Below are 72,089 nucleotides of genomic sequence, written 5' to 3' on the forward strand. Positions count from 1 at the left end.
ATAATTCATGTTTACATTTCTTTAATTTTCGACGCATTGTCGTTATTCGTGACGCATCAATGACCAATTGATTATATGGCAATGCAATGAAAAAAGCGTGTGGAAAACAGTGTTAATGACAGATTTGAGAAGCACATTTCTTCAATGTTGGCCGCATGGCATTCCTGTGCAGGTGACAATGGTAATTTTTCAAAACGACAAGGATATTTAAACACATGATTATTTGTTTGCTGTGCTCTATGGCCTCTGCTACAGACCTCATCGAAATGACACTCAGATATCTTAGGGTGTACATATCAAGTTTTCCCAAATGGTCTAGCGGATAGGCATCTACCTTGTAACGCAGGGCGGCCCGGGTTCGATTCCCGTCATGGCAAATGTTTTTTGTAGAAAAATAAAATGAGTCCCAACGTGTGCAACAGAACAGTTCGAAATCTCGTTACATTTGCATCGTCATGAACATGACTTATATCAGGCTAGCTCATTTTTTCTTTGTTCATTTTAAGTGTAGAAACAATATTTCGTTTGTGACCATTTTTTTCTGCCGTTTTGACAACAGGCTCATGACTAAAGAACACACGGCTGTCTGCTGATTGACGCTTGACTGTATATTTTCGCTTTGTGTCAAAAGAACTTCCTAACGCAAACTTTTTCAAAGTAGGTGAATTCATCAGATCTGTTTGAAACATTGCATTTTATCCATGCACGACGACTGCTTAGATACTCGCAGCACAGTTGCCCCATATAAATTGCCCATGAGCGCGGAGCTTGTCTTTGTCACTGTAGCAACTTTGCTCCATCAGCGGGAGAAGGCGGTTCGACGCCCCTGTAAGCACATGTTTCTCTAATTCCTTTGTTTCAGGCAAGCCACTGTGACGTCAGACGCCTTTACGCATATAGCTTTGCGATGCTTAGACAGTAATAACATAATTCATGTTTACATTTCTTTAATTTTCGACGCATTGTCGTTATTCGTGACGCATCAATGACCAATTGATTATATGGCAATGCAATGAAAAAAGCGTGTGGAAAACAGTGTTAATGACAGATTTGAGAAGCACATTTCTTCAATGTTGGCCGCATGGCATTCCTGTGCAGGTGACAATGGTAATTTTTCAAAACGACAAGGATATTTAAACACATGATTATTTGTTTGCTGTGCTCTATGGCCTCTGCTACAGACCTCATCGAAATGACACTTAGATATCTTAGGGTGTACGTATCAAGTTTTCCCAAATGGTCTAGCGGATAGGCATCTACCTTGTAACGCAGGGCGGCCCGGGTTCGATTCCCGTCATGGCAAATGTTTTTTGTAGAAAAATAAAATGAGTCCCAACGTGTGCAACAGAACAGTTCGAAATCTCGTTACATTTGCATCGTCATGAACATGACTTATATCAGGCTAGCTCATTTTTTCTTTGTTCATTTTAAGTGTAGAAACAATATTTCGTTTGTGACCATTTTTTTCTGCCGTTTTGACAACAGGCTCATGACTAAAGAACACACGGCTGTCTGCTGATTGACGCTTGACTGTAGATTTTCGCTTTGTGTCAAAAGAACTTCCTAACGCACACTTTTTCAAAGTAGGTGAATTCATCAGATCTGTTTGAAACATTGCATTTTATCCATGCACGACGACTACTTAGATACTCGCAGCACAGTTGCCTCATATAAATTGCCCATGAGCGCGGAGCTTGTCTTTGTCACTGTAGCAACTTTGCTCCATCAGCGGGAGAAGGCGGTTCGACGCCCCTGTAAGCACATGTTTCTCTAATTCCTTTGTTTCAGGCAAGCCACTGTGACGTCAGACGCCTTTACGCATACAGCTTTGCGATGCTTAGACAGTAATAACATAATTCATGTTTACATTTCTTTAATTTTCGACGCATTGTCGTTATTCGTGACGCATCAATGACCAATTGATTTTATGGCAATGCAATGAAAAAAGCGTGTGGAAAACAGTGTTAATGACAGATTTGAGAAGCACATTTCATCAATGTTGGCCGCATGGCATTCCTGTGCAGGTGACAATGGTAATTTTTCAAAACGACAAGGATATTTAAACACATGATTATTTGTTTGCTGTGCTCTATGGCCTCTGCTACAGACCTCATCGAAATGACACTTAGATATCTTAGGGTGTACCTATCAAGTTTTCCCAAATGGTCTAGCGGATAGGCATCTACCTTGTAACGCAGGGCGGCCCGGGTTCGATTCCCGTCATGGCAAATGTTTTTTGTAGAAAAATAAAATGAGTCCCAACGTGTGCAACAGAACAGTTCGAAATCTCGTTACATTTGCATCGTCATGAACATGACTTATATCAGGCTAGCTCATTTTTTCTTTGTTCATTTTAAGTGTAGAAACAATATTTCGTTTGTGACCATTTTTTTCTGCCGTTTTGACAACAGGCTCATGACTAAAGAACACACGGCTGTCTGCTGATTGACGCTTGACTGTAGATTTTCGCTTTGTGTCAAAAGAACTTCCTAACGCACACTTTTTCAAAGTAGGTGAATTCATCAGATCTGTTTGAAACATTGCATTTTATCCATGCACGACGACTACTTAGATACTCGCAGCACAGTTGCCTCATATAAATTGCCCATGAGCGCGGAGCTTGTCTTTGTCACTGTAGCAACTTTGCTCCATCAGCGGGAGAAGGCGGTTCGACGCCCCTGTAAGCACATGTTTCTCTAATTCCTTTGTTTCAGGCAAGCCACTGTGACGTCAGACGCCTTTACGCATACAGCTTTGCGATGCTTAGACAGTAATAACATAATTCATGTTTACATTTCTTTAATTTTCGACGCATTGTCGTTATTCGTGACGCATCAATGACCAATTGATTTTATGGCAATGCAATGAAAAAAGCGTGTGGAAAACAGTGTTAATGACAGATTTGAGAAGCACATTTCTTCAATGTTGGCCGCATGGCATTCCTGTGCAGGTGACAATGGTAATTTTTCAAAACGACAAGGATATTTAAACACATGATTATTTGTTTGCTGTGCTCTATGGCCTCTGCTACAGACCTCATCGAAATGACACTTAGATATCTTAGGGTGTACATATCAAGTTTTCCCAAATGGTCTAGCGGATAGGCATCTACCTTGTAACGCAGGGTGGCCCGGGTTCGATTCCCGTCATGGCAAATGTTTTTTGTAGAAAAATAAAATGAGTCCCAACGTGTGCAACAGAACAGTTCGAAATCTCGTTACATTTGCATCGTCATGAACATGACTTATATCAGGCTAGCTCATTTTTTCTTTGTTCATTTTAAGTGTAGAAACAATATTTCGTTTGTGACCATTTTTTTCTGCCGTTTTGACAACAGGCTCATGACTAAAGAACACACGGCTGTCTGCTGATTGACGCTTGACTGTAGATTTTCGCTTTGTGTCAAAAGAACTTCCTAACGCACACTTTTTCAAAGTAGGTGAATTCATCAGATCTGTTTGAAACATTGCATTTTATCCATGCACGACGACTACTTAGATACTCGCAGCACAGTTGCCTCATATAAATTGCCCATGAGCGCGGAGTTTGTCTTTGTCACTGTAGCAACTTTGCTCCATCAGCGGGAGAAGGCGGTTCGACGCCCCTGTAAGCACATGTTTCTCTAATTCCTTTGTTTCAGGCAAGCCACTGTGACGTCAGACGCCTTTACGCATACAGCTTTGCGATGCTTAGACAGTAATAACATAATTCATGTTTACATTTCTTTAATTTTCGACGCATTGTCGTTATTCGTGACGCATCAATGACCAATTGATTTTATGGCAATGCAATGAAAAAAGCGTGTGGAAAACAGTGTTAATGACAGATTTGAGAAGCACATTTCATCAATGTTGGCCGCATGGCATTCCTGTGCAGGTGACAATGGTAATTTTTCAAAACGACAAGGATATTTAAACACATGATTATTTGTTTGCTGTGCTCTATGGCCTCTGCTACAGACCTCATCGAAATGACACTTAGATATCTTAGGGTGTACATATCAAGTTTTCCCAAATGGTCTAGCGGATAGGCATCTACCTTGTAACGCAGGGCGGCCCGGGTTCGATTCCCGTCATGGCAAATGTTTTTTGTAGAAAAATAAAATGAGTCCCAACGTGTGCAACAGAACAGTTCGAAATCTCGTTACATTTGCATCGTCATGAACATGACTTATATCAGGCTAGCTCATTTTTTCTTTGTTCATTTTAAGTGTAGAAACAATATTTCGTTTGTGACCATTTTTTTCTGCCGTTTTGACAACAGGCTCATGACTAAAGAACACACGGCTGTCTGCTGATTGACGCTTGACTGTAGATTTTCGCTTTGTGTCAAAAGAACTTCCTAACGCACACTTTTTCAAAGTAGGTGAATTCATCAGATCTGTTTGAAACATTGCATTTTATCCATGCACGACGACTACTTAGATACTCGCAGCACAGTTGCCTCATATAAATTGCCCATGAGCGCGGAGCTTGTCTTTGTCACTGTAGCAACTTTGCTCCATCAGCGGGAGAAGGCGGTTCGACGCCCCTGTAAGCACATGTTTCTCTAATTCCTTTGTTTCAGGCAAGCCACTGTGACGTCAGACGCCTTTACGCATACAGCTTTGCGATGCTTAGACAGTAATAACATAATTCATGTTTACATTTCTTTAATTTTCGACGCATTGTCGTTATTCGTGACGCATCAATGACCAATTGATTTTATGGCAATGCAATGAAAAAAGCGTGTGGAAAACAGTGTTAATGACAGATTTGAGAAGCACATTTCTTCAATGTTGGCCGCATGGCATTCCTGTGCAGGTGACAATGGTAATTTTTCAAAACGACAAGGATATTTAAACACATGATTATTTGTTTGCTGTGCTCTATGGCCTCTGCTACAGACCTCATCGAAATGACACTTAGATATCTTAGGGTGTACATATCAAGTTTTCCCAAATGGTCTAGCGGATAGGCATCTACCTTGTAACGCAGGGTGGCCCGGGTTCGATTCCCGTCATGGCAAAAGTTTTTTGTAGAAAAATAAAATGAGTCCCAACGTGTGCAACAGAACAGTTCGAAATCTCGTTACATTTGCATCGTCATGAACATGACTTATATCAGGCTAGCTCATTTTTTCTTTGTTCATTTTAAGTGTAGAAACAATATTTCGTTTGTGACCATTTTTTTCTGCCGTTTTGACAACAGGCTCATGACTAAAGAACACACGGCTGTCTGCTGATTGACGCTTGACTGTAGATTTTCGCTTTGTGTCAAAAGAACTTCCTAACGCACACTTTTTCAAAGTAGGTGAATTCATCAGATCTGTTTGAAACATTGCATTTTATCCATGCACGACGACTACTTAGATACTCGCAGCACAGTTGCCTCATATAAATTGCCCATGAGCGCGGAGCTTGTCTTTGTCACTGTAGCAACTTTGCTCCATCAGCGGGAGAAGGCGGTTCGACGCCCCTGTAAGCACATGTTTCTCTAATTCCTTTGTTTCAGGCAAGCCACTGTGACGTCAGACGCCTTTACGCATACAGCTTTGCGATGCTTAGACAGTAATAACATAATTCATGTTTACATTTCTTTAATTTTCGACGCATTGTCGTTATTCGTGACGCATCAATGACCAATTGATTATATGGCAATGCAATGAAAAAAGCGTGTGGAAAACAGTGTTAATGACAGATTTGAGAAGCACATTTCTTCAATGTTGGCCGCATGGCATTCCTGTGCAGGTGACAATGGTAATTTTTCAAAACGACAAGGATATTTAAACACATGATTATTTGTTTGCTGTGCTCTATGGCCTCTGCTACAGACCTCATCGAAATGACACTCAGATATCTTAGGGTGTACATATCAAGTTTTCCCAAATGGTCTAGCGGATAGGCATCTACCTTGTAACGCAGGGCGGCCCGGGTTCGATTCCCGTCATGGCAAATGTTTTTTGTAGAAAAATAAAATGAGTCCCAACGTGTGCAACAGAACAGTTCGAAATCTCGTTACATTTGCATCGTCATGAACATGACTTATATCAGGCTAGCTCATTTTTTCTTTGTTCATTTTAAGTGTAGAAACAATATTTCGTTTGTGACCATTTTTTTCTGCCGTTTTGACAACAGGCTCATGACTAAAGAACACACGGCTGTCTGCTGATTGACGCTTGACTGTATATTTTCGCTTTGTGTCAAAAGAACTTCCTAACGCAAACTTTTTCAAAGTAGGTGAATTCATCAGATCTGTTTGAAACATTGCATTTTATCCATGCACGACGACTGCTTAGATACTCGCAGCACAGTTGCCCCATATAAATTGCCCATGAGCGCGGAGCTTGTCTTTGTCACTGTAGCAACTTTGCTCCATCAGCGGGAGAAGGCGGTTCGACGCCCCTGTAAGCACATGTTTCTCTAATTCCTTTGTTTCAGGCAAGCCACTGTGACGTCAGACGCCTTTACGCATATAGCTTTGCGATGCTTAGACAGTAATAACATAATTCATGTTTACATTTCTTTAATTTTCGACGCATTGTCGTTATTCGTGACGCATCAATGACCAATTGATTATATGGCAATGCAATGAAAAAAGCGTGTGGAAAACAGTGTTAATGACAGATTTGAGAAGCACATTTCTTCAATGTTGGCCGCATGGCATTCCTGTGCAGGTGACAATGGTAATTTTTCAAAACGACAAGGATATTTAAACACATGATTATTTGTTTGCTGTGCTCTATGGCCTCTGCTACAGACCTCATCGAAATGACACTTAGATATCTTAGGGTGTACGTATCAAGTTTTCCCAAATGGTCTAGCGGATAGGCATCTACCTTGTAACGCAGGGCGGCCCGGGTTCGATTCCCGTCATGGCAAATGTTTTTTGTAGAAAAATAAAATGAGTCCCAACGTGTGCAACAGAACAGTTCGAAATCTCGTTACATTTGCATCGTCATGAACATGACTTATATCAGGCTAGCTCATTTTTTCTTTGTTCATTTTAAGTGTAGAAACAATATTTCGTTTGTGACCATTTTTTTCTGCCGTTTTGACAACAGGCTCATGACTAAAGAACACACGGCTGTCTGCTGATTGACGCTTGACTGTAGATTTTCGCTTTGTGTCAAAAGAACTTCCTAACGCACACTTTTTCAAAGTAGGTGAATTCATCAGATCTGTTTGAAACATTGCATTTTATCCATGCACGACGACTACTTAGATACTCGCAGCACAGTTGCCTCATATAAATTGCCCATGAGCGCGGAGCTTGTCTTTGTCACTGTAGCAACTTTGCTCCATCAGCGGGAGAAGGCGGTTCGACGCCCCTGTAAGCACATGTTTCTCTAATTCCTTTGTTTCAGGCAAGCCACTGTGACGTCAGACGCCTTTACGCATACAGCTTTGCGATGCTTAGACAGTAATAACATAATTCATGTTTACATTTCTTTAATTTTCGACGCATTGTCGTTATTCGTGACGCATCAATGACCAATTGATTTTATGGCAATGCAATGAAAAAAGCGTGTGGAAAACAGTGTTAATGACAGATTTGAGAAGCACATTTCATCAATGTTGGCCGCATGGCATTCCTGTGCAGGTGACAATGGTAATTTTTCAAAACGACAAGGATATTTAAACACATGATTATTTGTTTGCTGTGCTCTATGGCCTCTGCTACAGACCTCATCGAAATGACACTTAGATATCTTAGGGTGTACCTATCAAGTTTTCCCAAATGGTCTAGCGGATAGGCATCTACCTTGTAACGCAGGGCGGCCCGGGTTCGATTCCCGTCATGGCAAATGTTTTTTGTAGAAAAATAAAATGAGTCCCAACGTGTGCAACAGAACAGTTCGAAATCTCGTTACATTTGCATCGTCATGAACATGACTTATATCAGGCTAGCTCATTTTTTCTTTGTTCATTTTAAGTGTAGAAACAATATTTCGTTTGTGACCATTTTTTTCTGCCGTTTTGACAACAGGCTCATGACTAAAGAACACACGGCTGTCTGCTGATTGACGCTTGACTGTAGATTTTCGCTTTGTGTCAAAAGAACTTCCTAACGCACACTTTTTCAAAGTAGGTGAATTCATCAGATCTGTTTGAAACATTGCATTTTATCCATGCACGACGACTACTTAGATACTCGCAGCACAGTTGCCTCATATAAATTGCCCATGAGCGCGGAGCTTGTCTTTGTCACTGTAGCAACTTTGCTCCATCAGCGGGAGAAGGCGGTTCGACGCCCCTGTAAGCACATGTTTCTCTAATTCCTTTGTTTCAGGCAAGCCACTGTGACGTCAGACGCCTTTACGCATACAGCTTTGCGATGCTTAGACAGTAATAACATAATTCATGTTTACATTTCTTTAATTTTCGACGCATTGTCGTTATTCGTGACGCATCAATGACCAATTGATTTTATGGCAATGCAATGAAAAAAGCGTGTGGAAAACAGTGTTAATGACAGATTTGAGAAGCACATTTCATCAATGTTGGCCGCATGGCATTCCTGTGCAGGTGACAATGGTAATTTTTCAAAACGACAAGGATATTTAAACACATGATTATTTGTTTGCTGTGCTCTATGGCCTCTGCTACAGACCTCATCGAAATGACACTTAGATATCTTAGGGTGTACCTATCAAGTTTTCCCAAATGGTCTAGCGGATAGGCATCTACCTTGTAACGCAGGGCGGCCCGGGTTCGATTCCCGTCATGGCAAATGTTTTTTGTAGAAAAATAAAATGAGTCCCAACGTGTGCAACAGAACAGTTCGAAATCTCGTTACATTTGCATCGTCATGAACATGACTTATATCAGGCTAGCTCATTTTTTCTTTGTTCATTTTAAGTGTAGAAACAATATTTCGTTTGTGACCATTTTTTTCTGCCGTTTTGACAACAGGCTCATGACTAAAGAACACACGGCTGTCTGCTGATTGACGCTTGACTGTAGATTTTCGCTTTGTGTCAAAAGAACTTCCTAACGCACACTTTTTCAAAGTAGGTGAATTCATCAGATCTGTTTGAAACATTGCATTTTATCCATGCACGACGACTACTTAGATACTCGCAGCACAGTTGCCTCATATAAATTGCCCATGAGCGCGGAGCTTGTCTTTGTCACTGTAGCAACTTTGCTCCATCAGCGGGAGAAGGCGGTTCGACGCCCCTGTAAGCACATGTTTCTCTAATTCCTTTGTTTCAGGCAAGCCACTGTGACGTCAGACGCCTTTACGCATACAGCTTTGCGATGCTTAGACAGTAATAACATAATTCATGTTTACATTTCTTTAATTTTCGACGCATTGTCGTTATTCGTGACGCATCAATGACCAATTGATTTTATGGCAATGCAATGAAAAAAGCGTGTGGAAAACAGTGTTAATGACAGATTTGAGAAGCACATTTCTTCAATGTTGGCCGCATGGCATTCCTGTGCAGGTGACAATGGTAATTTTTCAAAACGACAAGGATATTTAAACACATGATTATTTGTTTGCTGTGCTCTATGGCCTCTGCTACAGACCTCATCGAAATGACACTTAGATATCTTAGGGTGTACATATCAAGTTTTCCCAAATGGTCTAGCGGATAGGCATCTACCTTGTAACGCAGGGTGGCCCGGGTTCGATTCCCGTCATGGCAAATGTTTTTTGTAGAAAAATAAAATGAGTCCCAACGTGTGCAACAGAACAGTTCGAAATCTCGTTACATTTGCATCGTCATGAACATGACTTATATCAGGCTAGCTCATTTTTTCTTTGTTCATTTTAAGTGTAGAAACAATATTTCGTTTGTGACCATTTTTTTCTGCCGTTTTGACAACAGGCTCATGACTAAAGAACACACGGCTGTCTGCTGATTGACGCTTGACTGTAGATTTTCGCTTTGTGTCAAAAGAACTTCCTAACGCACACTTTTTCAAAGTAGGTGAATTCATCAGATCTGTTTGAAACATTGCATTTTATCCATGCACGACGACTACTTAGATACTCGCAGCACAGTTGCCTCATATAAATTGCCCATGAGCGCGGAGCTTGTCTTTGTCACTGTAGCAACTTTGCTCCATCAGCGGGAGAAGGCGGTTCGACGCCCCTGTAAGCACATGTTTCTCTAATTCCTTTGTTTCAGGCAAGCCACTGTGACGTCAGACGCCTTTACGCATACAGCTTTGCGATGCTTAGACAGTAATAACATAATTCATGTTTACATTTCTTTAATTTTCGACGCATTGTCGTTATTCGTGACGCATCAATGACCAATTGATTATATGGCAATGCAATGAAAAAAGCGTGTGGAAAACAGTGTTAATGACAGATTTGAGAAGCACATTTCTTCAATGTTGGCCGCATGGCATTCCTGTGCAGGTGACAATGGTAATTTTTCAAAACGACAAGGATATTTAAACACATGATTATTTGTTTGCTGTGCTCTATGGCCTCTGCTACAGACCTCATCGAAATGACACTCAGATATCTTAGGGTGTACATATCAAGTTTTCCCAAATGGTCTAGCGGATAGGCATCTACCTTGTAACGCAGGGCGGCCCGGGTTCGATTCCCGTCATGGCAAATGTTTTTTGTAGAAAAATAAAATGAGTCCCAACGTGTGCAACAGAACAGTTCGAAATCTCGTTACATTTGCATCGTCATGAACATGACTTATATCAGGCTAGCTCATTTTTTCTTTGTTCATTTTAAGTGTAGAAACAATATTTCGTTTGTGACCATTTTTTTCTGCCGTTTTGACAACAGGCTCATGACTAAAGAACACACGGCTGTCTGCTGATTGACGCTTGACTGTATATTTTCGCTTTGTGTCAAAAGAACTTCCTAACGCAAACTTTTTCAAAGTAGGTGAATTCATCAGATCTGTTTGAAACATTGCATTTTATCCATGCACGACGACTGCTTAGATACTCGCAGCACAGTTGCCCCATATAAATTGCCCATGAGCGCGGAGCTTGTCTTTGTCACTGTAGCAACTTTGCTCCATCAGCGGGAGAAGGCGGTTCGACGCCCCTGTAAGCACATGTTTCTCTAATTCCTTTGTTTCAGGCAAGCCACTGTGACGTCAGACGCCTTTACGCATATAGCTTTGCGATGCTTAGACAGTAATAACATAATTCATGTTTACATTTCTTTAATTTTCGACGCATTGTCGTTATTCGTGACGCATCAATGACCAATTGATTATATGGCAATGCAATGAAAAAAGCGTGTGGAAAACAGTGTTAATGACAGATTTGAGAAGCACATTTCTTCAATGTTGGCCGCATGGCATTCCTGTGCAGGTGACAATGGTAATTTTTCAAAACGACAAGGATATTTAAACACATGATTATTTGTTTGCTGTGCTCTATGGCCTCTGCTACAGACCTCATCGAAATGACACTTAGATATCTTAGGGTGTACGTATCAAGTTTTCCCAAATGGTCTAGCGGATAGGCATCTACCTTGTAACGCAGGGCGGCCCGGGTTCGATTCCCGTCATGGCAAATGTTTTTTGTAGAAAAATAAAATGAGTCCCAACGTGTGCAACAGAACAGTTCGAAATCTCGTTACATTTGCATCGTCATGAACATGACTTATATCAGGCTAGCTCATTTTTTCTTTGTTCATTTTAAGTGTAGAAACAATATTTCGTTTGTGACCATTTTTTTCTGCCGTTTTGACAACAGGCTCATGACTAAAGAACACACGGCTGTCTGCTGATTGACGCTTGACTGTAGATTTTCGCTTTGTGTCAAAAGAACTTCCTAACGCACACTTTTTCAAAGTAGGTGAATTCATCAGATCTGTTTGAAACATTGCATTTTATCCATGCACGACGACTACTTAGATACTCGCAGCACAGTTGCCTCATATAAATTGCCCATGAGCGCGGAGCTTGTCTTTGTCACTGTAGCAACTTTGCTCCATCAGCGGGAGAAGGCGGTTCGACGCCCCTGTAAGCACATGTTTCTCTAATTCCTTTGTTTCAGGCAAGCCACTGTGACGTCAGACGCCTTTACGCATACAGCTTTGCGATGCTTAGACAGTAATAACATAATTCATGTTTACATTTCTTTAATTTTCGACGCATTGTCGTTATTCGTGACGCATCAATGACCAATTGATTTTATGGCAATGCAATGAAAAAAGCGTGTGGAAAACAGTGTTAATGACAGATTTGAGAAGCACATTTCATCAATGTTGGCCGCATGGCATTCCTGTGCAGGTGACAATGGTAATTTTTCAAAACGACAAGGATATTTAAACACATGATTATTTGTTTGCTGTGCTCTATGGCCTCTGCTACAGACCTCATCGAAATGACACTTAGATATCTTAGGGTGTACCTATCAAGTTTTCCCAAATGGTCTAGCGGATAGGCATCTACCTTGTAACGCAGGGCGGCCCGGGTTCGATTCCCGTCATGGCAAATGTTTTTTGTAGAAAAATAAAATGAGTCCCAACGTGTGCAACAGAACAGTTCGAAATCTCGTTACATTTGCATCGTCATGAACATGACTTATATCAGGCTAGCTCATTTTTTCTTTGTTCATTTTAAGTGTAGAAACAATATTTCGTTTGTGACCATTTTTTTCTGCCGTTTTGACAACAGGCTCATGACTAAAGAACACACGGCTGTCTGCTGATTGACGCTTGACTGTAGATTTTCGCTTTGTGTCAAAAGAACTTCCTAACGCACACTTTTTCAAAGTAGGTGAATTCATCAGATCTGTTTGAAACATTGCATTTTATCCATGCACGACGACTACTTAGATACTCGCAGCACAGTTGCCTCATATAAATTGCCCATGAGCGCGGAGCTTGTCTTTGTCACTGTAGCAACTTTGCTCCATCAGCGGGAGAAGGCGGTTCGACGCCCCTGTAAGCACATGTTTCTCTAATTCCTTTGTTTCAGGCAAGCCACTGTGACGTCAGACGCCTTTACGCATACAGCTTTGCGATGCTTAGACAGTAATAACATAATTCATGTTTACATTTCTTTAATTTTCGACGCATTGTCGTTATTCGTGACGCATCAATGACCAATTGATTTTATGGCAATGCAATGAAAAAAGCGTGTGGAAAACAGTGTTAATGACAGATTTGAGAAGCACATTTCTTCAATGTTGGCCGCATGGCATTCCTGTGCAGGTGACAATGGTAATTTTTCAAAACGACAAGGATATTTAAACACATGATTATTTGTTTGCTGTGCTCTATGGCCTCTGCTACAGACCTCATCGAAATGACACTTAGATATCTTAGGGTGTACATATCAAGTTTTCCCAAATGGTCTAGCGGATAGGCATCTACCTTGTAACGCAGGGTGGCCCGGGTTCGATTCCCGTCATGGCAAATGTTTTTTGTAGAAAAATAAAATGAGTCCCAACGTGTGCAACAGAACAGTTCGAAATCTCGTTACATTTGCATCGTCATGAACATGACTTATATCAGGCTAGCTCATTTTTTCTTTGTTCATTTTAAGTGTAGAAACAATATTTCGTTTGTGACCATTTTTTTCTGCCGTTTTGACAACAGGCTCATGACTAAAGAACACACGGCTGTCTGCTGATTGACGCTTGACTGTAGATTTTCGCTTTGTGTCAAAAGAACTTCCTAACGCACACTTTTTCAAAGTAGGTGAATTCATCAGATCTGTTTGAAACATTGCATTTTATCCATGCACGACGACTACTTAGATACTCGCAGCACAGTTGCCTCATATAAATTGCCCATGAGCGCGGAGCTTGTCTTTGTCACTGTAGCAACTTTGCTCCATCAGCGGGAGAAGGCGGTTCGACGCCCCTGTAAGCACATGTTTCTCTAATTCCTTTGTTTCAGGCAAGCCACTGTGACGTCAGACGCCTTTACGCATACAGCTTTGCGATGCTTAGACAGTAATAACATAATTCATGTTTACATTTCTTTAATTTTCGACGCATTGTCGTTATTCGTGACGCATCAATGACCAATTGATTTTATGGCAATGCAATGAAAAAAGCGTGTGGAAAACAGTGTTAATGACAGATTTGAGAAGCACATTTCTTCAATGTTGGCCGCATGGCATTCCTGTGCAGGTGACAATGGTAATTTTTCAAAACGACAAGGATATTTAAACACATGATTATTTGTTTGCTGTGCTCTATGGCCTCTGCTACAGACCTCATCGAAATGACACTTAGATATCTTAGGGTGTACATATCAAGTTTTCCCAAATGGTCTAGCGGATAGGCATCTACCTTGTAACGCAGGGTGGCCCGGGTTCGATTCCCGTCATGGCAAATGTTTTTTGTAGAAAAATAAAATGAGTCCCAACGTGTGCAACAGAACAGTTCGAAATCTCGTTACATTTGCATCGTCATGAACATGACTTATATCAGGCTAGCTCATTTTTTCTTTGTTCATTTTAAGTGTAGAAACAATATTTCGTTTGTGACCATTTTTTTCTGCCGTTTTGACAACAGGCTCATGACTAAAGAACACACGGCTGTCTGCTGATTGACGCTTGACTGTAGATTTTCGCTTTGTGTCAAAAGAACTTCCTAACGCACACTTTTTCAAAGTAGGTGAATTCATCAGATCTGTTTGAAACATTGCATTTTATCCATGCACGACGACTACTTAGATACTCGCAGCACAGTTGCCTCATATAAATTGCCCATGAGCGCGGAGCTTGTCTTTGTCACTGTAGCAACTTTGCTCCATCAGCGGGAGAAGGCGGTTCGACGCCCCTGTAAGCACATGTTTCTCTAATTCCTTTGTTTCAGGCAAGCCACTGTGACGTCAGACGCCTTTACGCATACAGCTTTGCGATGCTTAGACAGTAATAACATAATTCATGTTTACATTTCTTTAATTTTCGACGCATTGTCGTTATTCGTGACGCATCAATGACCAATTGATTTTATGGCAATGCAATGAAAAAAGCGTGTGGAAAACAGTGTTAATGACAGATTTGAGAAGCACATTTCTTCAATGTTGGCCGCATGGCATTCCTGTGCAGGTGACAATGGTAATTTTTCAAAACGACAAGGATATTTAAACACATGATTATTTGTTTGCTGTGCTCTATGGCCTCTGCTACAGACCTCATCGAAATGACACTTAGATATCTTAGGGTGTACATATCAAGTTTTCCCAAATGGTCTAGCGGATAGGCATCTACCTTGTAACGCAGGGTGGCCCGGGTTCGATTCCCGTCATGGCAAAGGTTTTTTGTAGAAAAATAAAATGAGTCCCAACGTGTGCAACAGAACAGTTCGAAATCTCGTTACATTTGCATCGTCATGAACATGACTTATATCAGGCTAGCTCATTTTTTCTTTGTTCATTTTAAGTGTAGAAACAATATTTCGTTTGTGACCATTTTTTTCTGCCGTTTTGACAACAGGCTCATGACTAAAGAACACACGGCTGTCTGCTGATTGACGCTTGACTGTAGATTTTCGCTTTGTGTCAAAAGAACTTCCTAACGCACACTTTTTCAAAGTAGGTGAATTCATCAGATCTGTTTGAAACATTGCATTTTATCCATGCACGACGACTACTTAGATACTCGCAGCACAGTTGCCTCATATAAATTGCCCATGAGCGCGGAGTTTGTCTTAGTCACTGTAGCAACTTTGCTCCATCAGCGGGAGAAGGCGGTTCGACGCCCCTGTAAGCACATGTTTCTCTAATTCCTTTGTTTCAGGCAAGCCACTGTGACGTCAGACGCCTTTACGCATACAGCTTTGCGATGCTTAGACAGTAATAACATAATTCATGTTTACATTTCTTTAATTTTCGACGCATTGTCGTTATTCGTGACGCATCAATGACCAATTGATTTTATGGCAATGCAATGAAAAAAGCGTGTGGAAAACAGTGTTAATGACAGATTTGAGAAGAACATTTCATCAATGTTGGCCGCATGGCATTCCTGTGCAGGTGACAATGGTAATTTTTCAAAACGACAAGGATATTTAAACACATGATTATTTGTTTGCTGTGCTCTATGGCCTCTGCTACAGACCTCATCGAAATGACACTTAGATATCTTAGGGTGTACGTATCAAGTTTTCCCAAATGGTCTAGCGGATAGGCATCTACCTTGTAACGCAGGGTGGCCCGGGTTCGATTCCCGTCATGGCAAATGTTTTTTGTAGAAAAATAAAATGAGTCCCAACGTGTGCAACAGAACAGTTCGAAATCTCGTTACATTTGCATCGTCATGAACATGACTTATATCAGGCTAGCTCATTTTTTCTTTGTTCATTTTAAGTGTAGAAACAATATTTCGTTTGTGACCATTTTTTTCTGCCGTTTTGACAACAGGCTCATGACTAAAGAACACACGGCTGTCTGCTGATTGACGCTTGACTGTAGATTTTCGCTTTGTGTCAAAAGAACTTCCTAACGCACACTTTTTCAAAGTAGGTGAATTCATCAGATCTGTTTGAAACATTGCATTTTATCCATGCACGACGACTACTTAGATACTCGCAGCACAGTTGCCTCATATAAATTGCCCATGAGCGCGGAGTTTGTCTTTGTCACTGTAGCAACTTTGCTCCATCAGCGGGAGAAGGCGGTTCGACGCCCCTGTAAGCACATGTTTCTCTAATTCCTTTGTTTCAGGCAAGCCACTGTGACGTCAGACGCCTTTACGCATACAGCTTTGCGATGCTTAGACAGTAATAACATAATTCATGTTTACATTTCTTTAATTTTCGACGCATTGTCGTTATTCGTGACGCATCAATGACCAATTGATTTTATGGCAATGCAATGAAAAAAGCGTGTGGAAAACAGTGTTAATGACAGATTTGAGAAGCACATTTCATCAATGTTGGCCGCATGGCATTCCTGTGCAGGTGACAATGGTAATTTTTCAAAACGACAAGGATATTTAAACACATGATTATTTGTTTGCTGTGCTCTATGGCCTCTGCTACAGACCTCATCGAAATGACACTTAGATATCTTAGGGTGTACGTATCAAGTTTTCCCAAATGGTCTAGCGGATAGGCATCTACCTTGTAACGCAGGGTGGCCCGGGTTCGATTCCCGTCATGGCAAATGTTTTTTGTAGAAAAATAAAATGAGTCCCAACGTGTGCAACAGAACAGTTCGAAATCTCGTTACATTTGCATCGTCATGAACATGACTTATATCAGGCTAGCTCATTTTTTCTTTGTTCATTTTAAGTGTAGAAACAATATTTCGTTTGTGAACATTTTTTTCTGCCGTTTTGACAACAGGCTCATGACTAAAGAACACACGGCTGTCTGCTGATTGACGCTTGACTGTAGATTTTCGCTTTGTGTCAAAAGAACTTCCTAACGCACACTTTTTCAAAGTAGGTGAATTCATCAGATCTGTTTGAAACATTGCATTTTATCCATGCACGACGACTGCTTAGATACTCGCAGCACAGTTGCCCCATATAAATTGCCCATTAGCGCGCAGCTTGTCTTTGTCACTGTAGCAACTTTGCTCCATCAGCGGGAGAAGGCGGTTCGACGCCCCTGTAAGCACATGTTTCTATAATTCCTTTGTTTCAGGCAAGCCACTGTGACGTCAGACGCCTTTACGCATACAGCTTTGCGATGCTTAGACAGTAATAACATAAATCATGTTTACATTTCTTTAATTTTCGACGCATTGTCGTTATTCGTGACGCATCAATGACCAATTGATTATATGGCAATGCAATGAAAAAAGCGTGTGGAAAACAGTGTTAATGACAGATTTGAGAAGCACATTTCTTCAATGTTGGCCGCATGGCATTCCTGTGCAGGTGACAATGGTAATTTTTCAAAACGACAAGGATATTTAAACACATGATTATTTGTTTGCTGTGCTCTATGGCCTCTGCTACAGACCTCATCGAAATGACACTTAGATATCTTAGGGTGTACATATCAAGTTTTCCCAAATGGTCTAGCGGATAGGCATCTACCTTGTAACGCAGGGCGGCCCGGGTTCGATTCCCGTCATGGCAAATATTTTTTGTAGAAAAATAAAATGAGTCCCAACGTGTGCAACAGAACAGTTCGAAATCTCGTTACATTTGCATCGTCATGAACATGACTTATATAAGGCTTGCTCATTTTTTCTTTGTTCATTTTAAGTGTAGAAACAATATTTCGTTTGTGAACATTTTTTTCTGCCGTTTTGACAACAGGCTCATGACTAAAGAACACACGGCTGTCTGCTGATTGACGCTTGACTGTAGATTTTCGCTTTGTGTCAAAAGAACTTCCTAACGCAAACTTTTTCAAAGTAGGTGAATTCATCAGATCTGTTTGAAACATTGCATTTTATCCATGCACGACGACTACTTAGATACTCGCAGCACAGTTGCCTCATATAAATTGCCCATGAGCGCGGAGCTTGTCTTTGTCACTGTAGCAACTTTGCTCCATCAGCGGGAGAAGGCGGTTCGACGCCCCTGTAAGCACATGTTTCTCTAATTCCTTTGTTTCAGGCAAGCCACTGTGACGTCAGACGCCTTTACGCATACAGCTTTGCGATGCTTAGACAGTAATAACATAATTCATGTTTACATTTCTTTAATTTTCGACGCATTGTCGTTATTCGTGATGCATCAATGACCAATTGATTATATGGCAATGCAATGAAAAAAGCGTGTGGAAAACAGTGTTAATGACAGATTTGAGAAGCACATTTCTTCAATGTTGGCCGCATGGCATTCCTGTGCAGGTGACAATGGTAATTTTTCAAAACGACAAGGATATTTAAACACATGATTATTTGTTTGCTGTGCTCTATGGCCTCTGCTACAGACCTCATCGAAATGACACTTAGATATCTTAGGGTGTACATATGAAGTCTTCCCAAATGGTCTAGCGGATAGGAATCTGCCTTGTCACGCAGGGCGACCCGGATTCGATTCCCGTCATGGCAAATGATTTTTGTAGAAAAATAAAATGAGTCCCAACTTGTGCAACAGAACAGTTCGAAATCTCGTTACATTTGCATCGTCATGAACATGACTTATATCAGGCTAGCTAATTTTTTCTTTGTTCATTTTAAGTGTAGAAACAATATTTCGTTTGTGAACATTTTTTTCTGCCGTTTTGACAACAGGCTCATTACTAAAGAACACACGGCTGTCTGCTGATTGACGCTTGACTGTAGATTTTCGCTTTGTGTCAAAAGAACTCCCTAACGCACACTTTTTCAAAGTAGGTGAATTCATCAGATCTGTTTGAAACATTGCATTTTATCCATGCACGACGACTACTTAGATACTCGCAGCACAGTTGCCTCATATAGATTGCCCATGAGCGCGGAGCTTGTCTTTGTCACTGTAGCAACTTTGCTCCATCAGCGGGAGAAGGCGGTTCGACGCCCCTGTAAGCACATGTTTCTCTAATTCCTTTGTTTCAGGCAAGCCACTGTGACGTCAGACGCCTTTACGCATACAGCTTTGCGATGCTTAGACAGTAATAACATAATTCATTTTTACATTTCTTTAATTTTCGACGCATTGTCGTTATTCGTGACGCATCAATGACCAATTGATTTTATGGCAATGCAATGAAAAAAGCGTGTGGAAAACAGTGTTAATGACAGATTTGAGAAGCACATTTCATCAATGTTGGCCGCATGGCATTCCTGTGCAGGTGACAATGGTAATTTTTCAAAACGACAAGGACATTTAAACACATGATTATTTGTTTGCTGTGCTCTATGGCCTCTGCTACAGACCTCATCGAAATGACACTTAGATATCTTAGGGTGTACATATCAAGTCTTCCCAAATGGTCTAGCGGATAGGAATCTGCCTTGTCACGCAGGGCGGCCCGGGTTCGATTCACGTCACGTCATGGCAAATGATTTTTGTAGAAAAATAAAATGAGTCCCAACTTGTGCAACAGAACAGTTCGAAATCTCGTTACATTTGCATCGTCATGAACATGACTTATATCAGGCTAGCTAATTTTTTCTTTGTTCATTTTAAGTGTAGAAACAATATTTCGTTTGTGAACATTTTTTTCTGCCGTTTTGACAACAGGCTCATTACTAAAGAACACACGGCTGTCTGCTGATTGACGCTTGACTGTAGATTTTCGCTTTGTATCAAAAGAACTTCCTAACGCACACTTTTTCAAAGTAGGTGAATTCATCAGATCTGTTTGAAACATTGCATTTTATCCATGCACGACGACTACTTAGATACTCGCAGCACAGTTGCCTCATATAAATTGCCCATGAGCGCGGAGCTTGTCTTTGTCACTGTAGCAACTTTGCTCCATCAGCGGGAGAAGGCGGTTCGACGCCCCTGTAAGCACATGTTTCTCTAATTCCTTTGTTTCAGGCAAGCCACTGTGACGTCAGACGCCTTTACGCATACAGCTTTGCGATGCTTAGACAGTAATAACATAATTCATGTTTACATTTCTTTAATTTTCAACGCATTGTCGTTATTCGTGACGCATCAATGACTAATTGATTATATGGCAATGCAATGAAAAAAGCGTGTGGAAAACAGTGTTAATGACAGATTTGAGAAGCACATTTCTTCAATGTTGGCCGCATTGCATTCCTGTGCAGGTGACAATGGTAATTTTTCAAAACGACAAGGATATTTAAACACATGATTATTTGTTTGCTGTGCTCTATGGCCTCTGCTACAGACCTCATCGAAATGACACTTAGATATCTTAGGGTGTACATATCAAGTTTTCCCAAATGGTCTAGCGGATAGGCATCTACCTTGTAACGCAGGGCGGCCCGGGTTCGATTCCCGTCATGGCAAATGTTTTTTGTAGAAAAATAAAATGAGTCCCAACGTGTGCAACAGAACAGTTCGAAATCTCGTTACATTTGCATCGTCATGAACATGACTTATATCAGGCTAGCTCATTTTTTCTTTGTTCATTTTAAGTGTAGAAACAATATTTCGTTTGTGACCATTTTTTTCTGCCGTTTTGACAACAGGCTCATGACTAAAGAACACACGGCTGTCTGCTGATTGACGCTTGACTGTAGATTTTCGCTTTGTGTCAAAAGAACTTCCTAACGCACACTTTTTCAAAGTAGGTGAATTCATCAGATCTGTTTGAAACATTGCATTTTATCCATGCACGACGACTACTTAGATACTCGCAGCACAGTTGCCTCATATAAATTGCCCATGAGCGCGGAGCTTGTCTTTGTCACTGTAGCAACTTTGCTCCATCAGCGGGAGAAGGCGGTTCGACGCCCCTGTAAGCACATGTTTCTCTAATTCCTTTGTTTCAGGCAAGCCACTGTGACGTCAGACGCCTTTACGCATACAGCTTTGCGATGCTTAGACAGTAATAACATAATTCATGTTTACATTTCTTTAATTTTCGACGCATTGTCGTTATTCGTGACGCATCAATGACCAATTGATTTTATGGCAATGCAATGAAAAAAGCGTGTGGAAAACAGTGTTAATCACAGATTTGAGAAGCACATTTCATCAATGTTGGCCGCATGGCATTCCTGTGCAGGTGACAATGGTAATTTTTCAAAACGACAAGGATATTTAAACACATGATTATTTGTTTGCTGTGCTCTATGGCCTCTGCTACAGACCTCATCGAAATGACACTTAGATATCTTAGGGTGTACATATCAAGTTTTCCCAAATGGTCTAGCGGATAGGCATCTACCTTGTAACGCAGGGCGGCCCGGGTTCGATTCCCGTCATGGCAAATGTTTTTTGTAGAAAAATAAAATGAGTCCCAACGTGTGCAACAGAACAGTTCGAAATCTCGTTACATTTGCATCGTCATGAACATGACTTATATCAGGCTAGCTAATTTTTTCTTTGTTCATTTTAAGTGTAGAAACAATATTTCGTTTGTGACCATTTTTTTCTGCCGTTTTGACAACAGGCTCATGACTAAAGAACACACGGCTGTCTGCTGATTGACGCTTGACTGTAGATTTTCGCTTTGTGTCAAAAGAACTTCCTAACGCAAACTTTTTCAAAGTAGGTGAATTCATCAGATCTGTTTGAAACATTGCATTTTATCCATGCACGACGACTACTTAGATACTCGCAGCACAGTTGCCTCATATAAATTGCCCATGAGCGCGGAGCTTGTCTTTGTCACTGTAGCAACTTTGCTCCATCAGCGGGAGAAGGCGGTTCGACGCCCCTGTAAGCACATGTTTCTCTAATTCCTTTGTGTCAGGCAAGCCACTGTGACGTCAGACGCCTTTACGCATACAGCTTTGCGATGCTTAGACAGTAATAACATAATTCATGTTTACATTTCTTTAATTTTCGACGCATTGTCGTTATTCGTGATGCATCAATGACCAATTGATTATATGGCAATGCAATGAAAAAAGCGTGTGGAAAACAGTGTTAATGACAGATTTGAGAAGCACATTTCTTCAATGTTGGCCGCATGGCATTCCTGTGCAGGTGACAATGGTAATTTTTCAAAACGACAAGGATATTTAAACACATGATTATTTGTTTGCTGTGCTCTATGGCCTCTGCTACAGACCTCATCGAAATGACACTTAGATATCTTAGGGTGTACATATCAAGTCTTCCCAAATGGTCTAGCGGATAGGAATCTGCCTTGTCACGCAGGGCGGCCCGGGTTCGATTCAGGTCATGGCAAATGATTTTTGTAGAAAAATAAAATGAGTCCCAACTTGTGCAACAGAACAGTTCGAAATCTCGTTACATTTGCATCGTCATGAACATGACTTATATCAGGCTAGCTAATTTTTTCTTTGTTCATTTTAAGTGTAGAAACAATATTTCGTTTGTGAACATTTTTTTCTGCCGTTTTGACAACAGGCTCATTACTAAAGAACACACGGCTGTCTGCTGATTGACGCTTGACTGTAGATTTTCGCTTTGTGTCAAAAGAACTCCCTAACGCACACTTTTTCAAAGTAGGTGAATTCATCAGATCTGTTTGAAACATTGCATTTTATCCATTCACGACGACTACTTAGATACTCGCAGCACAGTTGCCTCATATAAATTGCCCATGAGCGCGGAGCTTGTCTTTGTCACTGTAGCAACTTTGCTCCATCAGCGGGAGAAAGCGGTTCGACGCCCCTGTAAGCACATGTTTCTCTAATTCCTTTGTTTCAGGCAAGCCACTGTGACGTCAGACGCCTTTACGCATACAGCTTTGCGATGCTTAGACAGTAATAACATAATTCATGTTTACATTTCTTTAATTTTCGACGCATTGTCGTTATTCGTGACGCATCAATGACCAATTGATTATATGGCAATGCAATGAAAAAAGCGTGTGGAAAACAGTGTTAATGACAGATTTGAGAAGCACATTTCTTCAATGTTGGCCGCATGGCATTCCTGTGCAGGTGACAATGGTAATTTTTCAAAACGACAAGGATATTTAAACACATGATTATTTGTTTGCTGTGCTCTATGGCCTCTGCTACAGACCTCATCGAAATGACACTTAGATATCTTAGGGTGTACATATCAAGTCTTCCCAAATGGTCTAGCGGATAGGCATCTACCTTGTAACGCAGGGCGGCCCGGGTTCGATTCCCGTCATGGCAAATGTTTTTTTGTAGAAAAATAAAATGAGTCCCAACGTGTGCAACAGAACAGTTCGAAATCTCGTTACATTTGCATCGTCATGAACATGACTTATATCAGGCTAGCTCATTTTTTCTTTGTTCATTTTAAGTGTCGAAACAATATTTCGTTTGTGAACATTTTTTTCTGCCGTTTTGACAACAGGCTCATGACTAAAGAACACACGGCTGTCTGCTGATTGACGCTTGACTGTAGATTTTCGCTTTGTGTCAAAAGAACATCCTAACGCACACTTTTTCAAAGTAGGTGAATTCATCAGATCTGTTTGAAACATTGCATTTTATCCATGCACGACGACTGCTTAGATACTCGCAGCACAGTTGCCCCATATAAATTGCCCATGAGCGTGGAGCTTGTCTTTGTCACTGTAGCAACTTTGCTCCATCAGCGGGAGAAGGCGGTTCGACGCCCCTGTAAGCACATGTTTCTCTAATTCCTTTGTTTCAGGCAAGCCACTGTGACGTCAGACGCCTTTACGCATACAGCTTTGCGATGCTTAGACAGTAATAACATAATTCATGTTTACATTTCTTTAATTTTCGACGCATTGTCGTTATTCGTGACGCATCAATGACCAATTGATTATATGGCAATGCAATGAAAAAAGCGTGTGGAAAACAGTGTTAATGACAGATTTGAGAAGCACATTTCTTCAATGTTGGCCGCATGGCATTCCTGTGCAGGTGACAATGGTAATTTTTCAAAACGACAAGGATATTTAAACACATGATTATTTGTTTGCTGTGCTCTATGGCCTCTGCTACAGACCTCATCGAAATGACACTTAGATATCTTAGGGTGTACATATCAAGTCTTCCCAAATGGTCTAGCGGATAGGCATCTACCTTGTAACGCAGGGCGGCCCGGGTTCGATTCCCGTCATGGCAAATGTTTTTTGTAGAAAAATAAAATGAGTCCCAACGTGTGCAACAGAACAGTTCGAAATCTCGTTACATTTGCATCGTCATGAACATGACTTATATCAGGCTAGCTCATTTTTTCTTTGTTCATTTTAAGTGTAGAAACAATATTTCGTTTGTGACCATTTTTTTCTGCCGTTTTGACAACAGGCTCATGACTAAAGAACACACGGCTGTCTGCTGATTGACGCTTGACTGTAGATTTTCGCTTTGTGTCAAAAGAACTTCCTAACGCAAACTTTTTCAAAGTAGGTGAATTCATCAGATCTGTTTGAAACATTGCATTTTATCCATGCACGACGACTACTTAGATACTCGCAGCACAGTTGCCTCATATAAATTGCCCATGAGCGCGGAGCTTGTCTTTGTCACTGTAGCAACTTTGCTCCATCAGCGGGAGAAGGCGGTTCGACGCCCCTGTAAGCACATGTTTCTCTAATTCCTTTGTGTCAGGCAAGCCACTGTGACGTCAGACGCCTTTACGCATACAGCTTTGCGATGCTTAGACAGTAATAACATAATTCATGTTTACATTTCTTTAATTTTCGACGCATTGTCGTTATTCGTGATGCATCAATGACCAATTGATTATATGGCAATGCAATGAAAAAAGCGTGTGGAAAACAGTGTTAATGACAGATTTGAGAAGCACATTTCTTCAATGTTGGCCGCATGGCATTCCTGTGCAGGTGACAATGGTAATTTTTCAAAACGACAAGGATATTTAAACACATGATTATTTGTTTGCTGTGCTCTATGGCCTCTGCTACAGACCTCATCGAAATGACACTTAGATATCTTAGGGTGTACATATCAAGTCTTCCCAAATGGTCTAGCGGATAGGAATCTGCCTTGTCACGCAGGGCGGCCCGGGTTCGATTCAGGTCATGGCAAATGATTTTTGTAGAAAAATAAAATGAGTCCCAACTTGTGCAACAGAACAGTTCGAAATCTCGTTACATTTGCATCGTCATGAACATGACTTATATCAGGCTAGCTAATTTTTTCTTTGTTCATTTTAAGTGTAGAAACAATATTTCGTTTGTGAACATTTTTTTCTGCCGTTTTGACAACAGGCTCATTACTAAAGAACACACGGCTGTCTGCTGATTGACGCTTGACTGTAGATTTTCGCTTTGTGTCAAAAGAACTCCCTAACGCACACTTTTTCAAAGTAGGTGAATTCATCAGATCTGTTTGAAACATTGCATTTTATCCATTCACGACGACTACTTAGATACTCGCAGCACAGTTGCCTCATATAAATTGCCCATGAGCGCGGAGCTTGTCTTTGTCACTGTAGCAACTTTGCTCCATCAGCGGGAGAAAGCGGTTCGACGCCCCTGTAAGCACATGTTTCTCTAATTCCTTTGTTTCAGGCAAGCCACTGTGACGTCAGACGCCTTTACGCATACAGCTTTGCGATGCTTAGACAGTAATAACATAATTCATGTTTACATTTCTTTAATTTTCGACGCATTGTCGTTATTCGTGACGCATCAATGACCAATTGATTATATGGCAATGCAATGAAAAAAGCGTGTGGAAAACAGTGTTAATGACAGATTTGAGAAGCACATTTCTTCAATGTTGGCCGCATGGCATTCCTGTGCAGGTGACAATGGTAATTTTTCAAAACGACAAGGATATTTAAACACATGATTATTTGTTTGCTGTGCTCTATGGCCTCTGCTACAGACCTCATCGAAATGACACTTAGATATCTTAGGGTGTACATATCAAGTCTTCCCAAATGGTCTAGCGGATAGGCATCTACCTTGTAACGCAGGGCGGCCCGGGTTCGATTCCCGTCATGGCAAATGTTTTTTTGTAGAAAAATAAAATGAGTCCCAACGTGTGCAACAGAACAGTTCGAAATCTCGTTACATTTGCATCGTCATGAACATGACTTATATCAGGCTAGCTCATTTTTTCTTTGTTCATTTTAAGTGTCGAAACAATATTTCGTTTGTGAACATTTTTTTCTGCCGTTTTGACAACAGGCTCATGACTAAAGAACACACGGCTGTCTGCTGATTGACGCTTGACTGTAGATTTTCGCTTTGTGTCAAAAGAACATCCTAACGCACACTTTTTCAAAGTAGGTGAATTCATCAGATCTGTTTGAAACATTGCATTTTATCCATGCACGACGACTGCTTAGATACTCGCAGCACAGTTGCCCCATATAAATTGCCCATGAGCGTGGAGCTTGTCTTTGTCACTGTAGCAACTTTGCTCCATCAGCGGGAGAAGGCGGTTCGACGCCCCTGTAAGCACATGTTTCTCTAATTCCTTTGTTTCAGGCAAGCCACTGTGACGTCAGACGCCTTTACGCATACAGCTTTGCGATGCTTAGACAGTAATAACATAATTCATGTTTACATTTCTTTAATTTTCGACGCATTGTCGTTATTCGTGACGCATCAATGACCAATTGATTATATGGCAATGCAATGAAAAAAGCGTGTGGAAAACAGTGTTAATGACAGATTTGAGAAGCACATTTCTTCAATGTTGGCCGCATGGCATTCCTGTGCAGGTGACAATGGTAATTTTTCAAAACGACAAGGATATTTAAACACATGATTATTTGTTTGCTGTGCTCTATGGCCTCTGCTACAGACCTCATCGAAATGACACTTAGATATCTTAGGGTGTACATATCAAGTCTTCCCAAATGGTCTAGCGGATAGGCATCTACCTTGTAACGCAGGGCGGCCCGGGTTCGATTCCCGTCATGGCAAATGTTTTTTGTAGAAAAATAAAATGAGTCCCAACGTGTGCAACAGAACAGTTCGAAATCTCGTTACATTTGCATCGTCATGAACATGACTTATATCAGGCTAGCTCATTTTTTCTTTGTTCATTTTAAGTGTAGAAACAATATTTTGTTTGTGAACATTTTTTTCTGCCGTTTTGACAACAGGCTCATGACTAAAGAACACACGGCTGTCTGCTGATTGACGCTTGACTGTAGATTTTCGCTTTGTGTCAAAAGAACTTCCTAACGCACACTTTTTCAAAGTAGGTGAATTCATCAGATCTGTTTGAAACATTGCATTTTATCCATGCACGACGACTGCTTAGATACTCGCAGCACAGTTGCCCCATATAAATTGCCCATGAGCGCGGAGCTTGTCTTTGTCACTGTAGCAACTTTGCTCCATCAGCGGGAGAAGGCGGTTCGACGCCCCTGTAAGCACATGTTTCTCTAATTCCTTTGTTTCAGGCAAGCCACGGTGACGTCAGACGCCTTTAAGCATACAGCTTTGCGATGCTTAGACAGTAATAACATAATTCATGTTTACATTTCTTTAATTTTCGACGCATTGTCGTTATTCGTGACGCATCAATGACCAATTGATTATATGGCAATGCAATGAAAAAAGCGTGTGGAAAACAGTGTTAATGACAGATTTGAGAAGCACATTTCTTCAATGTTGGCCGCATGGCATTCCTGTGCAGGTGACAATGGTAATTTTTCAAAACGACAAGGATATTTAAACACATGATTATTTGTTTGCTGTGCTCTATGGCCTCTGCTACAGACCTCATCGAAATGACACTTAGATATCTTAGGGTGTACATATCAAGTTTTCCCAAATGGTCTAGCGGATAGGCATCTACCTTGTAACGCAAGGCGGCCCGGGTTCGATTCCCGTCATGGCAAATGCTTTTTGTAGAAAAATAAAATGAGTCCCAACGTGTGCAACAGAACAGTTCGAAATCTCGTTACATTTGCATCGTCATGAACATGACTTATATCAGGCTAGCTAATTTTTTCTTTGTTCATTTTAAGTGTAGAAACAATATTTCGTTTGTGAACATTTTTTTCTGCCGTTTTGACAACAGGCTCATTACTAAAGAACACACGGCTGTCTGCTGATTGACGCTTGACTGTAGATTTTCGCTTTGTGTCAAAAGAACTCCCTAACGCACACTTTTTCAAAGTAGGTGAATTCATCAGATCTGTTTGAAACATTGCATTTTATCCATTCACGACGACTACTTAGATACTCGCAGCACAGTTGCCTCATATAAATTGCCCATGAGCGCGGAGCTTGTCTTTGTCACTGTAGCAACTTTGCTCCATCAGCGGGAGAAAGCGGTTCGACGCCCCTGTAAGCACATGTTTCTCTAATTCCTTTGTTTCAGGCAAGCCACTGTGACGTCAGACGCCTTTACGCATACAGCTTTGCGATGCTTAGACAGTAATAACATAATTCATGTTTACATTTCTTTAATTTTCGACGCATTGTCGTTATTCGTGACGCATCAATGACCAATTGATTATATGGCAATGCAATGAAAAAAGCGTGTGGAAAACAGTGTTAATGACAGATTTGAGAAGCACATTTCTTCAATGTTGGCCGCATGGCATTCCTGTGCAGGTGACAATGGTAATTTTTCAAAACGACAAGGATATTTAAACACATGATTATTTGTTTGCTGTGCTCTATGGCCTCTGCTACAGACCTCATCGAAATGACACTTAGATATCTTAGGGTGTACATATCAAGTCTTCCCAAATGGTCTAGCGGATAGGCATCTACCTTGTAACGCAGGGCGGCCCGGGTTCGATTCCCGTCATGGCAAATGTTTTTTTGTAGAAAAATAAAATGAGTCCCAACGTGTGCAACAGAACAGTTCGAAATCTCGTTACATTTGCATCGTCATGAACATGACTTATATCAGGCTAGCTCATTTTTTCTTTGTTCATTTTAAGTGTCGAAACAATATTTCGTTTGTGAACATTTTTTTCTGCCGTTTTGACAACAGGCTCATGACTAAAGAACACACGGCTGTCTGCTGATTGACGCTTGACTGTAGATTTTCGCTTTGTGTCAAAAGAACATCCTAACGCACACTTTTTCAAAGTAGGTGAATTCATCAGATCTGTTTGAAACATTGCATTTTATCCATGCACGACGACTGCTTAGATACTCGCAGCACAGTTGCCCCATATAAATTGCCCATGAGCGTGGAGCTTGTCTTTGTCACTGTAGCAACTTTGCTCCATCAGCGGGAGAAGGCGGTTCGACGCCCCTGTAAGCACATGTTTCTCTAATTCCTTTGTTTCAGGCAAGCCACTGTGACGTCAGACGCCTTTACGCATACAGCTTTGCGATGCTTAGACAGTAATAACATAATTCATGTTTACATTTCTTTAATTTTCGACGCATTGTCGTTATTCGTGACGCATCAATGACCAATTGATTATATGGCAATGCAATGAAAAAAGCGTGTGGAAAACAGTGTTAATGACAGATTTGAGAAGCACATTTCTTCAATGTTGGCCGCATGGCATTCCTGTGCAGGTGACAATGGTAATTTTTCAAAACGACAAGGATATTTAAACACATGATTATTTGTTTGCTGTGCTCTATGGCCTCTGCTACAGACCTCATCGAAATGACACTTAGATATCTTAGGGTGTACATATCAAGTCTTCCCAAATGGTCTAGCGGATAGGCATCTACCTTGTAACGCAGGGCGGCCCGGGTTCGATTCCCGTCATGGCAAATGTTTTTTGTAGAAAAATAAAATGAGTCCCAACGTGTGCAACAGAACAGTTCGAAATCTCGTTACATTTGCATCGTCATGAACATGACTTATATCAGGCTAGCTCATTTTTTCTTTGTTCATTTTAAGTGTAGAAACAATATTTCGTTTGTGAACATTTTTTTCTGCCGTTTTGACAACAGGCTCATGACTAAAGAACACACGGCTGTCTGCTGATTGACGCTTGACTGTAGATTTTCGCTTTGTGTCAAAAGAACTTCCTAACGCACACTTTTTCAAAGTAGGTGAATTCATCAGATCTGTTTGAAACATTGCATTTTATCCATGCACGACGACTGCTTAGATACTCGCAGCACAGTTGCCCCATATAAATTGCCCATGAGCGCGGAGCTTGTCTTTGTCACTGTAGCAACTTTGCTCCATCAGCGGGAGAAGGCGGTTCGACGCCCCTGTAAGCACATGTTTCTCTAATTCCTTTGTTTCAGGCAAGCCACGGTGACGTCAGACGCCTTTAAGCATACAGCTTTGCGATGCTTAGACAGTAATAACATAATTCATGTTTACATTTCTTTAATTTTCGACGCATTGTCGTTATTCGTGACGCATCAATGACCAATTGATTATATGGCAATGCAATGAAAAAAGCGTGTGGAAAACAGTGTTAATGACAGATTTGAGAAGCACATTTCTTCAATGTTGGCCGCATGGCATTCCTGTGCAGGTGACAATGGTAATTTTTCAAAACGACAAGGATATTTAAACACATGATTATTTGTTTGCTGTGCTCTATGGCCTCTGCTACAGACCTCATCGAAATGACACTTAGATATCTTAGGGTGTACATATCAAGTTTTCCCAAATGGTCTAGCGGATAGGCATCTACCTTGTAACGCAGGGCGGCCCGGGTTCGATTCCCGTCATGGCAAATGCTTTTTGTAGAAAAATAAAATGAGTCCCAACGTGTGCAACAGAACAGTTCGAAATCTCGTTACATTTGCATCGTCATGAACATGACTTATATCAGGCTAGCTCATTTTTTCTTTGTTCATTTTAAGTGTAGAAACAATATTTCGTTTGTGACCATTTTTTTCTGCCGTTTTGACAACAGGCTCATGACTAAAGAACACACGGCTGTCTGCTGATTGACGCTTGACTGTAGATTTTCGCTTTGTGTCAAAAGAACTTCCTAACGCACACTTTTTCAAAGTAGGTGAATTCATCAGATCTGTTTGAAACATTGCATTTTATCCATGCACGACGACTGCTTAGATACTCGCAGCACAGTTGCCCCATATACATTGCCCATGAGCGCGGAGCTTGTCTTTGTCACTGTAGCAACTTTGCTCCATCAGCGGGAGAAGGCGCTTCGACGCCCCTGTAAGCACATGTTTCTCTGATTCCTTTGTTTCAGGCAAGCCACTGTCACGTCAGACGCCTTTACGCATACAGCTTTGCGATGCTTAGACAGTAATAACATAATTCATGTTTACATTTCTTTAATTTTCGACGCATTGTCGTTATTCGTGACGCATCAATGACCAATTGATTATATGTCAATGCAATGAAAAAAGCGTGTGGAAAACAGTGTTAATGACAGATTTGAGAAGCACATTTCTTCAATGTTGGCCGCATGGCATTCCTGTGCAGGTGACAATGGTAATTTTTCAAAACGACAAGGATATTTAAACACATGATTATTTGTTTGCTGTGCTCTATGGCCTCTGCTACAGACCTCATCGAAATGACACTTAGATATCTTAGGGTGTACATATCAAGTTTTCCCAAATGGTCTAGCGGATAGGCATCTACCTTGTAACGCAGGGCGGCCCGGGTTCGATTCCCGTCATGGCAAATGTTTTTTGTAGAAAAATAAAATGAGTCCCAACGTGTGCAACAGAACAGTTCGAAATCTCGTTACATTTGCATCGTCATGAACATGACTTATATCAGGCTAGCTCATTTTTTCTTTGTTCATTTTAAGTGTAGAAACAATATTTCGTTTGTGAACATTTTTTTCTGCCGTTTTGACAACAGGCTCATGACTAAAGAACACACGGCTGTCTGCTGATTGACGCTTGACTGTAGATTTTCGCTTTGTGTCAAAAGAACTTCCTAACGCACACTTTTTCAAAGTAGGTGAATTCATCAGATCTGTTTGAAACATTGCATTTTATCCATGCACGACGACTGCTTAGATACTCGCAGCACAGTTGCCCCATATAAATTGCCCATGAGCGCGGAGCTTGTCTTTGTCACTGTAGCAACTTTGCTCCATCAGCGGGAGAAGGCGGTTCGACGCCCCTGTAAGCACATGTTTCTCTAATTCCTTTGTTTCAGGCAAGCCACGGTGACGTCAGACGCCTTTACGCATACAGCTTTGCGATGCTTAGACAGTAATAACATGATTCATGTTTACATTTCTTTAATTTTCGACGTATTGTCGTTATTCGTGACGCATCAATGACCAATTGATTATATGGCAATGCAATGAAAAAAGCGTGTGGAAAACAGTGTTAATGACAGATTTGAGAAGCACATTTCTTCAATGTTGGCCGCATGGCATTCCTGTGCAGGTGACAATGGTAATTTTTCAAAACGACAAGGATATTTAAACACATGATTATTTGTTTGCTGTGCTCTATGGCCTCTGCTACAGACCTCATCGAAATGACACTTAGATATCTTAGGGTGCACATATCAAGTTTTCCCAAATGGTCTAGCGGATAGGCATCTACCTTGTAACGCAGGGCGGCCCGGGTTCGATTCCCGTCATGGCAAATGCTTTTTGTAGAAAAATAAAATGAGTCCCAACGTGTGCAACAGAACAGTTCGAAATCTCGTTACATTTGCATCGTCATGAACATGACTTATATCAGGCTAGCTAATTTTTTCTTTGTTCATTTTAAGTGTAGAAACAATATTTCGTTTGTGAACATTTTTTTCTGCCGTTTTGACAACAGGCTCATTACTAAAGAACACACGGCTGTCTGCTGATTGACGCTTGACTGTAGATTTTCGCTTTGTGTCAAAAGAACTCCCTAACGCACACTTTTTCAAAGTAGGTGAATTCATCAGATCTGTTTGAAACATTGCATTTTATCCATTCACGACGACTACTTAGATACTCGCAGCACAGTTGCCTCATATAAATTGCCCATGAGCGCGGAGCTTGTCTTTGTCACTGTAGCAACTTTGCTCCATCAGCGGGAGAAAGCGGTTCGACGCCCCTGTAAGCACATGTTTCTCTAATTCCTTTGTTTCAGGCAAGCCACTGTGACGTCAGACGCCTTTACGCATACAGCTTTGCGATGCTTAGACAGTAATAACATAATTCATGTTTACATTTCTTTAATTTTCGACGCATTGTCGTTATTCGTGACGCATCAATGACCAATTGATTATATGGCAATGCAATGAAAAAAGCGTGTGGAAAACAGTGTTAATGACAGATTTGAGAAGCACATTTCTTCAATGTTGGCCGCATGGCATTCCTGTGCAGGTGACAATGGTAATTTTTCAAAACGACAAGGATATTTAAACACATGATTATTTGTTTGCTGTGCTCTATGGCCTCTGCTACAGACCTCATCGAAATGACAATTAGATATCTTAGGGTGTACATATCAAGTCTTCCCAAATGGTCTAGCGGATAGGCATCTACCTTGTAACGCAGGGCGGCCCGGGTTCGATTCCCGTCATGGCAAATGTTTTTTGTAGAAAAATAAAATGAGTCCCAACGTGTGCAACAGAACAGTTCGAAATCTCGTTACATTTGCATCGTCATGAACATGACTTATATCAGGCTAGCTCATTTTTTCTTTGTTCATTTTAAGTGTAGAAACAATATTTCGTTTGTGAACATTTTTTTCTGCCGTTTTGACAACAGGCTCATGACTAAAGAACACACGGCTGTCTGCTGATTGACGCTTGACTGTAGATTTTCGCTTTGTGTCAAAAGAACTTCCTAACGCACACTTTTTCAAAGTAGGTGAATTCATCAGATCTGTTTGAAACATTGCATTTTATCCATGCACGACGACTGCTTAGATACTCGCAGCACAGTTGCCCCATATACATTGCCCATGAGCGCGGAGCTTGTCTTTGTCACTGTAGCAACTTTGCTCCATCAGCGGGAGAAAGCGGTTCGACGCCCCTGTAAGCACATGTTTCTCTAATTCCTTTGTTTCAGGCAAGCCACTGTGACGTCAGACGCCTTTACGCATACAGCTTTGCGATGCTTAGACAGTAATAACATAATTCATGTTTACATTTCTTTAATTTTCGACGCATTGTCGTTATTCGTGACGCATCAATGACCAATTGATTATATGGCAATGCAATGAAAAAAGCGTGTGGAAAACAGTGTTAATGACAGATTTGAGAAGCACATTTCTTCAATGTTGGCCGCATGGCATTCCTGTGCAGGTGACAATGGTAATTTTTCAAAACGACAAGGATATTTAAACACATGATTATTTGTTTGCTGTGCTCTATGGCCTCTGCTACAGACCTCATCGAAATGACACTTAGATATCTTAGGGTGTACATATCAAGTCTTCCCAAATGGTATAGCGGATAGGCATCTACCTTGTAACGCAGGGCGGCCCGGGTTCGATTCCCGTCATGGCAAATGTTTTTTGTAGAAAAATAAAATGAGTCCCAACGTGTGCAACAGAACAGTTCGAAATCTCGTTACATTTGCATCGTCATGAACATGACTTATATCAGGCTAGCTCATTTTTTCTTTGTTCATTTTAAGTGTAGAAACAATATTTCGTTTGTGAACATTTTTTTCTGCCGTTTTGACAACAGGCTCATGACTAAAGAACACACGGCTGTCTGCTGATTGACGCTTGACTGTAGATTTTCGCTTTGTGTCAAAAGAACTTCCTAACGCACACTTTTTCAAAGTAGGTGAATTCATCAGATCTGTTTGAAACATTGCATTTTATCCATGCACGACGACTGCTTAGATACTCGCAGCACAGTTGCCCCATATAAATTGCCCATGAGCGCGGAGCTTGTCTTTGTCACTGTAGCAACTTTGCTCCATCAGCGGGAGAAGGCGGTTCGACGCCCCTGTAAGCACATGTTTCTCTAATTCCTTTGTTTCAGGCAAGCCACGGTGACGTCAGACGCCTTTAAGCATACAGCTTTGCGATGCTTAGACAGTAATAACATAATTCATGTTTACATTTCTTTAATTTTCGACGCATTGTCGTTATTCGTGACGCATCAATGACCAATTGATTATATGGCAATGCAATGAAAAAAGCGTGTGGAAAACAGTGTTAATGACAGATTTGAGAAGCACATTTCTTCAATGTTGGCCGCATGGCATTCCTGTGCAGGTGACAATGGTAATTTTTCAAAACGACAAGGATATTTAAACACATGATTATTTGTTTGCTGTGCTCTATGGCCTCTGCTACAGACCTCATCGAAATGACACTTAGATATCTTAGGGTGTACATATCAAGTCTTCCCAAATGGTCTAGCGGATAGGCATCTACCTTGTAACGCAGGGCGGCCCGGGTTCGATTCCCGTCATGGCAAATGTTTTTTGTAGAAAAATAAAATGAGTCCCAACGTGTGCAACAGAACAGTTCGAAATCTCGTTACATTTGCATCGTCATGAACATGACTTATATCAGGCTTGCTAATTTTTTCTTTGTTCATTTTAAGTGTAGAAACAATATTTCGTTTGTGAACATTTTTTTCTGCCGTTTTGACAACAGGCACATGACTAAAGAACACACGGCTGTCTGCTGATTGACGCTTGACTGTAGATTTTCGCTTTGTGTCAAAAGAACTCCCTAACGCACACTTTTTCAAAGTAGGTGAATTCATCAGATCTGTTTGAAACATTGCATTTCATCCATGCACGACGACTACTTAGATACTCGCAGCACAGTTGCCTCATATAAATTGCCCATGAGCGCGGAGCTTGTCTTTGTCACTGTAGCAACTTTGCTCCATCAGCGGGAGAAGGCGCTTCGACGCCCCTGTAAGCACATGTTTCTCTGATTCCTTTGTTTCAGGCAAGCCACTGTGACGTCAGACGCCTTTACGCATACAGCTTTGCGATGCTTAGACAGTAATAACATAATTCATGTTTACATTTCTTTAATTTTCGACGCATTGTCGTTATTTGTGACGCATCAATGACCAATTGATTATATGGCAATGCAATGAAAAAAGCGTGTGGAAAACAGTGTTAATGACATATTTGAGAAGCACATTTCTTCAATGTTGGCCGCATGGCATTCCTGTGCAGGTGACAATGGTAATTTTTCAAAACGACAAGGATATTTAAACACATGATTATTTGTTTGCTGTGCTCTATGGCCTCTGCTACACACCTCATCGAAATGACAATTAGATATCTTAGGGTGTACATATCAAGTCTTCCCAAATGGTCTAGCGGATAGGCATCTACCTTGTAACGCAGGGCGGCCCGGGTTCGATTCCCGTCATGGCAAATGTTTTTTGTAGAAAAATAAAATGAGTCCCAACGTGTGCAACAGAACAGTTCGAAATCTCGTTACATTTGCATCGTCATGAACATGACTTATATCAGGCTAGCTCATTTTTTCTTTGTTCATTTTAAGTGTAGAAACAATATTTCGTTTGTGAACATTTTTTTCTGCCGTTTTGACAACAGGCTCATGACTAAAGAACACACGGCTGTCTGCTGATTGACGCTTGACTGTAGATTTTCGCTTTGTGTCAAAAGAACTTCCTAACGCACACTTTTTCAAAGTAGGTGAATTCATCAGATCTGTTTGAAACATTGCATTTTATCCATGCACGACGACTGCTTAGATACTCGCAGCACAGTTGCCCCATATAAATTGCCCATGAGCGCGGAGCTTGTCTTTGTCACTGTAGCAACTTTGCTCCATCAGCGGGAGAAGGCGGTTCGACGCCCCTGTAAGCACATGTTTCTCTAATTCCTTTGTTTCAGGCAAGCCACTGTGACGTCAGACGCCTTTACGCATACAGCTTTGCGATGCTTAGACAGTAATAACATAATTCATGTTTACATTTCTTTAATTTTCGACGCATTGTCGTTATTCGTGACGCATCAATGACCAATTGATTATATGGCAATGCAATGAAAAAAGCGTGTGGAAAACAGTGTTAATGACAGATTTGAGAAGCACATTTCTTCAATGTTGGCCGCATGGCATTCCTGTGCAGGTGACAATGGTAATTTTTCAAAACGACAAGGATATTTAAACACATGATTATTTGTTTGCTGTGCTCTATGGCCTCTGCTACAGACCTCATCGAAATGACACTTAGATATCTTAGGGTGTACATATCAAGTCTTCCCAAATGGTCTAGCGGATAGGCATCTACCTTGTAACGCAGGGCGGCCCGGGTTCGATTCCCGTCATGGCAAATGTTTTTTGTAGAAAAATAAAATGAGTCCCAACGTGTGCAACAGAACAGTTCGAAATCTCGTTACATTTGCATCGTCATGAACATGACTTATATCAGGCTAGCTCATTTTTTCTTTGTTCATTTTAAGTGTAGAAACAATATTTCGTTTGTGAACATTTTTTTCTGCCGTTTTGACAACAGGCTCATGACTAAAGAACACACGGCTGTCTGCTGATTGACGCTTGACTGTAGATTTTCGCTTTGTGTCAAAAGAACTTCCTAACGCACACTTTTTCAAAGTAGGTGAATTCATCAGATCTGTTTGAAACATTGCATTTTATCCATGCACGACGACTGCTTAGATACTCGCAGCACAGTTGCCCCATATAAATTGCCCATGAGCGCGGAGCTTGTCTTTGTCACTGTAGCAACTTTGCTCCATCAGCGGGAGAAGGCGGTTCGACGCCCCTGTAAGCACATGTTTCTCTAATTCCTTTGTTTCAGGCAAGCCACGGTGACGTCAGACGCCTTTAAGCATACAGCTTTGCGATGCTTAGACAGTAATAACATAATTCATGTTTACATTTCTTTAATTTTCGACGCATTGTCGTTATTCGTGACGCATCAATGACCAATTGATTATATGGCAATGCAATGAAAAAAGCGTGTGGAAAACAGTGTTAATGACAGATTTGAGAAGCACATTTCTTCAATGTTGGCCGCATGGCATTCCTGTGCAGGTGACAATGGTAATTTTTCAAAACGACAAGGATATTTAAACACATGATTATTTGTTTGCTGTGCTCTATGGCCTCTGCTACAGACCTCATCGAAATGACACTTAGATATCTTAGGGTGTACATATCAAGTTTTCCCAAATGGTCTAGCGGATAGGCATCTACCTTGTAACGCAGGGCGGCCCGGGTTCGATTCCCGTCATGGCAAATGCTTTTTGTAGAAAAATAAAATGAGTCCCAACGTGTGCAACAGAACAGTTCGAAATCTCGTTACATTTGCATCGTCATGAACATGACTTATATCAGGCTAGCTCATTTTTTCTTTGTTCATTTTAAGTGTAGAAACAATATTTCGTTTGTGACCATTTTTTTCTGCCGTTTTGACAACAGGCTCATGACTAAAGAACACACGGCTGTCTGCTGATTGACGCTTGACTGTAGATTTTCGCTTTGTGTCAAAAGAACTTCCTAACGCACACTTTTTCAAAGTAGGTGAATTCATCAGATCTGTTTGAAACATTGCATTTTATCCATGCACGACGACTGCTTAGATACTCGCAGCACAGTTGCCCCATATACATTGCCCATGAGCGCGGAGCTTGTCTTTGTCACTGTAGCAACTTTGCTCCATCAGCGGGAGAAGGCGCTTCGACGCCCCTGTAAGCACATGTTTCTCTGATTCCTTTGTTTCAGGCAAGCCACTGTCACGTCAGACGCCTTTACGCATACAGCTTTGCGATGCTTAGACAGTAATAACATAATTCATGTTTACATTTCTTTAATTTTCGACGCATTGTCGTTATTCGTGACGCATCAATGACCAATTGATTATATGTCAATGCAATGAAAAAAGCGTGTGGAAAACAGTGTTAATGACAGATTTGAGAAGCACATTTCTTCAATGTTGGCCGCATGGCATTCCTGTGCAGGTGACAATGGTAATTTTTCAAAACGACAAGGATATTTAAACACATGATTATTTGTTTGCTGTGCTCTATGGCCTCTGCTACAGACCTCATCGAAATGACACTTAGATATCTTAGGGTGTACATATCAAGTTTTCCCAAATGGTCTAGCGGATAGGCATCTACCTTGTAACGCAGGGCGGCCCGGGTTCGATTCCCGTCATGGCAAATGTTTTTTGTAGAAAAATAAAATGAGTCCCAACGTGTGCAACAGAACAGTTCGAAATCTCGTTACATTTGCATCGTCATGAACATGACTTATATCAGGCTAGCTCATTTTTTCTTTGTTCATTTTAAGTGTAGAAACAATATTTCGTTTGTGAACATTTTTTTCTGCCGTTTTGACAACAGGCTCATGACTAAAGAACACACGGCTGTCTGCTGATTGACTCTTGACTGTAGATTTTCGCTTTGTGTCAAAAGAACTTCCTAACGCACACTTTTTCAAAGTAGGTGAATTCATCAGATCTGTTTGAAACATTGCATTTTATCCATGCACGACGACTGCTTAGATACTCGCAGCACAGTTGCCCCATATAAATTGCCCATGAGCGCGGAGCTTGTCTTTGTCACTGTAGCAACTTTGCTCCATCAGCGGGAGAAGGCGGTTCGACGCCCCTGTAAGCACATGTTTCTCTAATTCCTTTGTTTCAGGCAAGCCACGGTGACGTCAGACGCCTTTACGCATACAGCTTTGCGATGCTTAGACAGTAATAACATGATTCATGTTTACATTTCTTTAATTTTCGACGTATTGTCGTTATTCGTGACGCATCAATGACCAATTGATTATATGGCAATGCAATGAAAAAAGCGTGTGGAAAACAGTGTTAATGACAGATTTGAGAAGCACATTTCTTCAATGTTGGCCGCATGGCATTCCTGTGCAGGTGACAATGGTAATTTTTCAAAACGACAAGGATATTTAAACACATGATTATTTGTTTGCTGTGCTCTATGGCCTCTGCTACAGACCTCATCGAAATGACACTTAGATATCTTAGGGTGCACATATCAAGTTTTCCCAAATGGTCTAGCGGATAGGCATCTACCTTGTAACGCAGGGCGGCCCGGGTTCGATTCCCGTCATGGCAAATGCTTTTTGTAGAAAAATAAAATGAGTCCCAACGTGTGCAACAGAACAGTTCGAAATCTCGTTACATTTGCATCGTCATGAACATGACTTATATCAGGCTAGCTAATTTTTTCTTTGTTCATTTTAAGTGTAGAAACAATATTTCGTTTGTGAACATTTTTTTCTGCCGTTTTGACAACAGGCTCATTACTAAAGAACACACGGCTGTCTGCTGATTGACGCTTGACTGTAGATTTTCGCTTTGTGTCAAAAGAACTCCCTAACGCACACTTTTTCAAAGTAGGTGAATTCATCAGATCTGTTTGAAACATTGCATTTTATCCATTCACGACGACTACTTAGATACTCGCAGCACAGTTGCCTCATATAAATTGCCCATGAGCGCGGAGCTTGTCTTTGTCACTGTAGCAACTTTGCTCCATCAGCGGGAGAAAGCGGTTCGACGCCCCTGTAAGCACATGTTTCTCTAATTCCTTTGTTTCAGGCAAGCCACTGTGACGTCAGACGCCTTTACGCATACAGCTTTGCGATGCTTAGACAGTAATAACATAATTCATGTTTACATTTCTTTAATTTTCGACGCATTGTCGTTATTCGTGACGCATCAATGACCAATTGATTATATGGCAATGCAATGAAAAAAGCGTGTGGAAAACAGTGTTAATGACAGATTTGAGAAGCACATTTCTTCAATGTTGGCCGCATGGCATTCCTGTGCAGGTGACAATGGTAATTTTTCAAAACGACAAGGATATTTAAACACATGATTATTTGTTTGCTGTGCTCTATGGCCTCTGCTACAGACCTCATCGAAATGACACTTAGATATCTTAGGGTGTACATATCAAGTCTTCCCAAATGGTCTAGCGGATAGGCATCTACCTTGTAACGCAGGGCGGCCCGGGTTCGATTCCCGTCATGGCAAATGTTTTTTTGTAGAAAAATAAAATGAGTCCCAACGTGTGCAACAGAACAGTTCGAAATCTCGTTACATTTGCATCGTCATGAACATGACTTATATCAGGCTAGCTCATTTTTTCTTTGTTCATTTTAAGTGTCGAAACAATATTTCGTTTGTGAACATTTTTTTCTGCCGTTTTGACAACAGGCTCATGACTAAAGAACACACGGCTGTCTGCTGATTGACGCTTGACTGTAGATTTTCGCTTTGTGTCAAAAGAACATCCTAACGCACACTTTTTCAAAGTAGGTGAATTCATCAGATCTGTTTGAAACATTGCATTTTATCCATGCACGACGACTGCTTAGATACTCGCAGCACAGTTGCCCCATATAAATTGCCCATGAGCGTGGAGCTTGTCTTTGTCACTGTAGCAACTTTGCTCCATCAGCGGGAGAAGGCGGTTCGACGCCCCTGTAAGCACATGTTTCTCTAATTCCTTTGTTTCAGGCAAGCCACTGTGACGTCAGACGCCTTTACGCATACAGCTTTGCGATGCTTAGACAGTAATAACATAATTCATGTTTACATTTCTTTAATTTTCGACGCATTGTCGTTATTCGTGACGCATCAATGACCAATTGATTATATGGCAATGCAATGAAAAAAGCGTGTGGAAAACAGTGTTAATGACAGATTTGAGAAGCACATTTCTTCAATGTTGGCCGCATGGCATTCCTGTGCAGGTGACAATGGTAATTTTTCAAAACGACAAGGATATTTAAACACATGATTATTTGTTTGCTGTGCTCTATGGCCTCTGCTACAGACCTCATCGAAATGACACTTAGATATCTTAGGGTGTACATATCAAGTCTTCCCAAATGGTCTAGCGGATAGGCATCTACCTTGTAACGCAGGGCGGCCCGGGTTCGATTCCCGTCATGGCAAATGTTTTTTGTAGAAAAATAAAATGAGTCCCAACGTGTGCAACAGAACAGTTCGAAATCTCGTTACATTTGCATCGTCATGAACATGACTTATATCAGGCTAGCTCATTTTTTCTTTGTTCATTTTAAGTGTAGAAACAATATTTCGTTTGTGAACATTTTTTTCTGCCGTTTTGACAACAGGCTCATGACTAAAGAACACACGGCTGTCTGCTGATTGACGCTTGACTGTAGATTTTCGCTTTGTGTCAAAAGAACTTCCTAACGCACACTTTTTCAAAGTAGGTGAATTCATCAGATCTGTTTGAAACATTGCATTTTATCCATGCACGACGACTGCTTAGATACTCGCAGCACAGTTGCCCCATATAAATTGCCCATGAGCGCGGAGCTTGTCTTTGTCACTGTAGCAACTTTGCTCCATCAGCGGGAGAAGGCGGTTCGACGCCCCTGTAAGCACATGTTTCTCTAATTCCTTTGTTTCAGGCAAGCCACGGTGACGTCAGACGCCTTTAAGCATACAGCTTTGCGATGCTTAGACAGTAATAACATAATTCATGTTTACATTTCTTTAATTTTCGACGCATTGTCGTTATTCGTGACGCATCAATGACCAATTGATTATATGGCAATGCAATGAAAAAAGCGTGTGGAAAACAGTGTTAATGACAGATTTGAGAAGCACATTTCTTCAATGTTGGCCGCATGGCATTCCTGTGCAGGTGACAATGGTAATTTTTCAAAACGACAAGGATATTTAAACACATGATTATTTGTTTGCTGTGCTCTATGGCCTCTGCTACAGACCTCATCGAAATGACACTTAGATATCTTAGGGTGTACATATCAAGTTTTCCCAAATGGTCTAGCGGATAGGCATCTACCTTGTAACGCAGGGCGGCCCGGGTTCGATTCCCGTCATGGCAAATGCTTTTTGTAGAAAAATAAAATGAGTCCCAACGTGTGCAACAGAACAGTTCGAAATCTCGTTACATTTGCATCGTCATGAACATGACTTATATCAGGCTAGCTCATTTTTTCTTTGTTCATTTTAAGTGTAGAAACAATATTTCGTTTGTGAACATTTTTTTCTGCCGTTTTGACAACAGGCTCATGACTAAAGAACACACGGCTGTCTGCTGATTGACGCTTGACTGTAGATTTTCGCTTTGTGTCAAAAGAACTTCCTAACGCACACTTTTTCAAAGTAGGTGAATTCATCAGATCTGTTTGAAACATTGCATTTTATCCATGCACGACGACTGCTTAGATACTCGCAGCACAGTTGCCCCATATACATTGCCCATGAGCGCGGAGCTTGTCTTTGTCACTGTAGCAACTTTGCTCCATCAGCGGGAGAAGGCGCTTCGACGCCCCTGTAAGCACATGTTTCTCTAATTCCTTTGTTTCAGGCAAGCCACGGTGACGTCAGACGCCTTTACGCATACAGCTTTGCGATGCTTAGACAGTAATAACATGATTCATGTTTACATTTCTTTAATTTTCGACGTATTGTCGTTATTCGTGACGCATCAATGACCAATTGATTATATGGCAATGCAATGAAAAAAGCGTGTGGAAAACAGTGTTAATGACAGATTTGAGAAGCACATTTCTTCAATGTTGGCCGCATGGCATTCCTGTGCAGGTGACAATGGTAATTTTTCAAAACGACAAGGATATTTAAACACATGATTATTTGTTTGCTGTGCTCTATGGCCTCTGCTACAGACCTCATCGAAATGACACTTAGATATCTTAGGGTGCACATATCAAGTTTTCCCAAATGGTCTAGCGGATAGGCATCTACCTTGTAACGCAGGGCGGCCCGGATTCGATTCCCGTCATGGCAAATATTTTTTGTAGAAAAATAAAATGAGTCCCAACGTGTGCAACAGAACAGTTCGAAATCTCGTTACATTTGCATCGTCATGAACATGACTTATATCAGGCTTGCTAATTTTTTCTTTGTTCATTTTAAGTGTAGAAACAATATTTCGTTTGTGAACATTTTTTTCTGCCGTTTTGACAACAGGCACATGACTAAAGAACACACGGCTGTCTGCTGATTGACGCTTGACTGTAGATTTTCGCTTTGTGTCAAAAGAACTCCCTAACGCACACTTTTTCAAAGTAGGTGAATTCATCAGATCTGTTTGAAACATTGCATTTCATCCATGCACGACGACTACTTAGATACTCGCAGCACAGTTGCCTCATATAAATTGCCCATGAGCGCGGAGCTTGTCTTTGTCACTGTAGCAACTTTGCTCCATCAGCGGGAGAAGGCGCTTCGACGCCCCTGTAAGCACATGTTTCTCTGATTCCTTTGTTTCAGGCAAGCCACTGTGACGTCAGACGCCTTTACGCATACAGCTTTGCGATGCTTAGACAGTAATAACATAATTCATGTTTACATTTCTTTAATTTTCGACGCATTGTCGTTATTTGTGACGCATCAATGACCAATTGATTATATGGCAATGCAATGAAAAAAGCGTGTGGAAAACAGTGTTAATGACAGATTTGAGAAGCACATTTCTTCAATGTTGGCCGCATGGCATTCCTGTGCAGGTGACAATGGTAATTTTTCAAAACGACAAGGATATTTAAACACATGATTATTTGTTTGCTGTGCTCTATGGCCTCTGCTACAGACCTCATCGAAATGACAATTAGATATCTTAGGGTGTACATATCAAGTCTTCCCAAATGGTCTAGCGGATAGGCATCTACCTTGTAACGCAGGGCGGCCCGGGTTCGATTCCCGTCATGGCAAATGTTTTTTGTAGAAAAATAAAATGAGTCCCAACGTGTGCAACAGAACAGTTCGAAATCTCGTTACATTTGCATCGTCATGAACATGACTTATATCAGGCTAGCTCATTTTTTCTTTGTTCATTTTAAGTGTAGAAACAATATTTCGTTTGTGAACATTTTTTTCTGCCGTTTTGACAACAGGCTCATGACTAAAGAACACACGGCTGTCTGCTGATTGACGCTTGACTGTAGATTTTCGCTTTGTGTCAAAAGAACTTCCTAACGCACACTTTTTCAAAGTAGGTGAATTCATCAGATCTGTTTGAAACATTGCATTTTATCCATGCACGACGACTGCTTAGATACTCGCAGCACAGTTGCCCCATATACATTGCCCATGAGCGCGGAGCTTGTCTTTGTCACTGTAGCAACTTTGCTCCATCAGCGGGAGAAAGCGGTTCGACGCCCCTGTAAGCACATGTTTCTCTAATTCCTTTGTTTCAGGCAAGCCACTGTGACGTCAGACGCCTTTACGCATACAGCTTTGCGATGCTTAGACAGTAATAACATAATTCATGTTTACATTTCTTTAATTTTCGACGCATTGTCGTTATTCGTGACGCATCAATGACCAATTGATTATATGGCAATGCAATGAAAAAAGCGTGTGGAAAACAGTGTTAATGACAGATTTGAGAAGCACATTTCTTCAATGTTGGCCGCATGGCATTCCTGTGCAGGTGACAATGGTAATTTTTCAAAACGACAAGGATATTTAAACACATGATTATTTGTTTGCTGTGCTCTATGGCCTCTGCTACAGACCTCATCGAAATGACACTTAGATATCTTAGGGTGTACATATCAAGTCTTCCCAAATGGTATAGCGGATAGGCATCTACCTTGTAACGCAGGGCGGCCCGGGTTCGATTCCCGTCATGGCAAATGTTTTTTGTAGAAAAATAAAATGAGTCCCAACGTGTGCAACAGAACAGTTCGAAATCTCGTTACATTTGCATCGTCATGAACATGACTTATATCAGGCTAGCTCATTTTTTCTTTGTTCATTTTAAGTGTAGAAACAATATTTCGTTTGTGAACATTTTTTTCTGCCGTTTTGACAACAGGCTCATGACTAAAGAACACACGGCTGTCTGCTGATTGACGCTTGACTGTAGATTTTCGCTTTGTGTCAAAAGAACTTCCTAACGCACACTTTTTCAAAGTAGGTGAATTCATCAGATCTGTTTGAAACATTGCATTTTATCCATGCACGACGACTGCTTAGATACTCGCAGCACAGTTGCCCCATATAAATTGCCCATGAGCGCGGAGCTTGTCTTTGTCACTGTAGCAACTTTGCTCCATCAGCGGGAGAAGGCGGTTCGACGCCCCTGTAAGCACATGTTTCTCTAATTCCTTTGTTTCAGGCAAGCCACGGTGACGTCAGACGCCTTTAAGCATACAGCTTTGCGATGCTTAGACAGTAATAACATAATTCATGTTTACATTTCTTTAATTTTCGACGCATTGTCGTTATTCGTGACGCATCAATGACCAATTGATTATATGGCAATGCAATGAAAAAAGCGTGTGGAAAACAGTGTTAATGACAGATTTGAGAAGCACATTTCTTCAATGTTGGCCGCATGGCATTCCTGTGCAGGTGACAATGGTAATTTTTCAAAACGACAAGGATATTTAAACACATGATTATTTGTTTGCTGTGCTCTATGGCCTCTGCTACAGACCTCATCGAAATGACACTTAGATATCTTAGGGTGTACATATCAAGTCTTCCCAAATGGTCTAGCGGATAGGCATCTACCTTGTAACGCAGGGCGGCCCGGGTTCGATTCCTGTCATGGCAAATGTTTTTTGTAGAAAAATAAAATGAGTCCCAACGTGTGCAACAGAACAGTTCGAAATCTCGTTACATTTGCATCGTCATGAACATGACTTATATCAGGCTTGCTAATTTTTTCTTTGTTCATTTTAAGTGTAGAAACAATATTTCGTTTGTGAACATTTTTTTCTGCCGTTTTGACAACAGGCACATGACTAAAGAACACACGGCTGTCTGCTGATTGACGCTTGACTGTAGATTTTCGCTTTGTGTCAAAAGAACTCCCTAACGCACACTTTTTCAAAGTAGGTGAATTCATCAGATCTGTTTGAAACATTGCATTTCATCCATGCACGACGACTACTTAGATACTCGCAGCACAGTTGCCTCATATAAATTGCCCATGAGCGCGGAGCTTGTCTTTGTCACTGTAGCAACTTTGCTCCATCAGCGGGAGAAGGCGCTTCGACGCCCCTGTAAGCACATGTTTCTCTGATTCCTTTGTTTCAGGCAAGCCACTGTGACGTCAGACGCCTTTACGCATACAGCTTTGCGATGCTTAGACAGTAATAACATAATTCATGTTTACATTTCTTTAATTTTCGACGCATTGTCGTTATTTGTGACGCATCAATGACCAATTGATTATATGGCAATGCAATGAAAAAAGCGTGTGGAAAACAGTGTTAATGACAGATTTGAGAAGCACATTTCTTCAATGTTGGCCGCATGGCATTCCTGTGCAGGTGACAATGGTAATTTTTCAAAACGACAAGGATATTTAAACACATGATTATTTGTTTGCTGTGCTCTATGGCCTCTGCTACACACCTCATCGAAATGACAATTAGATATCTTAGGGTGTACATATCAAGTCTTCCCAAATGGTCTAGCGGATAGGCATCTACCTTGTAACGCAGGGCGGCCCGGGTTCGATTCCCGTCATGGCAAATGTTTTTTGTAGAAAAATAAAATGAGTCCCAACGTGTGCAACAGAACAGTTCGAAATCTCGTTACATTTGCATCGTCATGAACATGACTTATATCAGGCTAGCTCATTTTTTCTTTGTTCATTTTAAGTGTAGAAACAATATTTCGTTTGTGAACATTTTTTTCTGCCGTTTTGACAACAGGCTCATGACTAAAGAACACACGGCTGTCTGCTGATTGACGCTTGACTGTAGATTTTCGCTTTGTGTCAAAAGAACTTCCTAACGCACACTTTTTCAAAGTAGGTGAATTCATCAGATCTGTTTGAAACATTGCATTTTATCCATGCACGACGACTGCTTAGATACTCGCAGCACAGTTGCCCCATATAAATTGCCCATGAGCGCGGAGCTTGTCTTTGTCACTGTAGCAACTTTGCTCCATCAGCGGGAGAAGGCGGTTCGACGCCCCTGTAAGCACATGTTTCTCTAATTCCTTTGTTTCAGACAAGCCACGGTGACGTCAGACGCCTTTACGCATACAGCTTTGCGATGCTTAGACAGTAATAACATAATTCATGTTTACATTTCTTTAATTTTCGACGCATTGTCGTTATTCGTGACGCCTCAATGACCAATTGATTATATGGCAATGCAATGAAAAAAGCGTGTGGAAAACAGTGTTAATGACAGATTTGAGAAGCACATTTCTTCAATGTTGGCCGCATGGCATTCCTGTGCAGGTGACAATGGTAATTTTTCAAAACGACAAGGATATTTAAACACATGATTATTTGTTTGCTGTGCTCTATGGCCTCTGCTACAGACCTCATCGAAATGACACTTAGATATCTTAGGGTGTACATATCAAGTTTTCCCAAATGGTCTAGCGGATAGGCATCTACCTTGTAACGCAGGGCGGCCCGGATTCGATTCCCGTCATGGCAAATATTTTTTGTAGAAAAATAAAATGAGTCCCAACGTGTGCAACAGAACAGTTCGAAATCTCGTTACATTTGCATCGTCATGAACATGACTTATATCAGGCTTGCTAATTTTTTCTTTGTTCATTTTAAGTGTAGAAACAATATTTCGTTTGTGAACATTTTTTTCTGCCGTTTTGACAACAGGCTCATGACTAAAGAACACACGGCTGTCTGCTGATTGACGCTTGACTGTAGATTTTCGCTTTGTGTAAAAAGAACTCCCTAACGCACACTTTTTCAAAGTAGGTGAATTCATCAGATCTGTTTGAAACATTGCATTTTATCCATGCACGACGACTACTTAGATACTCGCAGCACAGTTGCCTCATATAAATTGCCCATGAGCGCGGAGCTTGTCTTTGTCACTGTAGCAACTTTGCTCCATCAGCGGGAGAAGGCGCTTCGACGCCCCTGTAAGCACATGTTTCTCTGATTCCTTTGTTTCAGGCAAGCCACTGTGACGTCAGACGCCTTTACGCATACAGCTTTGCGATGCTTAGACAGTAATAACATAATTCATGTTTACATTTCTATAATTTTCGACGCATTGTCGTTATTCGTGACGCATCAATGACCAATTGATTATATGGCAATGCAATGAAAAAAGCGTGTGGAAAACAGTGTTAATGACAGATTTGAGAAGCACATTTCTTCAATGTTGGCCGCATGGCATTCCTGTGCAGGTGACAATGGTAATTTTTCAAAACGACAAGGATATTTAAACACATGATTATTTGTTTGCTGTGCTCTATGGCCTCTGCTACAGACCTCATCGAAATGACACTTAGATATCTTAGGGTGTACATATCAAGTTTTCCCAAATGGTCTAGCGGATAGGCATCTACCTTGTAACGCAGGGCGGCCCGGATTCGATTCCCGTCATGGCAAATATTTTTTGTAGAAAAATAAAATGAGTCCCAACGTGTGCAACAGAACAGTTCGAAATCTCGTTACATTTGCATCGTCATGAACATGACTTATATCAGGCTTGCTAATTTTTTCTTTGTTCATTTTAAGTGTAGAAACAATATTTCGTTTGTGAACATTTTTTTCTGCCGTTTTGACAACAGGCTCATGACTAAAGAACACACGGCTGTCTGCTGATTGACGCTTGACTGTAGATTTTCGCTTTGTGTCAAAAGAACTTCCTAACGCACACTTTTTCAAAGTAGGTGAATTCATCAGATCTGTTTGAAACATTGCATTTTATCCATGCACGACGACTACTTAGATACTCGCAGCACAGTTGCCTCATATAAATTGCCCATGAGCGCGGAGCTTGTCTTTGTCACTGTAGCAACTTTGCTCCATCAGCGGGAGAAGGCGCTTCGACGCCCCTGTAAGCACATGTTTCTCTGATTCCTTTGTTTCAGGCAAGCCACTGTGACGTCAGACGCCTTTACGCATACAGCTTTGCGATGCTTAGACAGTAATAACATAATTCATGTTTACATTTCTTTAATTTTCGACGCATTGTCGTTATTTGTGACGCATCAATGACCAATTGATTATATGGCAATGCAATGAAAAAAGCGTGTGGAAAACAGTGTTAATGACAGATTTGAGAAGCACATTTCTTCAATGTTGGCCGCATGGCATTCCTGTGCAGGTGACAATGGTAATTTTTCAAAACGACAAGGATATTTAAACACATGATTATTTGTTTGCTGTGCTCTATGGCCTCTGCTACAGACCTCATCGAAATGACACTCAGATATCTTAGGGTGTACATATCAAGTTTTCCCAAATGGTCTAGCGGATAGGCATCTACCTTGTAACGCAGGGCGGCCCGGGTTCGATTCCCGTCATGGCAAATGTTTTTTGTAGAAAAATAAAATGAGTCCCAACGTGTGCAACAGAACAGTTCGAAATCTCGTTACATTTGCATCGTCATGAACATGACTTATATCAGGCTAGCTCATTTTTTCTTTGTTCATTTTAAGTGTAGAAACAATATTTCGTTTGTGACCATTTTTTTCTGCCGTTTTGACAACAGGCTCATGACTAAAGAACACACGGCTGTCTGCTGATTGACGCTTGACTGTAGATTTTCGCTTTGTGTCAAAAGAACTTCCTAACGCAAACTTTTTCAAAGTAGGTGAATTCATCAGATCTGTTTGAAACATTGCATTTTATCCATGCACGACGACTGCTTAGATACTCGCAGCACAGTTGCCCCATATAAATTGCCCATGAGCGCGGAGCTTGTCTTTGTCACTGTAGCAACTTTGCTCCATCAGCGGGAGAAGGCGGTTCGACGCCCCTGTAAGCACATGTTTCTCTAATTCCTTTGTTTCAGGCAAGCCACTGTGACGTCAGACGCCTTTACGCATACAGCTTTGCGATGCTTAGACAGTAATAACATAATTCATGTTTACATTTCTTTAATTTTCGACGCATTGTCGTTATTCGTGACGCATCAATGACCAATTGATTATATGGCAATGCAATGAAAAAAGCGTGTGGAAAACAGTGTTAATGACAGATTTGAGAAGCACATTTCTTCAATGTTGGCCGCATGGCATTCCTGTGCAGGTGACAATGGTAATTTTTCAAAACGACAAGGATATTTAAACACATGATTATTTGTTTGCTGTGCTCTATGGCCTCTGCTACAGACCTCATCGAAATGACACTTAGATATCTTAGGGTGTACGTATCAAGTTTTCCCAAATGGTCTAGCGGATAGGCATCTACCTTGTAACGCAGGGCGGCCCGGGTTCGATTCCCGTCATGGCAAATGTTTTTTGTAGAAAAATAAAATGAGTCCCAACGTGTGCAACAGAACAGTTCGAAATCTCGTTACATTTGCATCGTCATGAACATGACTTATATCAGGCTAGCTCATTTTTTCTTTGTTCATTTTAAGTGTAGAAACAATATTTCGTTTGTGACCATTTTTTTCTGCCGTTTTGACAACAGGCTCATGACTAAAGAACACACGGCTGTCTGCTGATTGACGCTTGACTGTAGATTTTCGCTTTGTGTCAAAAGAACTTCCTAACGCACACTTTTTCAAAGTAGGTGAATTCATCAGATCTGTTTGAAACATTGCATTTTATCCATGCACGACGACTACTTAGATACTCGCAGCACAGTTGCCTCATATAAATTGCCCATGAGCGCGGAGCTTGTCTTTGTCACTGTAGCAACTTTGCTCCATCAGCGGGAGAAGGCGGTTCGACGCCCCTGTAAGCACATGTTTCTCTAATTCCTTTGTTTCAGGCAAGCCACTGTGACGTCAGACGCCTTTACGCATACAGCTTTGCGATGCTTAGACAGTAATAACATAATTCATGTTTACATTTCTTTAATTTTCGACGCATTGTCGTTATTCGTGACGCATCAATGACCAATTGATTTTATGGCAATGCAATGAAAAAAGCGTGTGGAAAACAGTGTTAATGACAGATTTGAGAAGCACATTTCTTCAATGTTGGCCGCATGGCATTCCTGTGCAGGTGACAATGGTAATTTTTCAAAACGACAAGGATATTTAAACACATGATTATTTGTTTGCTGTGCTCTATGGCCTCTGCTACAGACCTCATCGAAATGACACTTAGATATCTTAGGGTGTACATATCAAGTTTTCCCAAATGGTCTAGCGGATAGGCATCTACCTTGTAACGCAGGGCGGCCCGGGTTCGATTCCCGTCATGGCAAATGTTTTTTGTAGAAAAATAAAATGAGTCCCAACGTGTGCAACAGAACAGTTCGAAATCTCGTTACATTTGCATCGTCATGAACATGACTTATATCAGGCTAGCTCATTTTTTCTTTGTTCATTTTAAGTGTAGAAACAATATTTCGTTTGTGACCATTTTTTTCTGCCGTTTTGACAACAGGCTCATGACTAAAGAACACACGGCTGTCTGCTGATTGACGCTTGACTGTAGATTTTCGCTTTGTGTCAAAAGAACTTCCTAATGCACACTTTTTCAAAGTAGGTGAATTCATCAGATCTGTTTGAAACATTGCATTTTATCCATGCACGACGACTACTTAGATACTCGCAGCACAGTTGCCTCATATAAATTGCCCATGAGCGCGGAGTTTGTCTTTGTCACTGTAGCAACTTTGCTCCATCAGCGGGAGAAGGCGGTTCGATGCCCCTGTAAGCACATGTTTCTCTAATTCCTTTGTTTCAGGCAAGCCACTGTGACGTCAGACGCCTTTACGCATACAGCTTTGCGATGCTTAGACAGTAATAACATAATTCATGTTTACATTTCTTTAATTTTCGACGCATTGTCGTTATTCGTGACGCATCAATGACCAATTGATTTTATGGCAATGCAATGAAAAAAGCGTGTGGAAAACAGTGTTAATGACAGATTTGAGAAGCACATTTCATCAATGTTGGCCGCATGGCATTCCTGTGCAGGTGACAATGGTAATTTTTCAAAACGACAAGGATATTTAAACACATGATTATTTGTTTGCTGTGCTCTATGGCCTCTGCTACAGACCTCATCGAAATGACACTTAGATATCTTAGGGTGTACATATCAAGTTTTCCCAAATGGTCTAGCGGATAGGCATCTACCTTGTAACGCAGGGTGGCCCGGGTTCGATTCCCGTCATGGCAAATGTTTTTTGTAGAAAAATAAAATGAGTCCCAACGTGTGCAACAGAACAGTTCGAAATCTCGTTACATTTGCATCGTCATGAACATGACTTATATCAGGCTAGCTCATTTTTTCTTTGTTCATTTTAAGTGTAGAAACAATATTTCGTTTGTGAACATTTTTTTCTGCCGTTTTGACAACAGGCTCATGACTAAAGAACACACGGCTGTCTGCTGATTGACGCTTGACTGTAGATTTTCGCTTTGTGTCAAAAGAACTTCCTAACGCACACTTTTTCAAAGTAGGTGAATTCATCAGATCTGTTTGAAACATTGCATTTTATCCATGCACGACGACTACTTAGATACTCGCAGCACAGTTGCCTCATATAAATTGCCCATGAGCGCGGAGCTTGTCTTTGTCACTGTAGCAACTTTGCTCCATCAGCGGGAGAAGGCGGTTCGACGCCCCTGTAAGCACATGTTTCTCTAATTCCTTTGTTTCAGGCAAGCCACTGTGACGTCAGACGCCTTTACGCATACAGCTTTGCGATGCTTAGACAGTAATAACATAATTCATGTTTACATTTCTTTAATTTTCGACGCATTGTCGTTATTCGTGATGCATCAATGACCAATTGATTATATGGCAATGCAATGAAAAAAGCGTGTGGAAAACAGTGTTAATGACAGATTTGAGAAGCACATTTCTTCAATGTTGGCCGCATGGCATTCCTGTGCAGGTGACAATGGTAATTTTTCAAAACGACAAGGATATTTAAACACATGATTATTTGTTTGCTGTGCTCTATGGCCTCTGCTACAGACCTCATCGAAATGACACTTAGATATCTTAGGGTGTACATATCAAGTCTTCCCAAATGGTCTAGCGGATAGGAATCTGCCTTGTCACGCAGGGCGACCCGGATTCGATTCCCGTCATGGCAAATGATTTTTGTAGAAAAATAAAATGAGTCCCAACTTGTGCAACAGAACAGTTCGAAATCTCGTTACATTTGCATCGTCATGAACATGACTTATATCAGGCTAGCTAATTTTTTCTTTGTTCATTTTAAGTGTAGAAACAATATTTCGTTTGTGAACATTTTTTTCTGCCGTTTTGACAACAGGCTCATTACTAAAGAACACACGGCTGTCTGCTGATTGACGCTTGACTGTAGATTTTCGCTTTGTGTCAAAAGAACTCCCTAACGCACACTTTTTCAAAGTAGGTGAATTCATCAGATCTGTTTGAAACATTGCATTTTATCCATGCACGACGACTACTTAGATACTCGCAGCACAGTTGCCTCATATAGATTGCCCATGAGCGCGGAGCTTGTCTTTGTCACTGTAGCAACTTTGCTCCATCAGCGGGAGAAGGCGGTTCGACGCACCTGTAAGCACATGTTTCTCTAATTCCTTTGTTTCAGGCAAGCCACTGTGACGTCAGACGCCTTTACGCATACAGCTTTGCGATGCTTAGACAGTAATAACATAATTCATGTTTACATTTCTTTAATTTTCGAAGCATTGTCGTTATTCGTGACGCATCAATGACCAATTGATTATATGGCAATGCAATGAAAAAAGCGTGTGGAAAACAGTGTTAATGACAGATTTGAGAAGCACATTTCTTCAATGTTGGCCGCATGGCATTCCTGTGCAGGTGACAATGGTAATTTTTCAAAACGACAAGGATATTTAAACACATGATTATTTGTTTGCTGTGCTCTATGGCCTCTGCTACAGACCTCATCGAAATGACACTCAGATATCTTAGGGTGTACATATCAAGTTTTCCCAAATGGTCTAGCGGATAGGCATCTACCTTGTAACGCAGGGCGGCCCGGGTTCGATTCCCGTCATGGCAAATGTTTTTTGTAGAAAAATAAAATGAGTCCCAACGTGTGCAACAGAACAGTTCGAAATCTCGTTACATTTGCATCGTCATGAACATGACTTATATCAGGCTAGCTCATTTTTTCTTTGTTCATTTTAAGTGTAGAAACAATATTTCGTTTGTGACCATTTTTTTCAGCCGTTTTGACAACAGGCTCATGACTAAAGAACACACGGCTGTCTGCTGATTGACGCTTGACTGTAGATTTTCGCTTTGTATCAAAAGAACTTCCTAACGCACACTTTTTCAAAGTAGGTGAATTCATCAGATCTGTTTGAAACATTGCATTTTATCCATGCACGACGACTACTTAGATACTCGCAGCACAGTTGCCTCATATAAATTGCCCATGAGCGCGGAGCTTGTCTTTGTCACTGTAGCAACTTTGCTCCATCAGCGGGAGAAGGCGGTTCGACGCCCCTGTAAGCACATGTTTCTCTAATTCCTTTGTTTCAGGCAAGCCACTGTGACGTCAGACGCCTTTACGCATACAGCTTTGCGATGCTTAGACAGTAATAACATAATTCATGTTTACATTTCTTTAATTTTCGACGCATTGTCGTTATTCGTGACGCATCAATGACCAATTGATTATATGGCAATGCAATGAAAAAAGCGTGTGGAAAACAGTGTTAATGACAGATTTGAGAAGCACATTTCTTCAATGTTGGCCGCATGGCATTCCTGTGCAGGTGACAATGGTAATTTTTCAAAACGACAAGGATATTTAAACACATGATTATTTGTTTGCTGTGCTCTATGGCCTCTGCTACAGACCTCATCGAAATGACACTTAGATATCTTAGGGTGTACCTATCAAGTTTTCCCAAATGGTCTAGCGGATAGGCATCTACCTTGTAACGCAGGGCGGCCCGGGTTCGATTCCCGTCATGGCAAATGTTTTTTGTAGAAAAATAAAATGAGTCCCAACGTGTGCAACAGAACAGTTCGAAATCTCGTTACATTTGCATCGTCATGAACATGACTTATATCAGGCTAGCTCATTTTTTCTTTGTTCATTTTAAGTGTAGAAACAATATTTCGTTTGTGACCATTTTTTTCTGCCGTTTTGACAACAGGCTCATGACTAAAGAACACACGGCTGTCTGCTGATTGACGCTTGACTGTAGATTTTCGCTTTGTGTCAAAAGAACTTCCTAACGCACACTTTTTCAAAGTAGGTGAATTCATCAGATCTGTTTGAAACATTGCATTTTATCCATGCACGACGACTACTTAGATACTCGCAGCACAGTTGCCTCATATAAATTGCCCATGAGCGCGGAGCTTGTCTTTGTCACTGTAGCAACTTTGCTCCATCAGCGGGAGAAGGCGGTTCGACGCCCCTGTAAGCACATGTTTCTCTAATTCCTTTGTTTCAGGCAAGCCACTGTGACGTCAGACGCCTTTACGCATACAGCTTTGCGATGCTTAGACAGTAATAACATAATTCATGTTTACATTTCTTTAATTTTCGACGCATTGTCGTTATTCGTGACGCATCAATGACCAATTGATTTTATGGCAATGCAATGAAAAAAGCGTGTGGAAAACAGTGTTAATGACAGATTTGAGAAGCACATTTCATCAATGTTGGCCGCATGGCATTCCTGTGCAGGTGACAATGGTAATTTTTCAAAACGACAAGGATATTTAAACACATGATTATTTGTTTGCTGTGCTCTATGGCCTCTGCTACAGACCTCATCGAAATGACACTTAGATATCTTAGGGTGTACCTATCAAGTTTTCCCAAATGGTCTAGCGGATAGGCATCTACCTTGTAACGCAGGGCGGCCCGTGTTCGATTCCCGTCATGGCAAATGTTTTTTGTAGAAAAATAAAATGAGTCCCAACGTGTGCAACAGAACAGTTCGAAATCTCGTTACATTTGCATCGTCATGAACATGACTTATATCAGGCTAGCTCATTTTTTCTTTGTTCATTTTAAGTGTAGAAACAATATTTCGTTTGTGACCATTTTTTTCTGCCGTTTTGACAACAGGCTCATGACTAAAGAACACACGGCTGTCTGCTGATTGACGCTTGACTGTAGATTTTCGCTTTGTGTCAAAAGAACTTCCTAACGCACACTTTTTCAAAGTAGGTGAATTCATCAGATCTGTTTGAAACATTGCATTTTATCCATGCACGACGACTACTTAGATACTCGCAGCACAGTTGCCTCATGTAAATTGCCCATGAGCGCGGAGCTTGTCTTTGTCACTGTAGCAACTTTGCTCCATCAGCGGGAGAAGGCGGTTCGACGCCCCTGTAAGCACATGTTTCTCTAATTCCTTTGTGTCAGGCAAGCCACTGTGACGTCAGACGCCTTTACGCATACAGCTTTGCGATGCTTAGACAGTAATAACATAATTCATGTTTACATTTCTTTAATTTTCGACGCATTGTCGTTATTCGTGATGCATCAATGACCAATTGATTATATGGCAATGCAATGAAAAAAGCGTGTGGAAAACAGTGTTAATGACAGATTTGAGAAGCACATTTCTTCAATGTTGGCCGCATGGCATTCCTGTGCAGGTGACAATGGTAATTTTTCAAAACGACTAGGATATTTAAACACATGATTATTTGTTTGCTGTGCTCTATGGCCTCTGCTACAGACCTCATCGAAATGACACTTAGATATCTTAGGGTGTACATATCAAGTCTTCCCAAATGGTCTAGCGGATAGGAATCTGCCTTGTCACGCAGGGCGGCCCGGGTTCGATTCACGTCACGTCATGGCAAATGATTTTTGTAGAAAAATAAAATGAGTCCCAACTTGTGCAACAGAACAGTTCGAAATCTCGTTACATTTGCATCGTCATGAACATGACTTATATCAGGCTAGCTAATTTTTTCTTTGTTCATTTTAAGTGTAGAAACAATATTTCGTTTGTGAACATTTTTTTCTGCCGTTTTGACAACAGGCTCATTACTAAAGAACACACGGCTGTCTGCTGATTGACGCTTGACTGTAGATTTTCGCTTTGTATCAAAAGAACTTCCTAACGCACACTTTTTCAAAGTAGGTGAATTCATCAGATCTGTTTGAAACATTGCATTTTATCCATGCACGACGACTACTTAGATACTCGCAGCACAGTTGCCTCATATAAATTGCCCATGAGCGCGGAGCTTGTCTTTGTCACTGTAGCAACTTTGCTCCATCAGCGGGAGAAGGCGGTTCGACGCCCCTGTAAGCACATGTTTCTCTAATTCCTTTGTTTCAGGCAAGCCACTGTGACGTCAGACGCCTTTACGCATACAGCTTTGCGATGCTTAGACAGTAATAACATAATTCATGTTTACATTTCTTTAATTTTCAACGCATTGTCGTTATTCGTGACGCATCAATGACCAATTGATTATATGTCAATGCAATGAAAAAAGCGTGTGGAAAACAGTGTTAATGACAGATTTGAGAAGCACATTTCTTCAATGTTGGCCGCATGGCATTCCTGTGCAGGTGACAATGGTAATTTTTCAAAACGACAAGGATATTTAAACACATGATTATTTGTTTGCTGTGCTCTATGGCCTCTGCTACAGACCTCATCGAAATGACACTTAGATATCTTAGGGTGTACATATCAAGTTTTCCCAAATGGTCTAGCGGATAGGCATCTACCTTGTAACGCAGGGCGGCCCGGGTTCGATTCCCGTCATGGCAAATGTTTTTTGTAGAAAAATAAAATGAGTCCCAACGTGTGCAACAGAACAGTTCGAAATCTCGTTACATTTGCATCGTCATGAACATGACTTATATCAGGCTAGCTAATTTTTTCTTTGTTCATTTTAAGTGTAGAAACAATATTTCGTTTGTGAACATTTTTTTCTGCCGTTTTGACAACAGGCTCATTACTAAAGAACACACGGCTGTCTGCTGATTGACGCTTGACTGTAGATTTTCGCTTTGTGTCAAAAGAACTCCCTAACGCACACTTTTTCAAAGTAGGTGAATTCATCAGATCTGTTTGAAACATTGCATTTTATCCATGCACGACGACTACTTAGATACTCGCAGCACAGTTGCCTCATATAGATTGCCCATGAGCGCGGAGCTTGTCTTTGTCACTGTAGCAACTTTGCTCCATCAGCGGGAGAAGGCGGTTCGACGCCCCTGTAAGCACATGTTTCTCTAATTCCTTTGTTTCAGGCAAGCCACTGTGACGTCAGACGCCTTTACGCATACAGCTTTGCGATGCTTAGACAGTAATAACATAATTCATGTTTACATTTCTTTAATTTTCGAAGCATTGTCGTTATTCGTGACGCATCAATGACCAATTGATTATATGGCAATGCAATGAAAAAAGCGTGTGGAAAACAGTGTTAATGACAGATTTGAGAAGCACATTTCTTCAATGTTGGCCGCATGGCATTCCTGTGCAGGTGACAATGGTAATTTTTCAAAACGACAAGGATATTTAAACACATGATTATTTGTTTGCTGTGCTCTATGGCCTCTGCTACAGACCTCATCGAAATGACACTCAGATATCTTAGGGTGTACATATCAAGTTTTCCCAAATGGTCTAGCGGATAGGCATCTACCTTGTAACGCAGGGCGGCCCGGGTTCGATTCCCGTCATGGCAAATGTTTTTTGTAGAAAAATAAAATGAGTCCCAACGTGTGCAACAGAACAGTTCGAAATCTCGTTACATTTGCATCGTCATGAACATGACTTATATCAGGCTAGCTCATTTTTTCTTTGTTCATTTTAAGTGTAGAAACAATATTTCGTTTGTGACCATTTTTTTCAGCCGTTTTGACAACAGGCTCATGACTAAAGAACACACGGCTGTCTGCTGATTGACGCTTGACTGTAGATTTTCGCTTTGTATCAAAAGAACTTCCTAACGCACACTTTTTCAAAGTAGGTGAATTCATCAGATCTGTTTGAAACATTGCATTTTATCCATGCACGACGACTACTTAGATACTCGCAGCACAGTTGCCTCATATAAATTGCCCATGAGCGCGGAGCTTGTCTTTGTCACTGTAGCAACTTTGCTCCATCAGCGGGAGAAGGCGGTTCGACGCCCCTGTAAGCACATGTTTCTCTAATTCCTTTGTTTCAGGCAAGCCACTGTGACGTCAGACGCCTTTACGCATACAGCTTTGCGATGCTTAGACAGTAATAACATAATTCATGTTTACATTTCTTTAATTTTCGACGCATTGTCGTTATTCGTGACGCATCAATGACCAATTGATTTTATGGCAATGCAATGAAAAAAGCGTGTGGAAAACAGTGTTAATGACAGATTTGAGAAGCACATTTCATCAATGTTGGCCGCATGGCATTCCTGTGCAGGTGACAATGGTAATTTTTCAAAACGACAAGGATATTTAAACACATGATTATTTGTTTGCTGTGCTCTATGGCCTCTGCTACAGACCTCATCGAAATGACACTTAGATATCTTAGGGTGTACCTATCAAGTTTTCCCAAATGGTCTAGCGGATAGGCATCTACCTTGTAACGCAGGGCGGCCCGTGTTCGATTCCCGTCATGGCAAATGTTTTTTGTAGAAAAATAAAATGAGTCCCAACGTGTGCAACAGAACAGTTCGAAATCTCGTTACATTTGCATCGTCATGAACATGACTTATATCAGGCTAGCTCATTTTTTCTTTGTTCATTTTAAGTGTAGAAACAATATTTCGTTTGTGACCATTTTTTTCTGCCGTTTTGACAACAGGCTCATGACTAAAGAACACACGGCTGTCTGCTGATTGACGCTTGACTGTAGATTTTCGCTTTGTGTCAAAAGAACTTCCTAACGCACACTTTTTCAAAGTAGGTGAATTCATCAGATCTGTTTGAAACATTGCATTTTATCCATGCACGACGACTACTTAGATACTCGCAGCACAGTTGCCTCATGTAAATTGCCCATGAGCGCGGAGCTTGTCTTTGTCACTGTAGCAACTTTGCTCCATCAGCGGGAGAAGGCGGTTCGACGCCCCTGTAAGCACATGTTTCTCTAATTCCTTTGTGTCAGGCAAGCCACTGTGACGTCAGACGCCTTTACGCATACAGCTTTGCGATGCTTAGACAGTAATAACATAATTCATGTTTACATTTCTTTAATTTTCGACGCATTGTCGTTATTCGTGATGCATCAATGACCAATTGATTATATGGCAATGCAATGAAAAAAGCGTGTGGAAAACAGTGTTAATGACAGATTTGAGAAGCACATTTCTTCAATGTTGGCCGCATGGCATTCCTGTGCAGGTGACAATGGTAATTTTTCAAAACGACTAGGATATTTAAACACATGATTATTTGTTTGCTGTGCTCTATGGCCTCTGCTACAGACCTCATCGAAATGACACTTAGATATCTTAGGGTGTACATATCAAGTCTTCCCAAATGGTCTAGCGGATAGGAATCTGCCTTGTCACGCAGGGCGGCCCGGGTTCGATTCACGTCACGTCATGGCAAATGATTTTTGTAGAAAAATAAAATGAGTCCCAACTTGTGCAACAGAACAGTTCGAAATCTCGTTACATTTGCATCGTCATGAACATGACTTATATCAGGCTAGCTAATTTTTTCTTTGTTCATTTTAAGTGTAGAAACAATATTTCGTTTGTGAACATTTTTTTCTGCCGTTTTGACAACAGGCTCATTACTAAAGAACACACGGCTGTCTGCTGATTGACGCTTGACTGTAGATTTTCGCTTTGTATCAAAAGAACTTCCTAACGCACACTTTTTCAAAGTAGGTGAATTCATCAGATCTGTTTGAAACATTGCATTTTATCCATGCACGACGACTACTTAGATACTCGCAGCACAGTTGCCTCATATAAATTGCCCATGAGCGCGGAGCTTGTCTTTGTCACTGTAGCAACTTTGCTCCATCAGCGGGAGAAGGCGGTTCGACGCCCCTGTAAGCACATGTTTCTCTAATTCCTTTGTTTCAGGCAAGCCACTGTGACGTCAGACGCCTTTACGCATACAGCTTTGCGATGCTTAGACAGTAATAACATAATTCATGTTTACATTTCTTTAATTTTCAACGCATTGTCGTTATTCGTGACGCATCAATGACCAATTGATTATATGGCAATGCAATGAAAAAAGCGTGTGGAAAACAGTGTTAATCACAGATTTGAGAAGCACATTTCATCAATGTTGGCCGCATGGCATTCCTGTGCAGGTGACAATGGTAATTTTTCAAAACGACAAGGATATTTAAACACATGATTATTTGTTTGCTGTGCTCTATGGCCTCTGCTACAGACCTCATCGAAATGACACTTAGATATCTTAGGGTGTACATATCAAGTCTTCCCAAATGGTCTAGCGGATAGGAATCTGCCTTGTCACGCAGGGCGGCCCGGGTTCGATTCAGGTCATGGCAAATGATTTTTGTAGAAAAATAAAATGAGTCCCAACTTGTGCAACAGAACAGTTCGAAATCTCGTTACATTTGCATCGTCATGAACATGACTTATATCAGGCTAGCTAATTTTTTCTTTGTTCATTTTAAGTGTAGAAACAATATTTCGTTTGTGAACATTTTTTTCTGCCGTTTTGACAACAGGCTCATTACTAAAGAACACACGGCTGTCTGCTGATTGACGCTTGACTGTAGATTTTCGCTTTGTGTCAAAAGAACTCCCTAACGCACACTTTTTCAAAGTAGGTGAATTCATCAGATCTGTTTGAAACATTGCATTTTATCCATTCACGACGACTACTTAGATACTCGCAGCACAGTTGCCTCATATAAATTGCCCATGAGCGCGGAGCTTGTCTTTGTCACTGTAGCAACTTTGCTCCATCAGCGGGAGAAAGCGGTTCGACGCCCCTGTAAGCACGTTTCTCTAATTCCTTTGTTTCAGGCAAGCCACTGTGACGTCAGACGCCTTTACGCATACAGCTTTGCGATGCTTAGACAGTAATAACATAATTCATGTTTACATTTCTTTAATTTTCGACGCATTGTCGTTATTCGTGACGCATCAATGACCAATTGATTATATGTCAATGCAATGAAAAAAGCGTGTGGAAAACAGTGTTAATGACAGATTTGAGAAGCACATTTCTTCAATGTTGGCCGCATGGCATTCCTGTGCAGGTGACAATGGTAATTTTTCAAAACGACAAGGATATTTAAACACATGATTATTTGTTTGCTGTGCTCTATGGCCTCTGCTACAGACCTCATCGAAATGACACTTAGATATCTTAGGGTGTACATATCAAGTTTTCCCAAATGGTCTAGCGGATAGGCATCTACCTTGTAACGCAGGGCGGCCCGGGTTCGATTCCCGTCATGGCAAATGTTTTTTGTAGAAAAATAAAATGAGTCCCAACGTGTGCAACAGAACAGTTCGAAATCTCGTTACATTTGCATCGTCATGAACATGACTTATATCAGGCTAGCTCATTTTTTCTTTGTTCATTTTAAGTGTAGAAACAATATTTCGTTTGTGAACATTTTTTTCTGCCGTTTTGACAACAGGCACATGACTAAAGAACACACGGCTGTCTGCTGATTGACGCTTGACTGTAGATTTTCGCTTTGTGTCAAAAGAACTCCCTAACGCACACTTTTTCAAAGTAGGTGAATTCATCAGATCTGTTTGAAACATTGCATTTCATCCATGCACGACGACTACTTAGATACTCGCAGCACAGTTGCCTCATATAAATTGCCCATGAGCGCGGAGCTTGTCTTTGTCACTGTAGCAACTTTGCTCCATCAGCGGGAGAAGGCGCTTCGACGCCCCTGTAAGCACATGTTTCTCTAATTCCTTTGTTTCAGGCAAGCCACGGTGACGTCAGACGCCTTTAAGCATACAGCTTTGCGATGCTTAGACAGTAATAACATAATTCATGTTTACATTTCTTTAATTTTCGACGCATTGTCGTTATTCGTGACGCATCAATGACCAATTGATTATATGGCAATGCAATGAAAAAAGCGTGTGGAAAACAGTGTTAATGACAGATTTGAGAAGCACATTTCTTCAATGTTGGCCGCATGGCATTCCTGTGCAGGTGACAATGGTAATTTTTCAAAACGACAAGGATATTTAAACACATGATTATTTGTTTGCTGTGCTCTATGGCCTCTGCTACAGACCTCATCGAAATGACACTTAGATATCTTAGGGTGTACATATGAAGTCTTCCCAAATGGTCTAGCGGATAGGCATCTACCTTGTAACGCAGGGCGGCCCGGGTTCGATTCCCGTCATGGCAAATGTTTTTTGTAGAAAAATAAAATGAGTCCCAACGTGTGCAACAGAACAGTTCGAAATCTCGTTACATTTGCATCGTCATGAACATGACTTATATCAGGCTAGCTCATTTTTTCTTTGTTCATTTTAAGTGTAGAAACAATATTTCGTTTGTGAACATTTTTTTCTGCCGTTTTGACAACAGGCTCATGACTAAAGAACACACGGCTGTCTGCTGATTGACGCTTGACTGTAGATTTTCGCTTTGTGTCAAAAGAACTTCCTAACGCACACTTTTTCAAAGTAGGTGAATTCATCAGATCTGTTTGAAACATTGCATTTTATCCATGCACGACGACTGCTTAGATACTCGCAGCACAGTTGCCCCATATAAATTGCCCATGAGCGCGGAGCTTGTCTTTGTCACTGTAGCAACTTTGCTCCATCAGCGGGAGAAGGCGGTTCGACGCCCCTGTAAGCACATGTTTCTCTAATTCCTTTGTTTCAGGCAAGCCACGGTGACGTCAGACGCCTTTACGCATACAGCTTTGCGATGCTTAGACAGTAATAACATGATTCATGTTTACATTTCTTTAATTTTCGACGCATTGTCGTTATTCGTGACGCATCAATGACCAATTGATTATATGGCAATGCAATGAAAAAAGCGTGTGGAAAACAGTGTTAATGACAGATTTGAGAAGCACATTTCTTCAATGTTGGCCGCATGGCATTCCTGTGCAGGTGACAATGGTAATTTTTCAAAACGACAAGGATATTTAAACACATGATTATTTGTTTGCTGTGCTCTATGGCCTCTGCTACAGACCTCATCGAAATGACACTTAGATATCTTAGGGTGTACATATCAAGTTTTCCCAAATGGTCTAGCGGATAGGCATCTACCTTGTAACGCAGGGCGGCCCGGATTCGATTCCCGTCATGGCAAATATTTTTTGTAGAAAAATAAAATGAGTCCCAACGTGTGCAACAGAACAGTTCGAAATCTCGTTACATTTGCATCGTCATGAACATGACTTATATCAGGCTTGCTAATTTTTTCTTTGTTCATTTTAAGTGTAGAAACAATATTTCGTTTGTGAACATTTTTTTCTGCCGTTTTGACAACAGGCACATGACTAAAGAACACACGGCTGTCTGCTGATTGACGCTTGACTGTAGATTTTCGCTTTGTGTCAAAAGAACTCCCTAACGCACACTTTTTCAAAGTAGGTGAATTCATCAGATCTGTTTGAAACATTGCATTTCATCCATGCACGACGACTACTTAGATACTCGCAGCACAGTTGCCTCATATAAATTGCCCATGAGCGCGGAGCTTGTCTTTGTCACTGTAGCAACTTTGCTCCATCAGCGGGAGAAGGCGCTTCGACGCCCCTGTAAGCACATGTTTCTCTGATTCCTTTGTTTCAGGCAAGCCACTGTGACGTCAGACGCCTTTACGCATACAGCTTTGCGATGCTTAGACAGTAATAACATAATTCATGTTTACATTTCTTTAATTTTCGACGCATTGTCGTTATTTGTGACGCATCAATGACCAATTGATTATATGGCAATGCAATGAAAAAAGCGTGTGGAAAACAGTGTTAATGACAGATTTGAGAAGCACATTTCTTCAATGTTGGCCGCATGGCATTCCTGTGCAGGTGACAATGGTAATTTTTCAAAACGACAAGGATATTTAAACACATGATTATTTGTTTGCTGTGCTCTATGGCCTCTGCTACAGACCTCATCGAAATGACAATTAGATATCTTAGGGTGTACATATCAAGTCTTCCCAAATGGTCTAGCGGATAGGCATCTACCTTGTAACGCAGGGCGGCCCGGGTTCGATTCCCGTCATGGCAAATGTTTTTTGTAGAAAAATAAAATGAGTCCCAACGTGTGCAACAGAACAGTTCGAAATCTCGTTACATTTGCATCGTCATGAACATGACTTATATCAGGCTAGCTCATTTTTTCTTTGTTCATTTTAAGTGTAGAAACAATATTTCGTTTGTGAACATTTTTTTCTGCCGTTTTGACAACAGGCTCATGACTAAAGAACACACGGCTGTCTGCTGATTGACGCTTGACTGTAGATTTTCGCTTTGTGTCAAAAGAACTTCCTAACGCACACTTTTTCAAAGTAGGTGAATTCATCAGATCTGTTTGAAACATTGCATTTTATCCATGCACGACGACTGCTTAGATACTCGCAGCACAGTTGCCCCATATAAATTGCCCATGAGCGCGGAGCTTGTCTTTGTCACTGTAGCAACTTTGCTCCATCAGCGGGAGAAGGCGGTTCGACGCCCCTGTAAGCACATGTTTCTCTAATTCCTTTGTTTCAGACAAGCCACGGTGACGTCAGACGCCTTTACGCATACAGCTTTGCGATGCTTAGACAGTAATAACATAATTCATGTTTACATTTCTTTAATTTTCGACGCATTGTCGTTATTCGTGACGCCTCAATGACCAATTGATTATATGGCAATGCAATGAAAAAAGCGTGTGGAAAACAGTGTTAATGACAGATTTGAGAAGCACATTTCTTCAATGTTGGCCGCATGGCATTCCTGTGCAGGTGACAATGGTAATTTTTCAAAACGACAAGGATATTTAAACACATGATTATTTGTTTGCTGTGCTCTATGGCCTCTGCTACAGACCTCATCGAAATGACACTTAGATATCTTAGGGTGTACATATCAAGTTTTCCCAAATGGTCTAGCGGATAGGCATCTACCTTGTAACGCAGGGCGGCCCGGATTCGATTCCCGTTATGGCAAATATTTTTTGTAGAAAAATAAAATGAGTCCCAACGTGTGCAACAGAACAGTTCGAAATCTCGTTACATTTGCATCGTCATGAACATGACTTATATCAGGCTTGCTAATTTTTTCTTTGTTCATTTTAAGTGTAGAAACAATATTTCGTTTGTGAACATTTTTTTCTGCCGTTTTGACAACAGGCTCATGACTAAAGAACACACGGCTGTCTGCTGATTGACGCTTGACTGTAGATTTTCGCTTTGTGTAAAAAGAACTCCCTAACGCACACTTTTTCAAAGTAGGTGAATTCATCAGATCTGTTTGAAACATTGCATTTTATCCATGGGCGGCATTGGGTTAGCAACTCAATGCTGCAGTAACCAAGGTTGTATAAACCTAGTGGTTACACCCTACCTAGCTACAGAAACGACTTTGAGAAAAACACCCCTAGAGTCTGCGAGAGCGGGGGCGGAAGATGACTCATCTATGGCTAACATGGTTATTGACTCTGGAACGGACCTGACTACGAGTAGGGAAAACATGGCTGTGGAAGGCACTAGATCAGAGATGGGTGGGAAGAAGCTCCAAACTTGTTCATGCGGCTGGCAAAAGGTAACAACTTTGAAGGGTCTTAGAATCCATCAAGGGAGGAGGAAGTGCTTGGTAGAGGGAACACAGGGATCCCGCATTGACAATTATTTCCTCAGAAGTATGTCAAGTCAGTCGGTTGAAGTCCAGCGGCAGGAAGTAAACCACAGTTCGCAGGACATCAGCACCCCTGAAGTAGGTCCTAGCACTGAAGAAGACAGAGAGACCAGCCAGCCCAAAAGGGAAAAGATTAGTGCCCAGAAGCCGAGAGTTAAATGGCCAGGGGCTTCAGAAAACAGGGTATGGGAAGGTATCAACAGTGACTTGAGTAGGATTTTAGACAAGTTGAAAGGTACTGCCGAGAGTAAACTGGAGAAAATGGGCGATATTATCTATGATTATGGAGCAGAAAGATTTGGCGTGTCCGAGAAAAAGAAGAAGACAGGTACTGAGGTAATTAAATCTAGGCGCCAACAGGAAATGGATAGACTTATCAGGGAGAGAAGACAGCTCAGGAAACAGTGGAGGAAAGCTACAGAGGCTGAGAAGGAAGGGTTAAATAGGCTGCAGGTAGATGTGAAGGAGAGACTGGCAGTGTTAAGAAGAGCAGAGAGCATTAGGAAAAACAGGAAAAAGAGAGAGCGAGCTAGAACAGCATTTTACAAAGATCCATTTAGATTTGTGAAATCGTTATTTAGTAAGGGGAAAAATGGTAGCCTTAGGGCTCCAAAACAGGAGCTTGAGGGACATCTGGAGGAAGTGCATAGAGACAGAGAAAGGTCTAGACAGCTACCCCTCCCCCCTGACATTCCACCTATTGGAGAGATAACCAGTCAGTGTGACGATAGCCCACCTAGGTGGAAAGAGGTACAAGAGATAGTAAGGCGGGCTAGGGCGTCTTCAGCCCCAGGGCCCAATGGAGTCCCTTACAGGCTGTACAAGAGTGCGCCAGATGTGCTGAGGTTCTTATGGACATTGATGAAGGTAGTCTGGAAGAAACAGGTTATTCCTAGGGCATGGCGTAGAGCAGGGGGAATTTTTATTCCCAAAGAAAGAGACTCTGTAGACATTAGTCAGTTTAGGCCTATAAGCCTTCTTAATGTGGAAGGGAAGGTTTTCTTTAGTGTGGTGGCACAGAGGTTGTCTAGTTACTTAGTAAAGAATAGCTTAATTGACACTACGGTGCAAAAGGCTGGAATTCCAGGCTTCTCCGGGTGCTTGGAACACACCAGCATGATTTGGAATCAAATTCAGACAGCTAGACATGAGAAGAAAGACCTTCATGTGGTATTTTTGGATCTGGCGAATGCTTTTGGGTCAGTACCGCATAGTCTGTTATGGGAGGCGTTTGACTTTTTTAAAGTGCCAGACAGTATAAAGAGGTTAGTTAAAGCTTACTTTTGTGACATTCAACTCTGTTTTACTACAGCAGAGTACACTACAGCTTGGCAACAGCTAGAGATAGGCATTATGGCAGGCTGTACAATTTCCCCTTTGGCCTTTACCATGGCAATGGAAGTCATAATCAGAGCCTCGAAATGGGTAGTGGGTGGGGAAAGGTTGCAGGGAGGGCTGCGCCTCCCACCAATCAGGGCTTACATGGATGACATGACAACTATGACATCAACAGCCCCTTGTACTAGGAGGCTACTGGATAAACTAAATAGCAACCTAGAATGGGCTAGGATGAAAGTGAAGCCAAGTAAGTCTAGGAGTATCTCCATTGTCAAAGGGAAGATAGCTGATAAAAAGTTTTTCATTGGTGGGGAAGTGGTTCCAACAGTGTTAGAGAAACCGGTTAAAAGCTTAGGAAGATGGTATGACGCAAGCCTCAATGACAAGAGTCAATGTGAGGAGTTGAGGCAGGAGATGATTCAAGGCATCAAAGGTATAGATAAGTCAGGGCTCCCAGGCAAGCTAAAGTTGTGGTGCCTACAGTTTGGATTGTTGCCTCGGCTGATGTGGCCACTGACAGTTTACGAGGTTCCCATATCGAAGGTTGAAAAAATGGAAAGGTTGATTAACTCTAATATTAGAAAGTGGCTTGGAGCCCCGCGCTGTCTGACCAGTGTGGCCCTGTATGGAAAGGGCATGCTAGAGCTGCCGATTTCTAGTCTGACAGAGGAATTTAAATGTGCCAAGGCTAGACTGGAAATGACTCTAACCCAGTCAAAGGACCCAGTTGTTAGAAGTGCAGCGCCCATAGTTAAAACTGGAAGGAAGTGGAAGCCTAAAGAGGCAGTGCAACAGGCACAGGCAGCCCTTAGCCATAGGGATATCATTGGGCAGGTTCAGCATGGACGTGGAGGTCTAGGGCTGTGTGCAGGAAAACCTGTGTGGAGTAAGGCAACAGCAGTAGAAAGGAGGAAACTGGTAGTGGAAGAAATACACAGACAGGAGGAGATGATAAGATGTACAAGGGCGGTGGCACAGGCAAAACAAGGCCAGTGGGTAAACTGGGAGAGTGTAGTGAAGAGAAGCTTGAAGTGGAAGGATTTGTGGAGCATGGAGGCAAGCAGAATTAAATTTATCGTAGGGGCTACTTATGACGTACTGCCATCTCCCCAAAATCTTAATCAATGGTTGGGTGAGGATGCTGCCTGCCCGTTATGTTCCAGCGTATGCACACTTAGGCATATAATGACTGGGTGTAGAATCAGTCTTTCTCAAGGGCGATACACGTGGCGTCACAATCAAGTGTTGAAATGTTTAGCTGCTGCAGTTGAGGGAAAACGGCTAGAAGTAAACTCGCTAGCTAGTAGTGGCCAGCGGAAAGACATTGCATTTATAAGAGAGGGAGAGACTGGCGTAAGGAGGCCAGGGCGCAGCTGCGCGCAGGGACAGTTGCGAACTGGCGCAGATTGGAAGTTAAAGGTAGATTTAATTGAACAGCTAATCGTACCGGCTGAAATTGCTAGCACTAATTTGCGGCCAGACATGCTGCTGTGGTCTGAAGCACAGAAGCTAGTTTATATTATCGAACTCACGGTCCCTTGGGAAGACCGGGTTGACGAGGCTTATGAACGAAAGAAAGCTAAATATGCAGAATTAGCGGCAGACGCGACACAGCGTGGGTGGACCGCTTTTGTTCGCCCAGTGGAAATTGGTTGTCGAGGATTTGTGGCCAAGACAACCTATGCACTGCTAACGGAGCTGGGTATTCGCGGACGAGAATTGAAACTGGCGATAAAGAATATGTCGGTAGCAGCGGAGAGCGCTAGCCAGTGGCTGTGGCTGAGGCGGAAGATCAGTAGCTGGGGTTCCCGTTAAAGGTAAGATGCAACAGCGACTTGACTAGAGCATGAGGTAGCATAGCTTGGCATTGTTTGGCTATATTAATGAGAAGGCATCGTGTCATATTGTGGTGGTGAGGGGTTTTGTACTGCCATTGTTTGGCTATATTTATGAGAGGATATCGTGTCATAGTGTGGTGGGGGGGGTTAGTACTGCTAGCCAGTGTAGGCTAGCCATGAAGTTGCACGGACACAAACATTCCCCCACAACATAAATAAAGGGCACACTCACCCCTCCTTTCCCTAATCCGGGACCGTATCCACCCGGGGGCTTCCCCACCTCTAACCCTTCCCTCTACCCTAAATTAGGGTTTGAATCCCTGCATCTACACTTATATAAAGACATAAACATAAACACATGCATACACTATTTAGGCCCCCACATACACCGTTCCCTTACCTTACAGAAAACATTTACCCTAGATAGGGCATCACACACACACACTGATGGGTGGGTAGGCTGATAGGTTGGTTGTAGGGTTTAAGTTAAAGATAGTATTGAGGTAGTGGTGTTGAGGGGGGTGTTTCCAGGACGCTGGACTACACAGTTAAGCCTTCTCGAGGTGTCGTGGGCCTAACTTAACGAAACACCGGTGACAGAAGGTGCCCACTTGATAACCCCAATGACATGCTGCTTACCTCAGTTGGCTAGAGTAGGTAACCGGTGAATGGTACCACCTGAGGAATGACTCCGTAGACCTATGACGGCGTAGCCTGATGTTTGCTATGGTGTTGCATCGAATGGTGGATATATCACTCGCTTTGTTGGTTTGATTTGGCCTTCTACATCTGTTTTACCTTGGATCATGGCACAAGGGATTATAACATCTTGTCCTGTGTATTAATAAATGCACGACGACTACTTAGATACTCGCAGCACAGTTGCCTCATATAAATTGCCCATGAGCGCGGAGCTTGTCTTTGTCACTGTAGCAACTTTGCTCCATCAGCGGGAGAAGGCGCTTCGACGCCCCTGTAAGCACATGTTTCTCTGATTCCTTTGTTTCAGGCAAGCCACTGTGACGTCAGACGCCTTTACGCATACAGCTTTGCGATGCTTAGACAGTAATAACATAATTCATGTTTACATTTCTTTAATTTTCGACGCATTGTCGTTATTCGTGACGCATCAATGACCAATTGATTATATGGCAATGCAA

Source organism: Argentina silus (assembly GCF_951799395.1).
Source record: "Argentina silus genome assembly, chromosome: 16".
Lineage (NCBI taxonomy): Eukaryota > Metazoa > Chordata > Actinopteri > Argentiniformes > Argentinidae > Argentina > Argentina silus.